Here is a 71,320-nt window from a genome sequence, read left to right on the forward strand (position 1 = left end):
AATGGGATTAATGTACTGGGGGTACATTTTAGAGCCCTGAGCTTCTTTCTGATGAAGGAACTCCTGCCCAGCTAGAGGTGATCCTAGCTTCAAATCATGAGAGCCTCTTATTCTTGGTGAAAGTAAAACCTGCAGGCATGAGCTACAGCCATCATTCCCCAATTAGAGACAAACTAGTGAACTCAGCTTTCTAACTGCTCAGTCAGGCATTTTGGATACTTATGAGAAAAGCCTCTTGCTGAAGTCGGGAAAAAAGATTATTCTTGCTTGTCTAGACTCCTTTGGTGCACTGTAAGAAGAACTTGTCAACTTCCCATTGGTAGTAAAATCTCATGAAGGATACACTAAAGGCTCTAAGCAGTGGTCCCCAACCTTTCTGGGCTCAGACGCCGGTTTCATGGAAGACAATTTTTCCACGAACAGCGGTGGCGGGGCCGTGTTGGGGAATGGTTCAGGCGATAATGCCAGCGATGGGGAGCGATGTGGAGCGGCAGATAAAGCTTCGCTGGCTCGCCCCCTGCTCACCTCCTGCTGTGAGGCCCAGTTCCTAACAGGCCATGGACTGGTACCAGTCCACGGCCTGGGGGTTGGGGACCCCTGCTATAAGAACAACAGACATACTTATTTTTAAGTAATAAACCCTAAAAAGCAGTACCATCTGGGAATGTTAAAAACACCAAACCTGGGAATTCCCTGGCTGCCCAGTGGTTAGGGCTCAGCACTTTCACTGCTGGGGACCAGGTCTGACCCCTGGTCTGGGAACCAAGATCCCGCAAGCTGCGCAGCATGGCCAAAATAACACCAAACCTAGTGAGTAATTCATTCTGGAAGTCATGTTTAAAATTACCAAGGAAAAAATATATACTTAACAATAAATAGTGATAACGTCTGGGTGATAAGAATGTGGTGCATTTATCTTCTATTTTTTTATCTGTATTTTCTAACTTTCTAAAATGTACATATACTGTTTTGTAATAATAAAAAGTTACTTTTAATTTTAAAAAAGATGATGTGATCTTCAGAGAGAAAGCAGATATTTGGCTATGGAAAGAATTTTAATACATACAGATTATTATTATTATTGGTATGTTAGGGGCTGAAATGAAGAAACTTGTCAAAGGGTTGTGGCTGACGAATTTTTAAGTTTGGATGATTAAAATCTGTCACGTGAACTTCTAATGGATATATGGTCAAGCACCTCTGATTTTAAAAAAATCAAGTTAGGGGCTTCCCTGGTGGTGCAGTGGTTGAGAATCTGCCTGCTAATGCAGGGGACACGGGTTCGAGCCCTGGTCTGGGAAGGTCCCACATGCCGCGGAGCGACTGGGCCCGTGAGCCACAGCTACTGAGCCTGCGCGTCTGGAGCCTGTGCTCCGCAACAAGAGAGGCCGCGATAGTGAAAGGCCCGCGCACCGCGATGAAGAGTGGCCCCCACTTGCCACAACTAGAGAAAGCCCTCGCACAGAAACGAAGACCCAACACAGCAAAAATAAATAAATAAATAAATAAATAATCAAGTTAGAAAAATAAATAAAAAAATAAAAAATCAAGTTAGGTATATAATTCAGTCTTATTCTTTCAATCTTGGTCTATCATAGACTTTGTATCTCATCTCTTTCCTTTAAGCAAGATCAAGCTTTCAAGCTTCTTCTTTCTTGATCTACGTGTTCAGTTTTGGTAGTCAGAAGGCCTAGGGAAGATTTTGTTTCCTCTCCTGTTTCAAAGATAACTCTCCGGTTACCCAGTGAGTTAATACCACAGGCTTAACTTCTAGTCATTGGAAACTGGGTTTATCTCTTTGTAATAAGGAGAACAGGATTCAAAGTAAAGGGCCATTAGAGCCACTTGTTCTTGGTGAAAGGGCCACAGGTCAAAATCAGGAGGATCTGAGCCCCAAATGAGATATCCCTGACATAAGAATACCATAAAATTAAGTACAAAGGAAGAGGGGAAAGAGGACTACTTGAACAGCACTGTGATTACATGGTGAACATGTACCAGGCCATTAGCTCTTCTTCAACATTCACACTTTGGGTTGGTCTAACCTGTAGGAAAGTTTGTCCTTATCATTCTTCCACCTGTCCTTTCAGCACCTTTTTCCTTCCTCCTGGGACCCCCAGATACCTCTTTTGTGACCCATCCCCACAAGGCCTAGCTCTACCTGTCAAGATGTCACTTGTGGCAGATACGGTGAGTTAACCTATTCTTCGTCCTTCTTTTTATTTTCCAACAGAGCCCTGATTTTGTGCAGGCAGATGGTCAAGAGAGACTGGGTCCCCTGGAAGTGAACCATGATGGGTGAAAACCAATACAGTAGCTAGTCTTTTTACTCTTGATAATGATTGGTTTAGGATTGGTACATGACACAATGCTTGTCTGCATGTATTACGTGGATTCCATTGCCATCTTCCCCAACATGCTAAGGATGGCAGAGGACAAATATGGAAGTATTGGGACCGTGATGGTGTCATTACACCATTGAATTAATCAACCTATAACTGCCCTACCTTTGAACATTTTGTTGGGTTTTCTGTTACTTGCAGCTGAAACTATCCTATCTGATACTCCACCAAATCCCATTACTTATTTTGTCAACTCTGATAATATTATTTCAATTAATATGCAACCACTCCTTGAGTGACCTTTTAGGTATAGGAACATGCCTGGCACAAGAATAAGAACATATATTGAGACGTATTCAGAATTTTCTATTAAGGTAAATATCACACTTGTTTTTTCCGACACCTTTGTAAACTGACAATTTCTTTGAAACTACCCTCTGAGGAGAGGCTTCTGAGTTCTTTGCAGCTGAGGAAAGTAAAGTTGTATATAGGCCAAAATGACACAAGCAATTAGTGGCAGAGCTGCGGAAGCAGCTCAATTTTCTAATTCCAAAGCCCTACACCACGGCACCCAATGCCAGTAAAGTGGAAAATATGTGGCAATGGGGCAGGTCGAATGGGAGGTATTAAGAGGCCTACAACGTCCCGCGAAGCAACCCGATGGCTCTACTACCGCTTGAAGTCCGCTGTGGCTCCAAGCCTGATTTGGCTCGGTTGGGCTGCAGTCGCCGGGCACAATGCCCCTAGAATACACTGCGTTGGAGACGAGCAACCGGCCTGCGCCGACCTGAACTCTGTCCACTCAGAAGACGCCGCTTTACATTCCACGGCCCCGCAGTCCGCCCAAGACACAGGGAATACTCAGGCTAAGACTAGGACCCGCATTCCTGGCCACTCAGGCATCTCACCTCGGCCGGACCAAAGATTCGGACCCACAGGGTACTGCCGGCCGAACCCACATTTCAGTACCGATACTCTTCAGGTTCCGGATTCTCTCCGTCTACGTGCTTTCCTTCTTCCCTGAAACATTACGTCCCTCCGTGGTCACCCTATCGCTCCACCTCACCAGGTCTCTGGGCACTGAGCTCACGGGGGAGACCCAGACAGCGGAACCGGAAATGCTTGGAAAAACTGAAGGAAAACTACATCTCCCAGAATGCCGGGTGAGCCGGGGGAGGGAGGTTCTCCGTTAAGGCGCCCTATTGGTCAACACTTAAAAGGGACTGCCCCCTCTTAGGTCACGCTAGCCAATCAGAGGCAGAGCTGCGTAAAAGCACGGGGGCCCGCCGCATCCAGCGGTTTTCCCGGCAGGTCCAGCGTAGGGGGAGCATGGGAGCGTGGGAGCCTAACGGCGTCTCTCGGTCTCGAGTCTCGGCTGGGCGTCGCTTTCTGTTGCTTTTGCCTGGTTAGCGGGAGGCTTCCTGAGATCTTTAGTCTCGGAGCCGTAAGTGGGGCCCGGCCGGCCCGGGAGTCGGCCTTTACGAGGCTGGGCCGGGGAGAGGAGTCATAGGCTCATGTCTTAAAGGGCGTGGGATGTGAGGGGGTGCGTGGAGGAGCTTGGCCCCTCCAAATACTATTTTCTCCCTTCCCAGATCTGTTCCGAAGTCCCTGTGGCGACTTGAAGACACTACCACCCCTCAAGATGGCATCCACACTCTCTACAACCGGGGCCCAGGTGAGACCGGGTCCCTTCTCTCGGTCCAAGTTCCGGTCGCTCCTTTCTGGCCTCTGCCTGGCCTCTTTTGGAGGAGGGTGAGGCATGCCCGTGATGCGAGGGGCCCTGATCCCTAGAGAGCCCTTTCACCAAGCTGTCTTTGTTCCTACCAGGCATATAGGAGAAATGGCTTATCAGAGCCTTCCTTTTAGAACCACCAACTGGGAGCAGGGCCCATTGGAGAAGGCTATTACAGGGTACCTCAAAGTGTTTTTCTGGAATGCTGCTCAAACTTACAGATTTCTAAGCTTCATTCCACACCTGTTGAATAAACAGAAACAAACAGAAACCCCAGGTGATTCTTAATCACACCAGAGCTCTATTGATTTATAAGTTTGGTAAACTTAGGGAAGGAGGAATAGGCCTGGATATGATGCTGCAGTGAGCTTAGCCATGAGTGTGACGAAGAAGAAGGAGAGGGACTAGCAAAGGGAAGGGTGTTGGGAGAACAATGGACCTCCTGTCCTGTCATGATTCTTCCCGGGCTGCTCAGTCTTCTCCTTTCCCTTAGAGAATCCCTACGTAATGGTCTCCTTAATGGTTCCCTGAGAGTTGTTCCCTCATCTTTTCTAATAGGCTCTTCTAGAACTTCTCCCAGTTTACCGTTTTGGTCCTTATACCACTACCTCCAGTGGTCCATTTTTACTCTCTCCTTCCTAATCCCCACCCCCAGCCCTCAGAACCCATTCATACCCCCTCGCCAGCACTCAGGGACCTTTTCCACCAAGCCCTTTTCTCCCTTGCCTCTGATGTTTCTAGCTCTTCTCAGCCTTCCCAGACTGAGTAAGGGGGTAGCTTTCCAGCTTCTTGTCCTGAGATGGGCTCTCGTGTTGTTTCAGGGGCCAGTGCTGTTTGAGGACCTGGCTGTATATTTTTCTCAAGAGGAGTGTGTGAGTCTGCACCCTGCCCAGAGGTCCTGCAGCAGAGACACGCCACAGGAGTGTTTGGAGGATATGGCCTTGATGGGTAACAAAGTTGTTTTTCCTGCATTTTTGAACTTTGGTCATTTCTAGGATTAGGATTGCATATCTCATCCACATGTTGGTATGGGGGAGTGGGACCTATCCCTGAGTGATTTATGTGGACATGATAAGAACTTGCAGAAGAGTGCAGTTTTCAAAGGGTGAGTTGATTCTTAAAAGGCAAAAATTGGCAATTCCCTGACGGTCCAGTGGTTAGGGCTCGGTGCTTTCACTGCCAGGAGCCCCGGAAAGGGAACTAAGATCCCATGCAAGCCATGCAGCAGGGCAAAAAAAAATTAGGGACTTCCCTGGTGATGCAGTGGTTAAGAATCCACCTGCCAGGGCCTCCCTGGTGGCGCAAGTGGTTGAGAGTCCGCCTGCCGATGCAGGGGATACGGGTTCGTGCCCCGGTCTGGGAGGATCCCATATGCCGCGGAGCGGCTGGGCCCGTGAGCCATGGCCGCTGGGCCTGCGCGTCCGGAGCCTGTGCTCCGCAACGGGGGAGGCCACAACAGTGAGAGGCCCGCATACCGCAAAAAAAAAAAAAAAAAAAAAAAAGAATCCACCTGCCAAAGCAGGGGACATGGGTTCGAGCCCTGGTCTGGGAAGATCCCACATACCATGGAGCAACTAAGCCTGTGTGCCACAACTACTGAGCCTGTGCTCTAGAGCCCACGAGCCACAACTACTGAAGCCGGCACGCCTAGAGCCCGTGCTCCGCAACAAAGAGAAGCCACAACAATGAGAAGCCCGCGCACCACAATGAAAAGTAGCCTCCGCTCTTGCAACTAGAGGAAGTCCGTGCGCAGCAGCAAAGACCCAATGCAGCCAAAAATAAATAAAAATAAATAAATTTATTTTATAAAAAATTAAAATTTTTTTAAAAAGGCAAAAATCCTGTCTAATACAATGACTGTGGTTTTGCATAAGACCTGATAATCTTTCCAGATATTTGTTACCGTCAATTCACAATTTTACTTGTGAAACTCCATTAGTATGGGTTACTATTATTTGCTAAAGGTTGGAAATCGCTTTAATCTTAAGGGGATGGTGTGCCTTTCTCACCTAAGAGGAACTATAATGTAGAAACATTAGTCATTTTATCCTAGTCTAGGATAAATCCTTGACTAGGGTTGACTGTTTGAACTTTCCCAGAACTCACATTTTATATTTTCTACTTCTGTCTTCATCGTGTTGTTTTCCTCTACCTTCTTGAACATGTGAAGCATATTTATAATAGCTCTTTAAACATTCTTTCTACTAGTTTTATCATCTGTGTCATTTCTGGGTCTGCTTTTGTTGATTGATTTTGCTCCTAGTTATGGGTCATATTTTTCTGCTTCTTTACACGCCTGGTAATTTTTGATTGGATGTTGGACATTGTGAGTTTTATGTTGTTGTATGCTGGCTTTTGCTGTATTTTCAAAACAATTTTTGGACTTTGGGGTAGGGTGCTCATTTATCAGTAAGTTACTTGGGATCAATATCATCCTTTCAAGGCTTGCTTTTTGCTTTGTTAGGGTGTGTTCAGAGCAATCTTTAGTCTAGGGCTGATTTGGCCTGCTGCTAAGGCAGTGTCTTTCTTAGCATACTGCCTGATGCTCTGTGTGGTAGGGAGTCTTTCCATTTTGGCTGGTGGGAACATGAACTATTGAACTATTATGTGAATTCTGGAGATGGCTCTTTCTATTCCTTTTTGGTGGTTCTTTCCCTGACCTGGGGTAGTTTCCTCAGATGCATTTACAGATTAGTATGCAGCCAGAGTCTTAAGGGGACCCCATCTAGATGCCCAGAGGTCTCTGCCTGGGCATCTGCCTCTCCTCTGGTATTTTGCTGTCAAATTCTAGCAGCCTTGGCATTCCTGAACTTGGTCTCTTCGAATCAGCAAAAACCACTGAAGACTAGATTTCCACACACTGCCCTGCAGCCCAGAAACCCTTTCCAGGCAGTGAGCTGGGGAAGTCATAGGGTTGTTGCTTTGGAAGGAAAGATCCCTTTTGGATTGATATATTGGCTTTATAAATTAAGAATATTTGGGAAAATATTAAAAACTAATGCTTTGGGGCAGGCCTGAGTTTTGTCAGCCATCCTACAGCTTCCTGGTCCTCTGTGTAACTAGTTTGTTCTTTCCCCAGTACTACTCGAGGGTGTTTATGTTTTGCTTTGTTTTGTTTTTATCAACAGGAGGAGAAGGCAAGATTGAGATTAATCAGAAGCTAAGGCTAGAATCTATGGGACTTGAAGAGCTTGCCCTAGAAAAATACTCCATTGCTGTGCCCCTTGTCTACTACCCAGAAAAATCCTCTGGGCATGGAGTTGGAAACCTTGAAAGGAAAATGTCAAATAGAACTGCTTGCAAGAGAAGGTTCATAAGCCTTTTAGTTACCATTGAAAACCACACCCCTTTGATAGAACTATCTCAGTGTTTAGGAGCCAGAGCACTTTCTGAAATTCTTGAATTTCCTGGGGAAGAAGCCAAAAATTCATACAAGTGTCCTGAATGTGACCAAAGCTTCAGTGATAGTTCATACCTTGTTTTGCATCAGAAAATGCATTCAGGAGAGAAAACGTATAAATGTGGTGACTGCGGGAAGATTTTCAGTCACAGAGCCAGCTTAAGAACCCACCAGCGAATCCACACCGGCGAGAAACCGTATAAGTGTGCCGAGTGCGGCAGCAGCTTCCGCCAGCACTCACATCTGTCTCGGCACATGAATATCCATGTAAAGGAGAAACCCTACACCTGTGGCATATGTGGAAGAGGTTTCATGTGGCTCCCAGGATTGGCACAGCATCAGAAAACCCACGCTGCCAAAAAAGCCTGTGGTGAATATTTTGATCAGAAAACAAATCTGGCTTTGCCTGAGAAAAGGCATGGGGTCAGCCAGCCAGCACCCATGCAGTCCGAGCAGGAAATACTTTGGGCAGCCCTCGCACTTGGCCCTTCCCGAGCGGGGCCACGAGGACAACCCTGAACACTGCAACGATTGCGGGGAAAATTTGCTTTCGTTCTTAAAATTCGAACCCTTAAAGTGTCCTGAGTGTTCGATGACCTTTCTTCGTATCTCTGAGCTTATCTCCCATCAAAGCATTCACAGAGGGGAAAGGCCCCATAAATGCAAACCCTGTGCAGAAAGTTTTATTTCGGACTCAGAGCTTGCATGCCACCAGAAGAACCACACAGTCTCGAACCTTTTAAATGTACCGTGTGTGGGAAAAGTTTCAGGTTGAAAACACATCTCATTGTCCATCAGCAAACCCATGCACAAAACACCACGTAAATATAGCAAGTTTACATTAATGCTCGTGCTTCTCAATATTTATACTGAAAACTGGGGCACAATTACCCTTTATGTGCCAGGTACTGTGCTAAGCATTTTACACACATTCCATGTAATATATCATTTAATTTTGACCACAACCTTGATTTAGGCACCATGATTTCTGTTTTATAATCAAGGAAGCATAGTAAGTGTCACAGCTACTGAACAAAGCCAGAATTCTAACTCAGTAGCTCAGTTACTATCCAGATTCCATTTGTATGAGCCGGAGAAAGATACAGAACTTATAAAAAAAAAAATTCAGTTTTCACTAAAATGAAGGTTATTGCTAGAGTTCTTTTAATTTTGTTTACATGGTTTCTAAGTAAGTTTTAGAAGGCAAATTTATTTATTGTTTGCTAGTTCTGCAGATCTAAGATCTAGGAAAGTAAGTACCTTTATATCTATTTTATACTTTTTTTTTTTTTTTTTGCTGTAACAATCAGAATGTAATGTTTGTATGAGATTATTGTTTTACATATGAACTTCTGGAGGGGTTTGGAAGCTTTTTTCCCTCCATGTGAAGTGTTCCCAAATGGGTTGGACTAGTTAGTGTCAAGATGGCTGTTAGTATCCGTGAAGTTAGTATCCATTCTCAGATCTGATGGCACTGGCCTTTGTGATTCAAGTATTTGGAAGGAATTTTAGCAATCTGACTACAGCCCTTTCTGGTGCCTGGACTTGAGCAATGGAAAGGTACTTGTTTCTCTCTAAGAGGATTTACCTCCAAGTCTCTACCAAAGCACATTACCTGCCTTACTATGAATAACAGTAACCCTTGTTTAGTGTGCATGCTCAATACTTCAGTTATATTATTTAATTTAATCTTCAGAATAAATCTGACAGAAAAGGACTATCCTCCTTTCGTAGATGAGTAAGTAGAGCCCATGGAGGGTACAATCAGTACATTTCCCAAGACACAAAAGTAGCAACGTGCTGAAGCCGGCATTTAACCTCTGGTCTCTGCTGTCAGAGGCCATGTGTTCAGCGACACTGCGTTATATGTTGGCATTTGCACCACATGTTAAAACTGCAGGCAGCTGGGAGACTGAGATCGGTGGGTGAGGATGGCCATCATGGAGGCTACCCTGTGCACGTGCTTCACTCCCTTAGTGCTTCATCCCAAGCCTGACTTACATGTATGGTTACAAAGCAACTGAGAGACTGTTCGGGACTTGAGGTTTAAACTCCATCCCTATAATCAGATTGCAAAGAGTATAGTTTTAGTTTAGTTTGAGTTTAGTTTAGGTTTTAGTTGAGTTTGGTTTAAGAAAAAAGCTTTTCTTCCTCATATCCAAAGAAAGATACATATAGAAAATTGTTAGAGCTTAATCAAAATACTTGAAAATATATAGGTCTTTAGATACTGCTGTTACATGTAAATACTGGAGCAAAATATTGTTAAATGGAATGGTTATTAATGTTAAAGAACCAGGGGATCTTGTAAATGTTACGTTCATGTGGAATTTCTCTTTAAAGCAAAATTGTGTACCTATCAGCAAAGCAGCATTTAAAGGGGTTTTTGATTGGGATGTGAGAATTGTCTTATTCTATATAAATGGTATAAAAGTATGGCATTTACTAAAATGGTATTATCACTGGGAAACCTCAGGAGTAATAATAGGCCTCTTTAGGACTAATTGGAGGAAAGTAGTACCTGGAAGGTAGGGTCTTTGTACTGAACAGCAGATTTAGAACTGAATGTACAAAAAGGTGCTGGCTACTGCTGTAAGCTCTTAACACTGATTAGAGGCAGGAAGATTCTGTTGGTGAGGAAAAGGGAAACCAATAGCCCTAACCCAGGTCACCCACTCCTTTCCCCCTTTTCCTCATTCTTCTTTTGCTTCTTGTTTGCAGATCCACAGTTGAGACCCTGTGCTCTGTATGTCAAGGTCACACTTGGCTCATTTTTTCCGATGTCTCTGCTCTTAGGATACAGGACACCAGTCTGCCAGGCCTTTGGGGTCTCAAATAAAAAAGCGAGGTCTCCTATAGGTTCTTCTTCAGCAAGTCTCTCTGTCTGAGGTGTTTAGAATTGTGTAGAAAGATGGTCTCCAGTTAGGTTTCTTATCAGCCAGCTCTGGGACATAAAGACCTTTGCTAAATATCAGAAAGTACTGCCTCCCTGCTTTCCTGCTTCTGCCTTCCGTGGGAGCAGCTGGCACAATGTGCCATTGGCACATAGTAGGGGCTCCCATATTTCAGTTAACTGAAGAGTTGCAGGGTCGAGGATGAAATTGGGAAAGAGGTTCCTAGTAGCAGAGTTGCTGCAGAAAGAAGTAGAGAAGACTATTTTAGAAGGCATTTGGACAGAGTGGCACTGGCCTGAAACATGGAAGCTGTCATCCTTTCCTTTGCTCCTAAGAAAATACAGGGGAAGGTGAAAATTCATACCATAAATGATGTTCTGCATTCAGCACGGGAAATTACCTTTCCAGATGAGGTTTCCTTCACAATTAACTTCAGCTTTTACATTTTTATTTTCTAGATTTTGGAAGATTATGCCAAACCTCCATAAGAGATTAGAAAAATATCTTTTACAAAGACATTAATATATACATGAGTATAATTAAAATGCCTTTTTGGTGTAATACTGTTAATGATTGTTATGCGGAGGAAAAAAATATCCCTGAGTGTCAGCTACTGTGAAAGAGGCATCTTTTCAGTTGTTGCTTTATTGTGCACTTGCACCTAAATCCATTTGCTGGATGTAATTCGAGCTGCTCTGAGCCCAAGGAATTGAAGGAAGCGGTCAGTATCCATCAGTGAGACCCATGCTGGTTTTATGCAGATGGCTTTTTCACCCTCTGTTTACAGTGTTAACTGACAGATTCCACAGATGGTCATTAATTCAGAGACATCATTAGCCTACCATGTTACTTTCAATGAATACTTGGATGAAAGTTAATATAGGGATGAAAAACTAAATGCAGGAGTTTATTGCTAGGAACAGTTGGTTCACAACATTTTGCATCATGGATGTTGACACAGGCAGAGTGAAAACTTTGTACTGAAGAATTCAATTGTTGAACAAATTTCTTTGGTTTTGTTGTTGATGCAGTGATGAAAATGTGTATTAAAGTCCTTAATGTGATTGCTGAACTATCAGGTTCTCTAACATACATCATTGATGAAACAGCATTATTCCAATAGCATGCAGATGTTAACAGTTTACATTTTGTAATTAAAGAAACTGTGGAATTTAATTGTTATTCTTGAAGGGGTTGAACTCAAAATAGTTTTGTTTACAGCGTTGTTGCAGTAGGTAATAGTCTATTCACATCCCTGCATTTAACACAGAAAATGACTAACCCAGTAATTCAGGGAGTTAAAACTAAAAACAAGTGACATTTCACAGCAAATACTGTTCTGAGTCTTTGACTCCTGTGATTCCATATAATTAAGTGGCATTGTTCTGATGACTGCAGCATGTCATACAATCTGATACTGCAGATTTTGCTCAAAGTAATCTGCCAGTTTACTGCATATGTGTACTAAGCAGGTTGTAGTTTATCTGAATAAAGAGTCTATTTGAAAGTGTTCATTAAACTTGTTAAGCCTATAGGATTTCCGTTGGAAAGTGTTTTTGCTTGGACATCTGTTTAAAAAGTAACTAATCTTCATTAGAAGTGTTTATATTCATCTGTTTTAGTTTTGTAGCTAGAGCTATTGATATCAGGATGACCACTATCCATCTTTTCACAGCCCGTCTGACTACAGGTGTTTTGTCTGATTTTTTTGACACCCTTCCTTGGATTAACAATCTAGGGAGTGTGGGGATATGATATAAATATAGTTATATAAACCTGAGAATATGCTGCAATCTCTAGTTCCTTTGGATACCTTAGAAGTAATATGTTTGTTGGAGGCACTTGTGCTGTTTGTTTAATGCTTGGATTTTACAGTTTTTGGTGTATTCTCATCAGTCTTAGGTCTACAGTTCAAGCTCTCACTGGGCAGTGATTACTGTCTGATGTGCAATTTGGCATCTAATAAATGCTTTTTTATGATGATGACAATGAAGTGAACTTAAAAATTTTTTTTTACACTTTAGTAGTTTGAGATGTCAATGAGATGTGACATCGTGTGGAAGGATTGGAAGGGGTTAATGAGTGACTTCGGCCGTTTAATAATGGAGGTAAAATCTTTTGCTCGCTGGAAGTCAGAAGAAAACTCCAGCACAGCTCCCGGGAGACGGCATTAGACGTCATCTTCCCTTCCAGTCTTTGCTCCACGACGGCTATACCTCCGGCCACGCAGGCCACCAAAGCCCTGCGTGGGCCGCCGTCTGGAGCGGGGGTTGGAGTTGAGAACGCGTGGAGTAAGGCTCCCAGAAAGCTTTGCGAGGCCTAGGAGAGACCTTGTGGCGCTCGGCCATCAGCCGCGCAAGCCGGCGGAAACACCAACGAGACGGGACGCGCTAGAGCGGCCCACAAGGCTGGGAATCGAAAGTCCTACGCTTACTTCCGTCGCCCTCTTCTGGCGGCAGAGCTGCATGTTCCTGGAGCGGCCGTAGTGGGCGGGGGACCCGGCGGGGGACCCGGCGGCTGCTCGGCCACGCGCTCGGCCAGGCTCCCGGCCCACCTTCGCCACCCAACGAGGAGGCTTCTGCAGAAGCCGAGCGGGGCGGGTGAGAGCGTCTGCGGAGCGGCTCCTCTGGTCTCTCCCTCCGCACCAGCGGGAAGGTTACGTGGGTGGGACTGTGGGGGGCCAGCCCGAATCTCGCACTGGTGACGGGAGAAGGAGCCTGGCGCTACCTCCTGGGCCCTAACCCTACTTTGGCAACGCGAAGCTATGGGCTCGCCCTGTTTGTCTCTTAACTTGTCGAAAGGGACGCTTTGAGCTTCTCACTTGCCCTGGGTAGAGTGTCTTCTGCCAACTAAAGAGTGTCGCTGCCTGTCCAGTTCTGCAAGGCTTGAGTCGTTAGCCATTGCAGTCACCTTCAACACGACCCGAAAGGAATTCAGGGCGAAGATCAGGAATGAGGCACTCTGTGCTCTGGGAAAACTGGCAGAGCAGGCCTTCAGAGAGTGAGATATTTTAAGGAGAAAATTTTATGAACCCAAATTCTTGCATCGTCCCATACTTGGAAAAGCACTAAAAGCATTACTGAAACATCTGTTCCTTGTGAATAGCAATAACCTTCTACAGAGGGGTGTGCTGCATACCCCTTCGTCAAAATCACATATATCCCCCTCCTAATTTCTTCAGAACAGTTTCTCAGAGCTATCTGAGAGGCTGTCTCCCCAGCTGTAGTCCTCAGTAAGACAATGAATAAACTTGACCGACAACTTTTAAGTTGTGTGTTGTTTTAAAAGTTGACACTTCTCTCTGGAACCAGCGCCAGTCTCCTCACCTGATTTCTGTGTACTCCACAGCCGAATTCTAACATGCTTTTGGTCAGAGTGTATCTTGGGATCACCTGAATCCATAGTCCCCACCCCCCCTTTCCCGCCCCAACCCCCAAGCGAGCTTAGCCACTTCCATGACTACAAGTACCTCACTTTATGTCTAGCCCCAATTTTTCTTCTCTCCTGCACTCTAGATGCCTGTATTCAAGTGCAAAAGAGAGATCTTCCTTTGATGTCTCTGAGGCATGAAAACACATGCCCAATGGAATATTACTCAGCCATAAAAAAGAACAAAATAATGCCATTTGCAGCAACATGGATGGATCTAGAGATTATCATATTAAGTGAAGTAAGACAGAGAAAGACAAATATATGATATCACTCATGTGGAATCTAATTTTAAAAAATGATACAGTTGAACTTATTTACAAAACAGAAACAGACTTACAGGTATCAAAAACAAACTTACAGTTACCAAAGGGGAAACGTGGGGAGGGGGTAGGGATAAATCAGGAGCTTGGGATTAACATACACACACTCCTATATATAAGATAGATAACCGACAAGGACCTGTGTGTATAGCACAGGGAACTCTATTCAGTACTCTGTGATAACCTATATGAGAAAAGAATCTAAAAAAGAATGAAAAATGTATATGTATAACTGAATCACTTTGCTGTAACCTGAAACTAACAAAATGTTGTAAATCAACTATACTCCAAAAAAATTCAAACAAACAAGCAAACAAAAAACAAACACATGCCCAAAACCGAACTCATGCCTTTAGTCCTTTTTTTAAAAAAGATTTTTATTTATTTATTTATTTATTTATTTATTTCTGGCTGAGTTGGGTCTTGCTGTGCGCGGGCTTTGTCTAGTTGCAGTGAGTATGGGCTACCTTTTTTTTTTTTTGCTGTACGCAGGCCTCTCACTGTTGTGGCCTCTCCCGTTGCGGAGCACAGGTTTCGGATGCGCAGGCTCAGCGGCCATCGCTCACAGGCCCAGCCGCTCCGCGGCACGTGGGATCTTCCCAGACCGGGGCACGAACCCGCGTCCCCTGCATCGGCAGGTGGACTCTCAACCACTGCGCCACCAGGGAAGCCCCAGTAGGGGCTACTTTTTGTTGCAGTGCGCGGGCTTCTCATTGTGGTGGTTTCTCTTGTTGCAGAGCACGGGCTCTAGGCACGCATGCTTCAGTAGCTGTGGCACGCGGGCTCAGTAGTTGTGGCTCGCAGGCTCTAGAGCACAGGCTCAGTAGTTGTGGCTCACAGGCTTAGTTGCTCCGCGGGATGTGGGATCTTCCCAGACCAGGACTCAAACCCATGTCCCCTGCACTGGCAGGTGGATTCTTAACCACTGCGCCACCAGGGAAGTCCCATTCCTTAAGTCCTTCATCTGTCTGCCTCCAGTATGTGGCGCCACATCCACACAATTGCTCATGCTACTAACACACACTCCCTCCTCTGCTTCTCAAACTCTCAATCATCAAGTCCTGTGGATTCTACCTCAAAAATACCTCTCAGGGCTTCCCTGGTGGCGCAGTGGTTGAGAATCTGCCTGCTAATGCAGGGGACACGGGTTCGAGCCCTGGTCTGGGAGGATCCCACATGCCGCGGAGCAACTAGGCCCGTGAGCCACAACTACTGAGCCTGCGCGTCTGGAGCCTGTGCTCTGCAACAAGAGAGGCCGATAGTGAGAGGCCCGCGCACCGCGATGAAGAGTGGCCCCCGCTTGCCACAACTAGAGAAAGCCCTCGCACAGAAACGAAGACCCAAAATAAATTAAAAAAAAAAATCTCTCAAAGCTGACTTCTCTGTCTCCACCCTTACCCAACAGCACTGCCCCAGGTTGACAGCAAGGCAGGGACAGGGTTTTGACGTTGTGGGGATGACCATAGCCAGATGCTGCAGACTGGGACAAGCTCGGAGACAAGAGACACTCAGGAGGCTGTTGCAATAAAGCGAGTGAGAGATGAGGGCCCTCACTAGGGGTCACGGGAATGAGGAAGATGGGGCTTCGAGACAGATTGAGGAGGAAAAGGTGACGCTTTGGTGGGGTGAGAAAGCAGGGAGTCAAAGATGACTTGGAAGTTTCTGGTTTGGGTGACTTGATGGTTGGTAGCTTTGTGGAGAGATTGCTTGCCTCTCATGAGTTTACAGTTTTTCTAAACTTTCTAGGGAGACGTGTACATCACAAGTGAGGGTGACAGTGCAGCTATGTTCAGTGTGATCGAGAAGAGGTATGTTATGCTGTGAGAGGGGTCGCACCTGGCCAGAAAGAAGAGCTGAGAGCTAAATACCGACTTCATTGGTTGGAGGCTTCCGGAAAGGGCACAGGGTCCTAACAGAGAACATAGCAAGGGCCTCAGGTAATGTGTCAGCTGACCCCACACATAGTAAGCTTTTCCTGCTCACCTATACTGTCTGTTTCCAGGGAAAAACAGAAATTGGAGAACCCAGATGCCCAACCAAACCCCACAGAGAGACAGGGTGTGACATTCCCAGATTCAGTTCAGTCCCAGCTGGTATGAAGCTATCCCCTGAGCCATAAGATGCTTGCAAACTTGGGTGCCCTGGAACTCCCCACCCCCCAGAACTGGAGAGCCCCCTGATAAAAGATACCACCTGGGGGCGGGATTCAAACCTGCAAGCCCACCATCCTGGTCCTGAAACACTGCTGTCAATGCATTAGGCCCCTCTGCCAGGAGGGGTGGCTGCGCCAGAGAGGCTCTTAGCCACCTCTGGAGAGTGTGCCATCAGTGGCTAAAGCCAGAGATGCCCACCAAGGAGCAGATCCTGGAGCTGCTGGAACTGGAGCTCTCCGGCCCATCCTGTCTGAGGGATCCACACTGGGTTCAGTGTCACACCCAGAGGGTGACAAAAGACAGCATCCCTGATGGGGGATTTGCAGAGAGAGCCCAGGAACCAGGATGCTGGGTGAGAAGGGCCAGAGGAGACTCAGAGAGTGAACACAGGATGGGTGATAAGCTCCTCTCCTTGGGAAAGAGTAGACGGGGGGATACCCTGAGCATATGTTACACCCCTGCTTCCTCTTCCCCCAGGGATCCTGTCTCCAAGGCCTCCAACAAGAGTCCACACCATTGAGCTGAGGGTCACCTTTATTTTGGCCCAAGAAAGACCCAAACTTTCAAGGTTTCATGGGCAGCTCGGAGTAGAACTGAAAAGAAAACTAGAGAGCATTTTGTCTAAAACCTCATTTTACTGATAAGGAAACTGAGGTGTAGGCATCTTAGAGCTCAGTAACTGGCTGCCTGCAGCACTGAAAATGGAACCTGGCTCTTCAGTGCCTTTTCCCCATCCCAGGCCTTTTCCCACCATCTCAGGCTGTCTCCTGGTCAGGTTCAAGTGCAGTGGCATGTGTGTGATCAGCTAACTCCTTGTGAAGAAGTAACTTCTGTCTCTCTCAAAAAGACATGGGTCTGGTTGTTCAACTTTGTGAGTATAATAAAAAAAAAACCCTGAACTTTGTACTTTAAAAGGATGAATTTTATGGTATATGAATTATATATCTCAATTTAAAAAATTATCTTTGGCGGGCTTCCCTGGTGGTGCAGTGCTTGGGAGTCCGCCTGCTGATGCAGGGGATGCGGGTTCGTGCCCCAGTCCTGGAGGATCCCACATGCCGCGGAGCGGCTGGGCCCGTGAGCCATGGCCGCTGGGCCTGCGCGTCCGGAGCCTGTGCTCCGCAGCGGGAGAGGCCACAACAGTGAGAGGCCGGCGTACCACACACAAAAATTAACTTTGAAGTAAAAAAAAAAGTTGAAATGTATTTTAAAGCTGCAATAGGGCTTCCCTGGTGGCACAGAGGTTGAGAGTCTGCCTGCCAATGCAGGGGACACGGGTTCGTGCCCCGGTCTGGGAAGATCCCACGTGCCACAGAGCGGCTGGGCCCGTGAGCCATGGCTGCTGAGCCTGCGCGTCCAGAGCCTGTGCTCCGCAATGGGAGAGGCCACAGCAGTGAGAGGCCCGCGTACCGAAAAAAAAAAATCATTTAGTGTTTATTCTATCAAGTATACTGCTTTCTGGAAAACAACCTACTCAGAAACTAGTTCAAAGGTTATTTACAAGATAAACTAATAGCTATGCTAAGCTATTACTTTGTAGAGCTAATTAAAAAAGAAAAAAATAAACTATATTATTGGCCTTCCCTGGTGGCGCAGTGGTTGAGTCCGCCTGCCGATGCAGGGGACAGGGGTTCGTGCCCCGGTCCGGGAAGATCCCGTGTACCGCAGAGCGGCTGGGCCCGTAAGCCATGGCTGCTGAGCCTGCGTGTCCGGAGCCTGTGCTCCGCAACGGGAGAGGCCACAACAGTGAAAGGCCCGCGTACACACACACACACAAAAAAAGGCTGCAATAAAATATTTAAATGTAATACACAAAATAACGCATCAGAGACATGAAATAATTTATGCTACCAGCATGACTTATTTTGGGGCAGACCTGATAGTAAAGCTGCTTTTGCCTTTTCCGTGCAAAGATATCTTGTAAGATGAGCTGTTAGAACCACTAGCATTTTTCAACTACTTATCTGAGTGCATTAGAAGTTTCTCAATAGTGTGCAACCAAAATAAAAATCAAATAAACTGCATGTTAATATAGGAATGCAGTTCTCAAAAAGATTTTTTAAAATACTGAAAAGATGTGTCCTGGTTTAGGCACGATTTCCTTCCATAGAACCCACCTGTTGCAAAGGGAAAAGAGTGTCTCATAGTTTCAAAGAACTGAGCGTGGGAGAGTTTTCACTGGGGTTTGGGGAAAAGCTATAGACTGAGCAGGAAATCCAGATGAAAAGAGGAGCCGATGCATGTCTTTAGTGGGAGGCGTGCTTCCCGCTCAGCTCCTCCGCCCACCCCTTACTCTTTAGAAGCAAACTTCTCCATCAGAACTTTCTCCTTAGCTCCAGTTTCTCCCTCCTGAGGGCATGTATCTGACTTCTGGTGTGATCCTTGACCTCCGATTCTCAAAATCCTGGATCAGAGAGGACTCTTACCATCCTCTTCCAGAACAGAGCCTGATTCCCAAGAAATCATCCTGCTCAGTGCAGCATATGCCTCAGAAGTGGACATACAGGGGCATGCGCTCTGGAGGTATCTGGGTCCCTGATGTGCTCTGAAAACAACCTCACTGGTGGGCTTCTTCCCTGTATTCAAAGGAGTTCAGATGGACCGGTGTTTATGAAGCCTTCATTTGGGGCATTCTAGAGGCTATAACATGATCCCCCTCATCCCTGCACCGGCCCATCCAAGGTATTCACAGAAGCAACCAGGGCTCCAGGGGCAAAAAGTCTGCATGGCCGGAAGTCCAGCTTCCTAGAACTTAAAACAACTAGGATGCCCCCAAATGAAATGTTGCAGCTTGTGAAGTGGCGAATTCCCCCATCTACAAGAATTTCTAACAAGAGCCTGGATGACAGCTTATCAGGGTGTGGTAGGAGGATCTATGTAACAGGCAGTGTGGACAATCTTGCTTTTTCCTCCAGCAATAGGCTGTGATTTTGAAGAGTTTTGTAAAGAGGAGTGTGGGGCAGTTGATCACCTCCCAGTTTTGCTGTGGGCCAGCTTTGCCAGGGGTAGCCTTGCCCACTGGTCCATACTTCCAGTGGTGGCTGGACCAGACCCATGAGAGCCACCCAGACAGGGACCAGACCTCTTGAGGGGCAAAGTATTTATGCCCATGGAGCCTTTGCCTTAGAGTGCTGGGGCATTCACCACAATGGAGGCAAATAACTCGGATCCTCTCATTTAAACCTTATAAAGTTAAAGAAACAGGTTTGAAAGGGGAACTAGAGCCAGGATTGAAGCTAGGTCTGTCCAAAGCCAAAGTTCACGCACACCAGGTGCTATGGTCTGAACGTCTGTGCACCCCCCCTAATTCCTATGTTAAAATCCTAACCCCCAGTGTGATGGTATTAGGAGGTAGGTCATGAGGATGGAGCCCTCATGAATGGGATTAGTGCCCTTATAAAAGAGACCCCAAAGAGTTCCCTCAGCTTTTCCACCATGTAAGGACACAGCAAGAAGACAGCCCATCTATGAACCAAGAAGAGGGCTCTCACTAGAATTCAACCTGACCATGCTGGTGCCTTGATCTCAGACTTCCAGCCTCCAGAACTGTGAGAAATAAATATGTATTGTTTGTAAGCCACCCAGCCTGTGGGATTTTGTTACAGCAGCCCAGACTAAAACACTTGTCTATGCTGAACTATGTCCCGACGCTCCTTTATTAAAGTTTTCCAAAAGGTAATATAAATGCCTTAAAACTCTTTCTCTGGACACTGTCTTTAGCCTGCACACCCCCATTCCACATGAACCATCTATCTCTCTGCAGCGTCACTTCCTAAGACTGTGCCACTTTAAGAATTTTGCGACTCTGGCCTTCCCTTCCACTGCTGAAAACACTGCTCCTGTCCTCCCAAGACCTCGGTGCAGGTGTCCCCTCCTGACACTCAGACACATCCATGGCCCCATATCTCCCAGGGGGACCCAGGTGAGCCCTAACTTGTAACCTTCATCTTTGGCTGTTCCACCCTCCTTAAAGCTGCTCCCATCCGGGATGGCCTCCCTCTGCCACCTTTGTCTCCCTCCTGGCCCCTAACCCTCTGCTCAAGCCTAGGACAAGCCCTTCTCTGGACCTCTGCCCCGATTCCTGCTTGCAGCTGCTCCAGGAACACTAATGTGCAGCGCCACTCTCACAAGACTCGGGGGCCCTCTGGCAAATTTTTCATTGGGGTTTTTGAAACTATGTATTTGCAAAAAGTAAGGAGCACATTATTCATAATGGCCAGAAGGTGGAAATGACCCCAGTGTCCATTGACAGATAAATGGTTAAAATGCAGTCTATCCATGGGAATTCCCTGCCAGTCCAGTGGTTAGGAATTGGTGCTTTCACTGCCGGGACCCAGGTTTGATCCCTGGTCTGGGAACTAAGATCCCACAAGCCACATGGCGCAGCCAAAATAAATAAATAAATAAATAAATAAATAAAATGTGATCTATCCACACAACGGTGTACTATTAAGCCATAAAAAGAAAAGAAATTCTAATGAACCTCAGGAACATTGTGCTAAGTGAAATAATCCAGTCACAAAATGACAAATACTGTATGATTCCACTTACACGAGGTATGTGGAGTAGGCAACTTCGCAGAGACAGAAAGTAGAATGCAAGGTGCAAGAAGAGGGGGAACGGGGAGTTAGTGTTTAATGGGGACAGAGTTTCAGTTTGGGAAGATGAAAAAGTTCTAGAGATGGATCATGGTGATGGCTGCACAATATTGTGAATGTACGTGATGCCACTGAATCCTACAATAAAAATGGTTAGAATGGTAAACTTTGTTATGTATATTTCACCACAATAAAAAATTTTCTAAAAAGTCAATGTTAAAAAGAAAAGTAAGGAGCAGCATGAAGGGGCATTGAAGAAAGGGTGGGTGCCTCTGCTTTGGGGTGCCTCCCTCTAGGACATCAAATTTTCATAAACAGACTTTTGGAGAAATTCTCCCCTTCCAGGACATTCTCTACCGCGACCCCAGTGTGAGCAAGTGCCAAATCCAGGAAAATAGGACCTCTCCACCCTCGAACGCCTGCGGCCTCTCTGCTCATTCCAGGCACAAGTATTTGGATCTGAAAAGCTGACAGAAGGAGACTTCACGATGCTGTTTTACTTGACACATAATTTTCTTTTTATGTAACACTTTACAGAAAATACTTTCACACATGTGTGTTCACTTCACCAATCATGTGAGGTAAGCAGAGTGGGTCTTCCCATTTCCAGTGGAGGAAACAGGCTTGAAGAATTTAAGTGACACATCCAGGTCAGGGGGCTGGGGGACAACAGAGCTGTGAGCAAAGCCATCCTTGGTCTTAGCCTGGTACCAAGTCCACTCTGGTTTGTTTATGGAGCTGCCTCAGACTTGACTAAGTCAGGTCAGGTAGGTAGACCAAGGTAAGTTCCTGGGGCTACCCTAGTTGGCTCTGCCCTTATCTGGTCCAGACGAATTTCTAGAGGCAGGAGTGACATTTTGCCTCACATGTCTGTTTCACTGGCAATTCAGGACTGTTACCGTATTAGTCAGTTTTGTATTTTGGCAGGTGACAGTGCTTTAAAGAGAGTTACTGCAGTTGTGCAAAAGTATTACATTACAACAGAATGGGAGAAAATATTTGCAAGTCATTTATCTGATAAGGATTTGAATCCAGAATATATAAAGAACTCTTCAACTCAACAATAAAAAGACAAAACCCCCAGTTTTAAAAGGGCAGAGATTTTGAATAGCTGTTTCTCCAAAGAAGATACACAAATGGCCTGTAAACACATGGAAAGATGCCAACATCATTAGCCAACAGGGAAGTGCAAATCAAAATCACAATGAGACACCACTTCATATCCACTAGCATGGCTACGATCAGAAAGACAGATAATAGCAAGTGTTGACAAGGATGTGGAGAAATTAGAACCCTCAATCACTGCTGGTGGGAATGGAAAATGGTGCAGACCCTGTGGAAAACAGTCTGGCGGTTCTTCAAATTCTTAAACATAGAGTTACCATAGGACACAGCAATTCCACTCCTAGGTATACAACCAAGAAAAATGAAAACATATGTTCACAGAAAAACTTGTAAATGAATGTTCATAGCAGCATTATTCATAATTGCCAATCAGTGGAAACAACCCAAATGTCCATCAACTGATGAATGGATAGACAAAACATGGTCTGGGGCTTCCCTGGTGGCGCAGTGGTTGGGAGTCTGCCTGCCGATGCAGGGGACACGGGTTCGTGCCCCGGTCCGGGAGGATCCCACATGCCGCAGAGCGGCTGGGCCCGTGAGCCATGGCCGCTGAGCCTGCACGTCCGGAGCCTGTGCTCCGCAACGGGAGAGGCCACAACAGTGAGAGGCCCGCATAGCGCAAAAAAAAAAAAAAAACATGGTCTGTTCACAGAGTGAAATATTATTCAGCCACTAAAAGCATAAAGTACTGACATGTGCTACCACATGGATGAACCTTGAAGACATTGTGCTGAGTGAAAGGAGGAAGGGGGCTCAAGGGGGCCCAGGGATGGGGAGTGAGGAGTGACTGCTAATGAGACAGGGTTTCTTTCTTTTCTTTTTTTTTTTTTGGCTACACTGTACGGCTTGTGGGATCTTAGTTCCCTGACCAGGGATCAAACCCATGCCTCCTGCAGTGGAAGCCTGGAGTCCTAACCACTGGACCGCCAGAGAAGTCCCAAAGGTTTCTTTTTAGGCTGTTGAAAATGTTCTAAAATTATATTATGGTGATGGTGGTATAACACTGTGAATTTACTTTATTAAACTGTACACTTTAAATGGATATATTTTATATGTGAACTATATCTCAATAAAGTTGTAAAAAATAGCATTTTGGTTTTAGAAATATCTGGGGGAAGTTTCAACTCTATCTATCAGATGGTATTTGGGAGTTGTTAATTTTGTTGGGAGCAGTAACGGTATTATGGGACGGGTTTTACAAGCCCTTATCTGCTGTAGATGGAAAATGCTTTTCAGAGAAATCTGCGAGGTCCAGATCCCTCACATATGCATGCAATCTTCCCCTCTCCCTGTCTCCTGGGGTAAGCTAGGGACCAAATAACCAAGGTAGGAATCATCCCACCCCCACACGGGTGAGTACAGGGCAAACTCAGAAAACATGGTGACACTTAACAGACCGCTGCGTGGTTAAGCCTGCACACAAAAGGAGAGAGGTTATTTTCTAATATGGGGTAGCCGATTGTAAGTCAGCAGGTCAATGTTTTGTGCTGAGACCCTCTGGTGGAACCACACATGGGGACTCCCACAGTTGAAGAAGTGAGTACAGACCAGCAAATGTGGCTGAGTGCCCAGGGGCCTTCTACCAGGACTTCAGACCCTCACGGGCACTCCTCACCTGTCAAAGGAAAACTGGGCTGGGGGAGGCGGCAGCACCACAGGCTTGAAAACCTTTTGGGAGTGAGTGATATTCCAAGTGGTGATTTTGTCACATTTATTCAAGGCCCACAGCTGAACAGGTACCCAAAGACATTAAGATTCAGCAATTATTAATTTCATAATCAGAAAACAGAAAACACACGCACACGGGTTCTTCAAAACATACCACGTAAACAAAGCTCTTATTTTAAGAGAGATTTCCTGTCCCAAATCTAAGGAAAGTGGAAATCTATGTTCCTTTGCTTTTAGGAGAGATCGTCTTTGACTAACCGAATTGATTCACTAGATGGATGTGGTCGGCTGAATCACAGTCCCCGCCAAAGAGGTCCACATCCTAATCCCTGGAACCTGTGAATGTTCCCTTATATGGCAAAAGGGATTTTGCAGGTGTGTTAAGGATCTAGAGATGGGGAGATATCTCAGATTATCTGGGTGAGCCCAATATAATCATAAAGGTCCTCCTAAGAGGGAGGCTGGAGGATCAGAGTCAGAAGAGAAGGTGATGTGATGACAGAGATTGGAGGGATGCATTTTGAAGATGGAGGGAGGGGCGCACTTTGAAGATGGAGGGAGGGGCCACAGGCCAAGGAATGCCAGCAGCCGCTAGAAGTTGAAAAAGGCGAGGAAACAGATTCACCCCTCAGAGCCTCCAAAGGAACCCGCCCACCTGACACCTTGACTTCTACTCAGTGAAGCTGATTTCGGACTTCTGACCTCAGGAACTATAAGAGAAGACATTTGTGTTGTTTTAAGCCACTAAGTTTGTGGTCATCTGTTACAGCACCAAGAGGAAACTAATACAGATGTAAATATAATTAGGGAAGTTACTAAGAAACAACAGTGAAACTGGCCTGGAGAAAAAAAGGTGGTAACAGAATAAGGAATCAGGAGGCTCTGACCGGTGAGAGGCAGGGGACAGGAGTGAGATAACGGGCAGGCCTAACAATAAAGATAAACTCTTCTAACATCTAACATAATTGTTGGGAAAGGGACCTTGGATTAGATTCTGAAGGGCCACCAAATACCAGGAAGCAGGCCACTGGGCTCCCATTAAGTCTCTCTCTGCCCAAAAGATGAGAGGTTTTGTCCACTGCATTCAATGACTGCCACCGGGATCTCCAATTCAGGCAGGAATGGGCCCCAGGGTGAAGCAGGGGCCCTCAACTCTTCAATTACTGAACACCTATCTCTCCTGGCTGGGTGTGGGCTAAGTTCTAAAGCTAAAGTGATGGAAAATCAAGGTTCTGTCCTTAAAGAGCTTTTAACATATATAGCACAGTTCCCCCACCTTGGTACTACTGACATTTGGAACAGATAACTGTTTTGGGGCTGTCCTGTGCACTGCAGGATGTTTAGCTACATCCTTGGTCTGTACCTACCAGAGGCCAGGAGCTATGCTCCCTTCCCCCAAGTCCTAACAACCAACGGTGTTTTCAGACATTCCCAAATATCCTCTAGGGGGCGAATCTGCTACCAGGTTGAGCGCCACTGGTGAAGTCTACCTCTGCCTAGAACTTGTCAGAGGAGGCTTTGCAGAGCTGGCAACTCTTGTGAGATGCGAGAGGGAGTGGGGGTGGCGGGTCCTAAGGGCAAAGGGAACAGTGTGTGCAAAGACCTGGGGGACAGGGCTGCCCATGTGAGCACCTGTCCCTCTGTGGTCAGAGGAACCTGAGATCCTTGGTGGGGGGGACACAATAGCACAACCATAGCCCTGAGGTGGCCAGCAGTGACCTGATGATACTGATGCTTTAGGAAGAACGCTACCTGCACCTGTTTCCTGCTTGACATACTGCACCCACCTACCAAAAGTCTTCTCTAAACTGGGATATCCACTAAGTGTGACTAAGAATTGTATACTGTGTGACTAAGAATTGTATACTGATTGGGTTATAATTTTCATTTTGAGAGAATGAGGGGTGGGATTAGATGATCTCTCAGGCCTAGTTCTAGAACTTTAACATTTTAGATAAATACATTTTGTCATTTTTAGAAACTTCTTTGAGGTATAACTTACATACCATAAAATTAATGAATGTTTCAATGATTTGGGGTACTTGTTCTGAAATAATTCAGTTTTAGTATATTTTCATCACCCCAAGCATTTTGTTATTCTTAAAGCTACTGGCCTAAGTGAGAAAGGAAAGTAGGAAGGATTCCCTTTGCTGTCTTAGCAGTCTTGCTTCTTGTAGCTTTTCCTTATCACTATGGGTGGGCGGTTGCAGCAGCTGTGATTTTTCTTTTACCAAATCAAAGGTGCTTTGATATAAAAAGAACCTTTAGTGTGTGTATATGTGTATTTATTTGGTAAAAGCACTAATACTTGGAGACCCCCTCCTCACACAAACATGTCCATACTCCCACTTCATGTGTCCTTTGTTATGAAGAGCCAGGAATGACAGGAAGAATATTAGGGGATTTACATTCCAATGAACTTCTTTCTTGAAATTCTTGCAGATCACTCATCTTTATTAAAGGAGTGTGTGCAATGATAAAGATTGTCTGGTATGACAGCAAACGCATAACTATATATAGGATTTATCCTTGAACAGATTTAGAGGATAAATAAAGCAGCAGGGGGAGATTTAACATCAAGGTGTGGGGCACATCTGCAGAATCGTCCTGATTCTCCCTCAGTAGTGACTCCCCACTCTCCAACAGACACCCCGGTGCTCTCTGACCCAATGCCTAGACCTGCCATCTCTTCCCCCATCATCGTACACGACCCCGTGCACGATCAAGTCCCCCGTCAGCCTCTTCCCGACCGACACCTCACCAGCCCGATGGGCGCCATCACTCCTCAGGGGTCTCTTGCTTTCTTCCTTGTAAGTCACACAGACGTCTTTGTGATTTACATGCAAGCGAGGGGAAGGAGAAATGCAAGTACCTTCTTCTGAACAGAGAGGACCCAGCCCTGCTTTCAGTCCCCATGGTGGAGTCTGTGATGCTGGTGAAGGTTTGAGCTCTGGCGAAAGCTTTTCCCACACTGGCCACACTGGTAGGGCTTCTCTCCAGTGTGGATCCTCTGGTGCAGCTTCAGGGTGGACTGCCGCCCGAAGCAGTTCCCACACTCTCCGCACGTGTAGGGCCTCTCCCCTGTGTGGACTCGCTTGTGTCTTTTCAGCTCTGAATTCCACGTGAAGCTTTTCCCACAGTCATCACATTTGTAAGGTTTCTTCGCCGAGCGGGTCGGCTGGTGACCAAGACGTTGCAAACGGCTGCTCAGGTTTCTTTTGCTTCCCTTGCTTTTCTTCAGCTCTCTCAGTGCATGGCTCTTCAGGGGGCTGCTGATGTATTCCAGTTCCCTGCAATGTCTCTGGTAGTGAGCAAATGGCTTTTGAGTGCGTGGGGGGCTGACCTGCCTCCGTGACAACCGGGGCTCACTCACAGTCGCCCCTCTGGGTTCGGGGCTCTGCAGACCATTCCCTTTGGGCCTGCCCACTGACAACGTGCATGGCTTTGCTCCTTTAGCTCCCTCCTGCTGTGGATTTTCCTTGTTGTCACTTTTCATTCTGGAGGCCTCTATAATTATAAAGAATATGTTTCATTTCTGGGCTTCGAAGAAAGAACCCAAGCAAAAGAGCTATGAGATACACGGCAAAGTTTCTCAAAGTGCTGTTCTCCACTTGGCAACTTGCATTAGACTCATCTGGGGCAGCTGTCCACCAAGCAGGCTGCCCCTGCTCCCCCAAGGCTGCTGAGTTAGAATCTCTGGGGGATGGAACCTGGAAGTCTGCAGTTAACAGGGGGAAGCTGGGGTGATTCTGATGTATACTAAAGTTAGTTCTCCAACCCCTCCCTCCTTCCTACCTTTGGGGAAAGGTTTAAGAAAGGAGAAATAGGGAAAAGCAAACCCATCAGAAATTTCAACATTGCAAATATACCCTCACTTACATGGACATTGACCACCACTCTCTCTTCAAATAATGGTAAATCCAGTGAGTGTGGTATTTTCTTCCATTATGAAGTTGATAGACAGCATATGTGATTGGAAATTGGGATATGGGCCAGACATGCACCCTAATTACAGAAACTCCACAACAGTGCTTTTATCCAACAGGATTCCTGCCGTGTGGAAGATCTATTCAGTATGGCAGCCACTAGCCACATGTGGCTACTGAGTACTTGAAATGTGGCTTGTGTGACTGAGAAACTGAATTTTTAATTTTATTTAACTTTAATTTAAATTCAGATTTAAAAAGCAGCCCACACAATTATGGTCAACTGCTCTTCAACAAGGTTGTCATGATAATTCAATGGAGTAAAGAATAGTCTTTTCAACAAGTGGTGCTGAACAACTAGATTTCTACATACAAAAGAATGAAGTTGGACCCCGACTCACGACACATACAAAAATTAACTCAAAATGGATCAAAGACCTAAATGTAAGAGCTAAACCTATCTCTCTTTGAACAGAACAAAGGTGTAAACCTTTGTGTTGGTGGATTAGGCAATAGTATTTTCGATATGTTACCAAAAGCACAAGCAAACAATAAGATAAATTGGACCTCCTCAACATCCAAAACATTTGTGCTTCAAAGGATACTATCAAGGAAGTGAAAAGATAACCCACATAATGGGAGAAAATATTTGCAAATTATACATAAGGGTCTAGTATCCAGATTATACAACGAACTCTTACAACAATAAAAAGACCAACCCAGTTTAAAAATGAGCAAAGGGGACTTCCCTGGTGGCGCAGTGGTTAAGAATCCACTTGCCAATGTAGGGGACATGGGTTTGAGCCCTGGTCCAGGAAGATCCCACATGCCGTGGAGCAACTAAGCCCGCGAGCCACAACTACTGAAGCCTGCATGCCTAGAGCCCGTGCTCTGCAACAAGAGAAGCCACAGCAATGAGAAGCCCGGACACTACAACGAAGAGTAACCCCCGCCCACTGCAACTGGAGAAAGCCCATGCACAGCAATGAAGACCCAACGCAGCCAAAAATAAATAAATAAATAAATTTAAAAAAAATGAGCAAAGGATCTGAATAGACATTTCTACAAAGAAGATACACAATTGGCCAACAGGCACATGAAAAGATGCTCAACATCATCAGTCATTAGGGAAATAACTCAAAACCTCCATGAGATACCACTTCATGCCTAATACGATGGATGCAATAAAAAGGACAAAACATAACAAGTGTCAACAGGGATGTAGAGAAACTGGAATCCTCATAGACTGCTGAATGTAAAATGGTGCAGCCACTTTGGAAAAGTCCAACCTCAAAAGGTTAAACTGTGAGTTACCATAGGACCCAGCATTTCCACTCCTGGGTGTACACCCAAGAGAAATGAAAACAGACATCCACACGAAAACTTGTACACAACTGTTAACAGCAGCACTATTCATAACAGCCAACAAGTGGAAACAACCCAAGTGTCCATCAACTGATAAACAGATGAAATGTCCACAGAGTGGAATATTATTCAGCCATAAAAAGGAATGAAGTACCGACACATGCTACAACATGGAGGAACGTTGAGCATGAGACTCCACCCTCTCTGGAATCAAATAAAAGGAAATGGAGACAGCATGCACACCCAGCTGCCTCTGCTGAGGCAGAAGAAGGGAGTACGTGTGGTCCACTTTCTTTAGGGCCATGAAGGCCGTAGGTTATGGGGCAGCACCTCAGCCAGAGCCACAGTGCTTTCCTGCTGGATGCCCTAGGTCTTCTCCATTCATGAGTTTTGAGAATAATGAAATCAAAGTGTTTCACTGAATGTAGCAAATCTTAAGGAATCTAGCTTTCTTGTAACCTTCTTCTCTAACCTGTTGACCATATACTGTATTCACATCACCTAGACTGGCCAAAGTGTCACTTTCATTCAGTCAGAGAGACCACAGGACTGTGTAGAGCAGGGCCAGCAATTATACTGGCATTGTACCAGAGACAGATAAGGAAATGGACACAGACAATGTCACAGGAGGAGAAAGAGGCAGGACATAAAACGGAGAGGGTTTTTTTTCTTTAATTAGCAGAATCTTGTTTAGGTCCCTTCTAAACATGGGACCATTTTAAGTGACAAAACTCAGCCACAGCTTGAATGGAAGTTCATCAGTGGTCATATTTGGATTTGTCTTCACTATAAGTAGCTCTGAAAGGGACAGAAAAGTAGGCACTAGAATAATCCTGTGCACTGGATTCTCAAATAGTCATGAACAGAAAATGATACAAGCACACTTTAGTAACACTATCATTCTAATTAGTGAAATTTGTTGGAGAATAAAGATCTACTATCACATACAATATTGAAAAAAAGCCCAATACCTGGTCTATGGCTTTTTAGAACCATGAAATGCTTTGATAGAGATAAAGGGATGATGAGAGGGAGAGAAGAGGCACTGAGTGTTTACCTGTCTCAGCCAATTTGGGGGTTGGGTCCTGGAGGAGCAGGGATTTTTCCCAATGACGGGGGCTCCGCTGATCCTGAGATCCTGCCTGGGATGTCTCCTCCAGAGAGCTCTCCCTGGGATATCTGCTAGGAGTTTGCAGTTGAAAGTCTGGCAGTTCCTGTTCTCCAAGCTGGGATCCAGTTTTCTCCAAGAGCACCTTCTGGCCCTCCATACAAACAGCCACCTAGGAACAAGCCCCATGCATTAGAGCACAACTCAAGGACTGTCTGAGGGCAGCTTGACCTCTCACTGCTCTGTAATGACTGTTTTTCCCTGGAAATTTCTGATAATGGCCTGGGGGTCAACCTTGAGAGAGAATGCTGAAACTCTCAAAGGAAGCAAGGGAAGGACGTGCAGAAAGACCAAAAGGAGGCTGCTTCAAATCAGCCGATACTTCCTGTCCTTAAAGCTTGGGGCTTTCTCAAGGCCTGGAGTCAAAGTCATCAGAGAGCAGGCACAAATATATCAGGGTCAGCCATGACACCCACCCAGCAGGTTCCTACCCTATGCTCACTTGCCTCCCTGCTTCTGCTGGAAACAGGCCCTGTAGGATCGGAAAGCAGTAGAGTGGGGGCCATTAAAAACCACCCTTACCTATAAATTGTTCTGCCCAAGGCTCTCCTGGTAAAGAGATCTCAGTAGTAAGAGTATTGCCCTACCCCTGTTCCCTAACTGCTTCCGTTCACCAAAGCACATGATTGTTTGCTTCCTCCCTAGGTCCCTACTGCGATCTGACTTGGGGGTGGGATTTGGAAGGAATACTAGCCAATTGAGCTGGAGTTTCCTGATATAAAGGCAATATGCAAGACACTTCGGACAAGGTCTAATAAAGTTCCCCCCAAATCAAATTCCTATCCAGTAGAATGACCCTGTCTGCTATGAATCCTGACTGTAGAAAAACTTCAAAAAGAAAGGGTCAGGGGAGACCTGTCAGCAAAGTTTCAAGAGCCTTACTTGATCCTCTACTTTCTCACTGGAATGCCTGTGGCTGGGTTTTCTGAAAACCTGTTACATCTCCCTAGGAGGGTGCGGGGAGGAGGGTTCCAAATAGAGGCCAGAAGCAACGTTTGAAATTCTGGACTCTATCTAGGGAGGGGTCCAGGAACCAAACACTAACCAGATGAAAAAGAAATCCTGGGGACCACAGAAAGTACCCTCCTTACCCACTGCTTTGGTCCCTTGGCTGCTCTGTAAAAATCTTCCACCAGGGTCACAATTTCCTTGCTGCTCATTGGACATTGATGCCTGGCCCGAGCCTGGATCTCCGGAGGCAGGATGTTCAGAAACTGCTCCAGCACCAGCAGCTCCAAAATCTGCTCCTTGGTGTGCACCTCAGGCTGCAGCCACTGACGGCAGAGCTGCCGGAGACGGGAGAGCGCCTCTTGGGGTCCAGACACCTCTTGATAACAAAACCGTCTAAAACTCTGGCGGGAGAGCTCAGGATCGGGCCAGTCTTTTTGCAGAGCGGGCTCCCGTTTTTCTTCTAGTTTTGCTATTATATGTCTCTCTTGCTTGGAGGAAGCCTGAATGTGGGACTGCGAGCTCAAAGTTATCTCCATCTTAGCCGCCATTTTGGGGCTCAGGAGACAGCTTCTCTCTCCTTGTAAACAGCTCAAGGCTTCGGGATCATGGCCCTAAATGCTAGAAAGATGTTAGAAACGAAGCTCCTCTGAGGATACTGGAGAGGAAAGGATGCAAACAGAGCCTCCTCATTCGCTGGACTTGACCCCAAACTCCTGAAGACAACACAGTCCCTGAGAGTGGGAAGAGTTTGTTTTTCTGCCAGTTTCTTGAACTGTCTTGCAAAGGAGAAAAGTCATAATGTCCTAAAAGGAAACTGGGGGAAATACCGCTTTTATTTCAGCGGCAAGCACAAGAGATCTCAGAGGAAAATGCGCAACGTGACCTAATGGGCTGGCAGGAATCCCTGGGAAAAGTTCAGGCTGTCATCCAGGTAGCCTGCACCAGCTCCCCCGCATCCTCCACAGGCCGACCTCCAGCATCTCGCCGGGCGCTACAGGGCGAGCCCAGGCAGGCCACGGCGCACGCTGGGGCTTGTGAGTTAGCGGAAACCTCCTGCTAGCGAGCAAGGTACACGGAGGCGCGGCGGCTGCTCACCCCCGAGGCTCCGAGGCCCAGCCGCTCCGGCCTCCGAGGGCGCCCGGCTCCGACTCCGCGCCCCAGTTGGCCGGGGGCTTGGCGAAGCTGCAGCACTCTGGCGCGCGGCTCAACTACGTGGCCGGGTGCGAGCCGGGGGTGGCGCCTGCGACGGCAGCACCGCCGACAGCCCCGCTCCACACGCCCACCTGCAGCCGACTCACCTCTCTGGGGACCCGGGACCCAGAACCCAGGAGCCAAGGCTGGGGGCGGGGCAGAAGCCGCTAGTCGCGGACACTCCCACAGGCTGCCGCGAAACTGTGCCACGGGAGAGCGCGCCTCCTCCGCAGAGGGATTGGCTCTTCGGGGGCGTTCTCTCTCATCTATCGGCTGTTGGGTCTGTCGATGCTGGCGAGAACGGCGCCCCGCCGTCGCAGTGCACTCCGGGAGTTGTAGTCCGCTGGCAAGACTCGCGAGCAAGCGCAGTGGGCGGATCCGCACGGGGGCTCGCGGTGCTGACTTCCGGCCCGGCAGCCGAGCGAGTTTGGGGAGTTGCGAGTGAGTGCGTCCGGTGAGTGCTCCGCTTCTTGGCGGCCGGGGGCTTGCTGCTGGCAGTCCTCTCAGAGGCAGTTGGGCCAGGTCAGGGCGCCCCTCGCACGCTCGGCGGTCACCCTCCTGTGCCGCGGCCCCTCGCCCCGGCCCACCCGAGCCGGCCAGGGCTGTCCCGATCCCTGTGCCCCAGCGCGGACTCTCTCCGGCCTGTGGCCCTGCCCGTCTCACCCCCGGGAGACGGGAGCGGGAGCCCGCGGACTAGTTTCCTAGTCCACTTCAGCCACAGGACCTAACCCTAGCACCGAGTGCACTGGAGTACTCAGGGCATCCTTGCCGAATGAAAAGTGAATCAGCCCGACTCCCCATCCTCATCCTGCTTTCTGCTGAGTGTTTGGGTTGTCGCCAGAGAGAAACACATATTTGAGAGAGGAGTATTTTAAAATTAACGATGAATGGGATATTAGGGGTCAAGAGGAGTGCAGGCTCCGCCTTCTGCATGTAACTAGGAGAGCACTCATTAAATTATTCTTCATCCAGAGGAGGTGTGGGATTTCTGAAAATGTGTAAGGAAAAGAGTACAGGTTCTAGTCCTGGCCTTGCTGCTGAGAAACTATGCTCTGTGATGCTCCTTTTTCGTTAAAAAGGACTGTTCACAGTAATGCCTTTGCTTTCTCTATTTCTAGCCCCTCCTGCCTCAATGAAATGTAAAGAGAATACACGTGAAGGCAGTTGAAGTACTTTGTAAGAAAGGCAACCTGAATCCATGTTTTTAAAAGTAATTTCTTTACGCCTGTAAAAGAGACTCAGGCCTCTGGAGGAGAAAGAATGGAATGGAGAGTGGGACATTAAATGCAGAAAGCTCCAGTCTTACATCCACCGAATTTAGCAATTTCCAGGAAATTCGCAACTTTTTTCACCCCAACTGTATGTAAAATCCCAGAGAATTTTGACAGGCCCAGCCTATGTGAGTTGCCGAGTCCTGGGGTTGGGGGAAGGGTACTGTAATGAACAGCCCCACCAGAGACAATGAAACAGAGAGGGGCCTTTTCATAAACGGAGAAGATGCTGCTGTCAGAAGTGGGAAGGAATGCTGGAAAATAAAAGCAAACCAGAGCAATCATTTCTCATCCTCATTGTGTGTGTGGTGGTGGTGGGAGGGAGGAGGGTGTGATAGTGATGAAGAGATTAATACTTTTCCCTCCTTAAGAAAAGGTGGCAATTGGGAGGCTGGGTCCAGGCTTCTGAGGGTAGGGAGGGCAGAGACAAGACTCAGGCACGTGGGGAACACGAGAAGAAACAGCTGGACTACACTGAGGAACAATTTGGGGAATTCATCCACAGAAATTTGGTTAGGGAGAAAATTACGTTTTTTGATATTTTTAGTACTTTGGCTCCTTGGCTTGGATTGAAGAGGGAGTAAAGGAAAAGGATAGAAATAAACCATAAGAACTAGAGTGGAGGAATATGGGATGGTTTCATGCTGTCTTTTTCGATTCTTTTCAGCCTCACTGAGCCTTTTTCAAGTGTGCGTCTGAGTCTGCATGTCTATGAAACGCTCATGTCTCTGATTCCAGAAAGACACACTTTTCACCGGTATCCAGGAGACCCGCTTCCCAGTGATAAGAAAAGAGATGGAATCTGATCTGCAGGATGGAAGTGGCAACCAGTGAGCCAGTTCTTTGAAGCAAACCATGGCTGCCATAAGGAGTTCCCAGGCACACCCGTCCCCAAGCAAGGACTCCACACAGGGACAGAAATCAGCCCTGCACAACAACGGCCCTGACTATGAAGCTTCCCGCCAGCGCTTCCGGCAATTCTGCTACCAGGAGGTAGCTGGTCCACATGAAGCTTTTAGCAAACTCTGGGAACTCTGTTGTCAGTGGCTGAGGCCTAAGACACACTCAAAAGAGCAAATCCTGGAGCTGCTGGTTTTGGAGCAGTTTCTGACCATCTTGCCAGAAAAGATCCAGAGCTGGGTGAGGGAGCAGTGTCCAGAAAATGGTGACGAAGCTGTGGCTCTGGTTGAGGATGTACAGAGAGCACCTGGGCAGCAGGTGAGAAAAGGCAGTCAGAACCTTGTGGTTTTAGTCATGAAGAAGTTGGTGTGAGGAGCACAAGAATCCAGTTACTGGAGAGGCACTTAGCTGAGAAATGCCAGAAGCTGTCTGCTGCCCAGAAAGTATTAGCTATCCTGCCTTGGTCCTATGCCCTTGGTCTATGGGAAGAATTTCTCATTTGCTGAAATAACTTAGACATTCATATATTCACTGAAACCTTGGAATCACTAATTAAAGTGAGATAACACTCTCCAAAACAAGGCGAGGAAAAGGACAACAATCCTTCACTCAGGTCAGGAAAATTAGAGATGTTGTTGAATTTAAATCTAATCTCTCTTGCTAGAAGGTTCCTTGAAGGAGTGTGTCATGTGTTGTACACTAAACAAAGTCGTATTAGAGCCGGTCCTTGCTGCCTGAATTAAGAGGTCAGTTTGGGACAGTGATGAGTTTCACAGAATACCTACTTGTAGAGATAAGGACTAGGTCTGAGATCCACTCAGTGTAATGTCTTGTATATTTTGGGAGAAGGGGGGTGTGAAAGGCACAGGAGAAGGAAAAGAAACATGAGGGCTTCAGTTGTGGGAGATTCTGTGGGAAGAAGGCGGCTGAAATCCAGGTCAGAAATCTGGGAGAGGCAACGAGTAACGGAGGAGTATGGGTCAGAGGAGTGCCAGCCTGAACGTGACTGTGGCCAGAGCAGGAAGCAGCCCGCTGGCGCCTGAGTCTGCATGGCTGGATCAGGATGTGCTTGCGTTTCCCAGCAAGGAGGCGGATGTGCACACCAGCTGTAGGAGGAAGAGTGGTGAAGGGGGTGTCGGTGAAATTTCATAGGATTGAGAGGTTTTGACATAATTTGGAGGGGGAAGCAGTATGGTGTTGATGCATTAGAAATGGGGGAAGTTAATTTAATATCCATGGTTTGGAGACTGTTAATAATAACCAGGATGGATGGAGAAGGGCAGTGGAGCACATGTACGAAGTTAAGAGTTTGGAGAGGGGACCTAAGCAGAGCGGGAATCCCTCTGTGCTAAGAGTCATCCTGGTCCCCGTTCCCCTTGCCATTTCTGTGTGGACCATCTCTCCGTTATTATCCACCACCATTTCAGGATCACACTCTTAATGTGAATGAAAACAGTACAGGAATGTAATGGTTAAAACGGCTATTTGAAACCCATCGGGGGTGAAGAGGAGAGCAGGAAGTGGAGCTGAGAAGCAGTAAGGGAGGTGATACCCCAGCTGCCTCTCAGTACCTCTCCTCTGTCACTTTAGACAGGAATTTGTAGTGACAGATGATGGGGTCTGTTCTCAGGTCCCGGAATCTGGGAAGGACTTGAAAATGCCCATCGAGGAGACAGCCTCCTTGGGAGCAGCCAGAGAATCACTGAGATCCCACCTGAAACAGGGGGCTCATCCAGAAGAATGGACTGTGAAGGGGTCACGGAGCTCACCCCAGAGACCATGGAGACAGTCAGAAGGTAAGCAGAGGCCTCTGCCCTCCCCCAAGGCGTGAGGGACAGTCATCTCTTGGAAATGCAGGTCGGAGCTCAAGTTGGCCCCTGGGTTCCAGATTAAATGCCTTTGAGATACATCCAAAAATCAAGTTTTCAAATTATAGTTGATGGTACTAGCACTTAAAATGTGGGTGGAGATCCTTTATGTGTTAGCTTAATTCTGTCTTATTACAATTTAATTCTATTGCTTCTGAATCAGGTGTTACTAAAGGTGAGCACAATTACCTCACCTTCTACAGAGCGGTTCTTCATGAACTTGAAGACATAACCCCCTTCCATCCAGCTTAATCTCTTCCAAAATACATTTCTCCTATTAGTTTTTCCTTTCTTCCAGTGCTTTTTAAAAAATTTGTCCTAATTTTTTAGAAAAAGGTTAATTAAAAATTTAATTAAATTTAATTGATCTCAAATTCATCACCTAATGTAAAATTAGTCATCTCAAGTGAACCATTCAGTTGCATCTAGTACAGTCACAATGTTGTACTGTCACCACCTCTGTCTCATTCCAAAAGTTTCATCCTCCCCAAAATAAACGCCATGCCCATTAAGCTCCTCATTCTCTCTCTTTGTATTTGCCTGTTCTGAACACTTCATAGAAACAGAATCCTACAATATATGACCTTTTGTTTCTAGCCCCTCTCATTTATCATGTTTCCAGCCTACGAAGCGTCACTACTTGGTTTGTTTTTGGGGCTGAGTAATATTCCATTGCGCAGACAGACCAAGGCTCTATCTTTATAAGTCTCTTTCTGTGAAGCACTCTGGCTGCATACATTTCTAGATTATCTAAAGGTCACTGCTGCCTTTTCTGCGTAATTCAAAGCTGCCCTTACAGGTTTCTAAGTAATTATTTTAAAGCTACCTTATCTTTATGTAACTCAGATCCTAAAGAAAAGCACTGTGTCTTCATGCTGTTTAAAAAGGCAAGCTTCTGTTGATGAAATGAGAAACAGTCTTAAGAGTTTATTTGCTTTTGTATTTTTGCGGGGCGGGTAGGAGTTATTTACTTATTTATTTATTTTTGCTGTGTTGGGTCTTCGTTTCTGTGCGAGGGCTTTCTCTAGTTGTGGCAAGCGGGGGCCACTCTTCATCGCGGTGCGCGGGCCTCTCACTGTCGCGGCCTCTCTTGTTGCAGAGCACAGGCTCCATACGCGCAGGCTCAGTAGTTGTGGCTCACGGGCCTAGTTGCTCCACGGCATGTGGGATCCTCCCAGACCAGGGCTCAAACCCGTGTCCCCTGCATTAGCAGGCAGATTCTCAACCACTGCGCCACCAGGGAAGCCCCTGCTTTTGTATTTTTTAAGTGAAGTAAATACACTATCAATATGTTAGAAAACTTTGCCATTTAGAATTTATTTACTTTTCATCCTTGGGAACATCTGTGCTCTTTGGTGTGTGATTTCTGAGGCTTTGGGGTCTGAGTAAAGGGGGCAGGACTCACTGTGTTCCATGTTCTGCAACCTCAGCTCACCGTACCTGCGGGCTGCTCCCAAGTGGTGAAACCTCTCCAGGGATCAAGTTCCACTAATAAGTCATCAAAACGTACCATTTCCTTTGTACTATTCTTGAAGATGGGGACCTGGAAAAGAATGTATTATCTTGGGTCTGAAAAAAAAAGAATTGAATTCCCATGGTATTTTTAAGAGCACTATAGGGGATTTCCCTGGTGGCGCAGTGGTTAAGAATCCACCTGCCAATGCAAGGGACAAGGGTTTGAGCCCTGGTCCAGGAAGATCCCACATGCCACGGAGCAACTAAGCCTGTGTGCCACAACTACTGAGCCTGTGCTCTCGAGCCTGCAAGCCACAACTACTGAGCCCATGTGCCACAACTACTGAAGCCCGTGCGCCTAGAGCCTGTGCTCTACAAGAGAAGCCACTGCAATGAGAAGCCCACATACCACAACAAAGAGTAGCCCCACTCGCCGCAACTAGAGAAAAGCCTGCGCATAGCAACGAAGACGCAGCACAGCCAAAAGCTAGATAAATAAATTTTTTAAAAAAGCATTATAGTCATCTCTGAGTGGTTGGGCAATGAGACATTCCCTCCCCTTGCTCCCAAGTATTCTATTAAAATTTTTAAAAAATATACTATGCACATATTTCTTTAGAATGAAAAAACCTTTTTTTAAAGCTGTTATGTCAGGAGGGATCTGGTAAAAGGAACCTTTTTTTTTTTTTTGCGGTACGCGGGCCTCTCACTCTTGTGGCCTCTCCCGTTGCGGAGCACAGGCTCCGGATGCACAGGCTCAGCGGCCATGGCTCACGGGCCCAGCCGCTCCACGGCATGTGGGATCTTCCCAGACCAGGGCACGAACCCGTGTCCCCTGCATCAGCAGGCAGACTCTCTACCACTGCGCCACCAGGGAAGCCCCTCCTTTTTTTTTTTTTTTTTTTTTTGTAAAAGGAACTTCTTAACACACAGGCCATTGGCTGTGGCAGTGGTCCTGAAACTTGACTATGCATCAGACTCACCTGAGGGTGTGTTAAACAGATTCCCAGGCCTCACCCCCAGAGTTTCTGATTTATTATATCCCAGTGGGGCCCAGGAATATGCATCTCTGATGAGCTCCCAGGTACTGCTGAGGCTGCTGGCCTGGGAACCCCACTCACAACCTCTGCTCTGTGGCTGTTATGTGGAGACCTCCCTCTAACAGTGGCTGTTTTCTCCCCTAGCCTGGCTTACTGTGCAGGCTCCCAGGAACCTTCCTCAGAGGAGGGGTCTTGGAGACCAGGAGACAGGTGCTGTGCTCCACATAGCTGCGGCCCAGGTGAGCTATGGTGGATACTTTTTGTCTCTTTAAGTTCTCCTTTCATCTTGCGCTCACTCTCAGCCTAAAGTCCCTTCTTTTCTGGAGATGCTGGAAAGATTTTTTACGTGGTCCATTGAGTTTCTCTTGGGTTGTTTCCTTGTTCTGTCCAGTGACATCATCATATGGCTCTTTACCCATCCCGATCCTTCTCTTGGAGGCCTGACCTCTCCCTGCCTTGCTTTGCCCCTGATCTGATACCCATGGTCCTGTCTCTGCCCCACCCCAAGCTACAGCGGTGCTATTTTATCAGTAGCAGCAGACCCCGGTGTTGTTACAGGGACGAGCCCGTGTGAGGACAGAGCTATATCCCTCTGTCAGGAAGGGCAGATACACCTGGGCCCCGAACAGAGGGCCCTCTACAGGGATGTTACACAGAAGAGTGACAGAAACGCCTGGCTGGGTAAGGATCCACGTTCCCTCTAGGTCCAGAGTGGATGTGTTCAGTTGTCTGGAGACAGAGAACAAAAGAACCCAAGAGGAAAGGAGAGAGAGAGGCAGTGGGGGGCCTGTTGGGTGGGGGGAAAGAAGGAACAGAAACATACTGAGAGGCGACAAGAGACACAAAGAAAGGAAGACACAGAGAGGGACAGAGGGATAGGAGGGGAAAGCACGGACTCATGACAGGAGCAGTGGGGACAGAGCGTGTGGGAGGCAGAGGATGAGGGGGGAGGGAAGACAGACAGCAGCTAGGGAGGCACAGGCTGTGCTGGGACCAGGGGAGAGATGAGTGAACTTGTGCTCACACACACAGCTGTGATAGGTTCTGGGGAGCAGAGGAGACTGAAAGACAAGAGAAGCCAACCGTGATAGTCGAGTTCTATGCCCAGGCCCTTCAGGAGGCAAAAAGAGCCCTTTTTCAGAGTCTCTGGACCGATCTCTTGCCTTTTTTCAAATCAGTTTTGCCCCATCTGGGCTGCTCCTCCTCAGAGCAGCCTCCCCGACCATCAGATTCAGAGACAGATGCTCTGCAGCCTTGATGTCTCCTCCCTGCCTCTTCACGTGCAGGGTTGCTCATTCATGGTCGGAAGGACATCCTGGGCTGGATCAGAGAACACGCAGGGACCCCAGATATGCAGGGCTGCAGGGCAAGGAAAAGGCCTAAGACTTCCACAAGGGAGACTAGAGTGAAAGCCCATGAGACACCAGCAAACAGGGAAGAAGAAATCAAGGGTGAAGCCCAAGAGCCACACAGCAAGTGGGACAGAGCCTGGCCCACCCTGGGCGGCTAAGGACACCAGGACTCTCCTGTCTGTTCTCAGCAGCCTCGGTTTTATGAGAAACTGCAGGAGCACCAGCAGAGCAGCCAGCTATGTGGGGAAGTCTCTGAGTTCTTGTGTGAACGAGGTTTCCACCAGACTCTGGAGCAGCATGAACCAGTTCAGAAGCCTCTGGGCCAGTGACTGTCGAAGGAGGGGAGGCTGCAGCCAGGCACCCTGTGCCCTTCAGGGGGAGAAGGAAGCTTTGCCGGCCTCACAGGGCTCCTCCAGTTCTCCCAGGAGCTCGGCAGACAGGGCTGTTGAGGCCAAAGGGCCAAGCCAAGGGCCATGGAAGCACAAAGAGGCGAGGCTCGAGGACACAGTGGGAGGCTCAGACAGCTACAGATTTGACAGGAAGCAGCCAGTCCAGGAAACTGGAGCCCCCACACCTACAGCCAGCTCCAGAGCCACTTGGGTGAGGGCCTCTCGGCACACATGTCCTGGTACTGTCATCTATAAGCAAACCATGCGCCCACTTTGTGCCTTGTCTTCCAGCTGTAAGTTGAGGATGGTTCCTGTTCCCTCACTGCTGGGGAAATGCTGGGATGAAGGCTCTAGTGGACACCCAACATAAAGCCATTCACTCAGCCACCTGCAGGTTACACACAGGGAAAAGCAGTACCTAAACGATTATGTTGTCTTGGTAACCCAGGGGATTTTCTTTTGAGTTGTGAAATTGGAAAGCCAAAGCCTGGGCTGTTTCTGTGACCTAAGAAGTAAATTGTGTGAGTAGGTGTTATATCTAGATTTTGTTAACTGAACATAAAAGAATGAAGCTAATGTTAGCCTGGGGAAGGAGCACTGTGTTCTCTGTGGAAGGTGGGTGATGTCCTAGCTGGAGCCGCTGTGTGGATTCAGAGAGCTGTCATCTTAGTCTGGGAATCAGGTTCCATTGTAGCTTCAGGGCAATGGGGCAGGATAAGAGTGATGGAGCATGTGGGGACAGAGGGTGGGTTGCATTTTTAATTTGGGTTGTCAGGGTAGTCCTCACTGAGAAAATGACATTAGAGTAGAGATGTGAAGGAGAAGGGGTGAACTGTGTGGCTCTTTGGGGAGACTGTAACAGTCGGAGGGGATCACCAGTGCAAAGGCTCTGAGCCAGAGGAACCTGGGCAAGGAGGCCAGTGTGCCTGGTGCAGATTGAGAGGGGATGAGAGTAATAAATGAGGTCAGAACCAGATCACGTGGGGCAGCACCTCTGAGAGTGAAATTGAGAGCAAGCATTTAGAAACTTTTATAGCAATCTGACATTGCTGCACCATCTAACTGCATATTCAATGTATTTTGAAAAACAAAAAAACCTGGTTCTTCACAGATACTTTGAGAAGCACTAACCTAGGGCCTCAGGCCCTACATAGAGGACTTTGTAAGGACTCTGGCTTTTTCTGTGTGAAATGGGGTAGCCTTGCAGGATTCTGAGCAGAGGAGTAATAGTTTTAAAAGGATCACGTTGAGAATTTCAATTTATTTGACACTTAACTCTATTTAAACACATGTTTGTGTCTCTGTTTTGTTACGGAGACCTTTGGAGGACTGTGGTCTTCTTGAAGGCAAGGTCCATGTCATATGACAGTTGCATTTCTCAGAAACTGGCCTGCTGGCACTCACACAGGTTAGTTGAGTTGAATGAAGAGGAGGGGCCCACTCTGACAGCTGGATTGAGAGAGACTGTAGGAGGTCCAGAGGAGAGTCAAGACCAGGTAGGCGGCCGCTGCAGTAATCCAGGCATGAGAAGACAGTGGCTCGGAGCAGAGTGGACTAGAGGGTGATGAGAAGAGGCTGCGTGCCCTTCAGAGCATCATGACCAGGTGTGATCAGAATGCATTTGCTGGGACGGCTCTAGACAAATGAGCCCTCAGCCACTGGCCCAGATGGGCAGCCCCTGAGGGGCCTGTGCTGAGTGATGTTGAGTAACCAGCCTTCCTGAACTGCTCTTCCCAGACCTTTACTACTTATTCTCACCTTGGGACACTACCTGCAGTAATTCAGTTTCTTGCATACACAGGGATGACAAGAGATATAAACAGATGTACAGGAGCCAGATCAGGAGGGACTCAGACATCAGAGGTGGGACTTGGCAGAAGTATCCTATCATCTGATCTTCTCTCTTGTGAATCTTTGCTTCCATCCAAGTCTTACCTGTTCACCAGGTTGTCTTATATGGCCACTCACCCTCAGAGATTCCCACCACCCTGGAGACAGACAAGCAGAGGCTTATCGTGAATCATCTCTCAGGGGAAATTAGTGGGATTCAGGATAAAGAGAAATAAAAGCAGAAGCTTCGGTAAAGACTCGACAACCCCTCCTCAGCTGGAAAGGATTTCAATGGAAGTTGTTGCTTTAGGAACAAGCACACAGTGAGATCTCCCCAGGAATGACAGTAGCCAGCATGGCATAATTTGAGAGACTAGGATGTGGCTTCCTGGGCTGCTAAAACCCTGCACTGCGGTATCGGTCCGCCCTGCTCTGATCACTGAGTTGTCTCCTGGCAGCAAGTGTGCACTGGGGCTATGAAGAGACCAAGACACTCCTGGCCATTCTCAGTAATTCTCAGTTTTATGAAAAACTCCAAACCCGTCAGCAGAACAGCCAGATCTCCAGGGCCTTGGTGGAACAACTCCAGGAGCAAAGCTTTCTGCAGACCCCAGAGCAGCATCGCGCCAAGTTCAAAAGCCTGCAGTCGAGTTCCCGCAACATGAGGAGAGGCTATGTGCCTGAGCCTTGTATCTTTTACGAGGAAACTGATGCCCTTTCCAGCCCTGGGCCTCTGCACCTACTATGGCAAGCAGTGCTGATCCTGGCCAAGAGGGAAGTTGAGGCTAGAGAGCTGAGTCAGCAGAATGGGGGGCCCACAGAGGCTGGAGAAGGTACCACCATGGATGGTGAAGACTGGGAGGAAGAGGATTTCAGGGATCCTGGCCAGGCGGTTAGGAGGGTTGGCCTGCCAGACCTGTTCCCAAACAGACGTGGTAAGACTCTTGGCTTTGACTCTTGGTCAAAGCATGGGAAAGTCCACTTAGGGCCGTTAGCCTAGCATCACCAGAGAGCCATTCTGCTCCTGGCCTTGTCATTATCTTGATGTAGACCTGACACAGGCCAGAGAGTCTTGGTTTTCACGGTTAAGGATTACTTCCTTGGTACTTCAGAGCCCCGATTTTGCTTTGCTGGCCTCTTTCACAGGGTCCGTGTCATTTTTCCCCATGGATTTGCACTTACTTTGCTTCCATAGATGGCCAGTCAGGTCTCCAGCCCAGACTCTCTCTCCTTTTCCAGCACTGACCCTCCTTTCAAATCTAAGCCTGGGCTTCCCAGATGCCCAGCAACTTGCTTTCTTCCTGTTTGAGATGGTTAAACCCGGAGTGGCCTTTTGTTACTCTTCTCAGAAGCCAGGCCATTCAAGAACTGAGACAGATGACAAAGAGCTTGACTCCTCGCTTCATTTTGTCACTGTGTCAGAACATCCAAAAAGAGGTGCAGTAGGAGCAAAGTGGGTGGATGGAGTTTTGGGTATATTTACCTGTGATCATATAATTTGGAGCTTAAAAATATTACAATTGGAAAATAAAACTTAGGTTTTTAATTAGCAGAAGACTGAATCACATGAGAATTCCAATTAGTTTTTCTTCTTAAAGGTAGTTTAGTTGTAATTCTTTCCTCATTCCATTGTTTTCCTGCTCCACAGTCTGATGTATTTTTTTTTTAAAACATACATACATACATTTATTTATTTATTTATGGCTGCCTTGGGTCTTTGTTCCTGCACACAGGCTTTCTCTAGTTGTGGCGAGCGGGGGCTACTCTTCATTGTGGTGCACGGGCTTCTCGTTGTGGTACTTCTCGTTGCAGAGCACAGGCTCTAGGCGCGCAGGCTTCAGTAGTTGTGGCACGTGGGCTCAGTAGTTGTGGCTCGTGGGCTCTAGAGCGCAGGCTCAGTAGTTGTGGCACAAAGGCTTAGTTCTGTGGCATGTGGGATCTTACTGGACCAGGGCTCGAACCCGTGTCCCCTGCATTGGCAGGCGGATTCCTAACCACTGCACCACCAGGGAAGTCCTGACAGTCTGATGTATTTCTGTTCTTGCAGGTACTGAGATCAAGAGCGGGATTACAAAAGAGAATTGGAACTGGGATGATACAGAGGAAGCAGAAATGAACAAGCCTTTTCAGAGAAAGTCCAGTGAAGTCTTCTGGCACTCTGAGCTAAAAAGAGGCTGGGCAGGTGCTCCAGTGTCAAGAAGGCAACGAAGATGTTCTCCAGGGGAGAGTGAGGAGAAACCCCCATCCCAGAAGAGGATGAGTCACCAGAGACTTCGTACTGGGGAAAAGGCCTGCACACATTTCCTGTGTGGGAGAAACTGCTCTCAGAGTTCTCCCTCTCACCACCAGCCAGTCCCCAAAGTGGAAAAAGCTTCTAAATGTCACGAATGTGGGAAAAGCTTTAGCCGAAGTTCTTATCTTGTTCGACACCAGAGAATCCACACGGGAGAGAAGCCTCACAAGTGCAGTGAGTGTGGGAAAGGCTTCAGCGAGCGCTCCAACCTCACTGCCCACCTAAGAACTCACACAGGGGAGAGACCCTACCAGTGTGGGGAATGTGGGAAAAGCTTCAACCAGAGCTCCAGCCTCATTGTCCACCAGAGGACCCACACAGGGGAGAAGCCTTATCAGTGCACTGTCTGTGCAAAGAGATTCAACAACAGCTCCCAGTTCAGCGCTCACCGGCGAATCCACACTGGGGAGAGCCCATACAAGTGTGAGCAGTGTGGGAAAAGCTTCAACAATGGCTCCCACTTGAGTGCCCACCAGAAAACCCACACAGGAAAAGCCTTACCAGTGCTCTCAGTGTGAGAAAATCTTCACTAAGATCCCTGCCCTCATCCACCATCAGGGGGTGCACACAGAAGAGGTTCCCATATCCCAGAAAGGAAGGCATGTGCTATGAGTGTGGAAGAAACCCGACGGATCAATTCCTTACATCAACATGTGTTTCTCGGCGCTTCCTTCTGCTTGTGGAGAATTCTACTGGGCAATCCCCAGCTTAGCTATAGGTTTATTGACCACCAGATCTTAAGAACCATGTCCAGGAATAGGAATCAGGGTAAGAACGCTGAACTCTTTCTGGCTCTGCCTGGAACTCCTGGGTCCTGTCTCATTGTCGATTTCAATTCTGTTTGAAGGGGACAAGGCTACAGGATCCATAAGTCCTGCCAGGAAACCTGGGTATGACTGTTCCCAACAGAGAATGGGGGGGCTAGTGGCCTGAGCACTGTTTCTGGGCCATGTCAGAGAAGAAATTCTCCACCCTCATGGGAAGCACATCTAGAAGTTAACAGCCTGGATGTATTCTAAACCAACAACTGACCTCTGGCACCTAGTGTTTGTTAGGTACTACTGCTAACTTCAGAGCAGATCACTACTCTGTAATCCAGCCACCACCAAAGAAAGAACAAAGGAAAGGAAGGAGAGGTTAAGCCACTGGGCAATATTAAATCTGTTTCCCTTGGTGACATAATCTCAGAGCAAGGGTAACATCTAGGTTAATCTTTGTAAGATTCCTCATTTTACCATCACCTCCACCCCAGCTCCTGGTTTATTGTCTCTTATAGTTAACACTTTCTACAAGCTTATAACCATTACCACTTCTGTTGACAATAAAGGTGTTTCTCCCTCTCCTTCTTTAGCCTTTGGTTGTAATTTTCTCCATTAGAAACTTTATTCTCATGCAGAAGCCTGCACTGTCCTCAAGAGGATCCAAGGGTAGAACCTGCTTCAGGACAGTAGGACATGCAGAGAAGGAATAAGGGGCAGGAAATGGGGAGAGAAGGAATACAGTTGGGTTGGGGAGTAAGGAAAACACAGGGGCTGGAGGCGGCTCTGACTACAGGTGAAAAGGAGGCTGGGTGTGAGGAGCATGAAGAGCCAAAATTAAAGCTTACTGATCCAGAACAAGGCATAGATGTTTAAGCTTTTGTGAAATCTCTATGATAAAATGTGGTGAAAGATGGGTAAGTTGTCCATGGTTCTTGGCCTGTGCATGCAAGTTGTCAGTACCTTGCCTAAGCTTTGTTGAAAAGCAAGTGTCATGGTCTCTGCTTTAAGCCTTCTTGAGGAATTATAGATGAGCAAAGGAGAATGTATACTCTACCTCAAAGCCAAAAAAAATTTTTTTTAATTTAGAAAAGGAGAAGTAAAGGCAGGACAGAAAAATATACTTCAGTGTTTCCTCAGCTTGAGTCTCGCTTGGCCCATCCCACAGTTCTCTGCATACACAGTCCTTGAACATGGCCCAGTGGACAAGCTATGCAGGCCAGTTCCCAGAGTCACATACTAACCTCTGCTCTACAGAGAGGGGGGAAAAATGATGCCTTAGGAAAGCTCAGGCAAAGGCAAAGAGATGGGCTTGTATGTGACCTGTTGGGGGACAGCCTGACTTCATTGGAGATCATGGTGGGGAAGAGGGGGACAGCCCGGGGTGGATCAACTACTGAAGGGCTTTGTACACCAGCTCAAAGAAGCTGGCTTTGATAAGTGAGGAGAGCCAGTGAAAGTCAATGGAATCGCTAAGGAAGCGCGGGTACCCAGGCCTCACAGGCAGGTGCCTCCCACTCCTGGGTCTGCGGTAACCAGGGAAACTGGGGTGCAACTGTTGAACTCCTTGCATTCTTAGATTGCCTCCACCGTCCAAACTGCTTTATCCTGTAGTCTGCTGGGCAGGAGAAAGAACACAGAGTACTAGAGTGCCCAGCCCTTGCCTGTCAGCCTCTCGGGAGGGTCTGGAGCAGACAGTAAGAACTGGAGAATACATCCAGTTATTCATTCAGGAAACATTTGATTGCCTGTAAAGTACCAGGTATTACACAGAAGCCAAATACAAAGCAGTGAACGAAACAGACACTGTATCTTCCTTCCAGAACCAGCCTTACTGGACCCCTCAGAAATACAGCATGAATCAGGCAGCACACCCAGCCCCCAAGCCCCAAGATCTGAGTTCCAGCTCCGCAGGGCCACTCTTCTAAGTTCCAAGTTCTGATAAACCCAACCTTTCCCCCTACTCCCTGTGTGGTCGCTGCTTCCTACAGTTAACACCTCTGTTACCTTAGTGTCTACGTCCCACTGACAAATCAGCCTGATCACTGCACCAACCACTTGAGAATAAATTTGAAGTAGGTTGTACAAAAGGCAACACCCCCAAGTCTATCCATTTCCTCTGACGTGTAACTTATACTCCTGGTTTGCTTCAGCCCTTCAGATATCCGTTGAAAAGCCAGTTTTCCCCTGTACGTTTAATACTGGGGCTCTCCATATAGTGTCTGTACATCCCTTCCTCACTGAAACATTTTAACTCATTGATAGAATTTTTCAACTGACAGCATGCCTTTTTTCCAAGGACTGCTAACCACTTGCCACAGACAGGATCAAATAAATATTCTCACAACCCAGAGAAGTAGCGCAAAGCTTGCACACCATTCCCTTTTCACACATCTGCTGTGGTTCCTCAGCCTAAGGTGGCTGATGGGTGGTCACAGCCAAAGCCAGAGCTGGGCCCCTCAGGCCTCCTACCCGACTTCCTTTCCTCTTGCCACCTCTTGTCTGCCTCTCCTGTGAGGGACTGCCTTACCGGTCAGTTTGGGAACAGCCAGGACTCCTGGGGTCCTGGGTGAGACTGTGCCCATGTCATCGCTGACATCATCACAGGCGAATCCTCGCTTTCACCATCATCAGCTCCAGCCTCCTCGCAGTCCTGCTGCTCGTCTTTGGCTCGGCTTCTGGGTAGAGACAAAGAGAAGGACTGAGTGCAGGTCACAGGACACTAGCAATTAACCTGGCTACTCCCTGTGATATGGAAGTTAGCCTGAAAGATTTTGAACTTGTGCCACCCTGTTCTGGCATCTGGAGAAAGCTGTGGTCCTGAAGCTGCTCGGGCATTCCCTGTACACTTGGCCATTCTTGTGGCACTTCTGGAGTTTTTGATAAATTGGGGATTCACTGAGATTTGCAAGTAAAGTCTGGGTTTCCTGGTAGCCCCAATGCACACCTGGCTATCATAGGTTTAAAGTGACTTGCATAGTGATTAAAGTGAAAGAGCTGGATTTTGAACCTGGGTCAGATCAATTTCAAAACCTTTAATTTTTCACTCTCTCACTCTCAACACACTTTCTGGCTAACAATTTCTGTGAAATCTCCAAACACAGACCTTATACTACATGTTCATGCCACTAGGGCAGCCTTGTTGTGGCAGGGGCCGTAGGCCCAGCCTCCTGGGGAGGAGGAAGGCACAGTTGAGGTTTCATGTCACACCCATTACCAGCAACTACCTCCCGGGCATGGTGTCGTGCCTGGCACAAGATTAAGAGCTAGTTATTACACAGTATAGATTAGACATGGTTCCTAAGAAACTTTTACAGCCAAAAGTGAGAAAAAGCAAAAAGAGACCCATTAAAAAGACAGAAAAGGAGACCCATCAGAGATCTCACTTGTTATACAGGATGGTCAAAAGGTATCCCTTCCATCGAGGCACGGTATGTGTGGCTGGGCAGACCAGAAGAGAGTTAGGACCCCAGTGCCGCACCTGACAGCGGCAGTCTTATAGGTCTAAACTAAGATCCGGCCCTCTGCCTTGTATGGCAGCAGGTCACCATGTAAGCCCCTAGACCTGATTCATACGTGACCCTTCTAAGAGCTATCATGGAATGAAGTTTTCTGAAGGGAGAACCAGAGGGAACGACAAAGCCTCTATATGGAACTGAGCTGCCTCAGAACCACAAGTGCATCCCAAATCACTAGCTTCCTGCTCCCAACTGTGGTCATGACAGAACGATACGGTTATGTCTCTGATGGATGGCACAGGCACGGACAACCTCTCATTCCTGGATTCTTCCTGCCTCTCCCCTTTCCAGCCTGAGACTCTGTTCTTCAAATAGGTGGGTTGTTCTTTAAGGCCCCAGGGTCTGAGTGGTCTGAGCACAGCTCTGCCTCTTCTCTTGGGAAAGCCCCTGAGGATGGGCTGCATGGTCTCCAGTAGAGCCTGGTAACTGCCCCCCTCCCCTGCTATAACCCCGGGTCCTGGCTCTTCTTGGAGCAAAAACACCATCACCTGGAAATATACCCCATCATTGGACACCCTACCTCCCCCGCCAAAGACTGTCATATGGGCCCAGGGAGGAAAAGTATAGGAACGGAGATTCCTGCAAAGCCAGAGTTAGAAACTTGATTGAGGAATATGATGTGTGTGGCTGAGCAGAACAGCAGAGAGCACTTCCGAGTCCTGTGTGCTCAGGGCAGTGCTGGGAGGTATGGGGCAGCCCCTGCCCAGGGCCCCACAGCGCTGTTATATCTTGCAGCACTACTATCAGTCCTCAGCAGGTCCCAGTCTGGCCCTCTCCTGACCAGAAATCCAGTTCTGTTTATCTGTTTTGTGAGAGGCGTGACCCAGACCCTGAGGACGTAACCAAAGTTCCCACAGCTAGCTGAGCGTTACAATTCCTCTGTCTTCAACAGGCATGTCAAGAACCAGAAGATTCTCGTTTACAGAGCTGGCTCGGGTCATTATAGCCTGCAGAGGAGAAAGCCTGAGTTCTACAGGGACAAATACTTCCCTTCCTTTATTCTTGGCAGCTGAGACCTACTGAAAGCTCGGTGATTGATGAGGGTCCAAACTCTCTCTCCACCCACCCTCCTTCCTTCAAAGGGGAAAGAAAATCTGTTCTCTTAAAAGCTGGCATGGACACCAATCAGAAAAACAAACAAGTGCTTGAGAAGCAACAGCTAAATCAAGTTTCTCCACCTTGTTCCAACTGCCTGTCCCCTAACCCAGGCCCTCTCCAACCTGATCCCATTTCTCTTTCCTTACTCCCCTTCTCACCATTGCCTTCGTCTCCTGGGTTCTCACTCTAAACGCTGCACCAAGGCCACTGCCTTCTCAATGCTTCCTGGATGATGCACCCTCATCCAGGCTTGGATCTTCCTATACAGAAAGGAAGACATGTCGGGAATTGCTTCAGCTCCAGGATCTTCTCGTTGAATGTCGTTTGGGCTGCAGCCATCATAAGCACAGCTCCCAGAGCTGGCTGAAAGCTTGTGAGTGAGGCCCAGCAGTTGCCAATAACATGAGAGTGGCTGGTGGGAGACCTCCAAGTTGCCAACCTCTCTGAGATGTCAGGACCTGCCATCAGCCACCTGAGAGAATATGAGTAATGAAGACAAATTCAATTGAGGCTCATGTGTTCTCAGATGCAGTTCCTACAATGTGGAGAATCACTTCCAGCTAGGTCTCTCCAATAAGAACTTAATTTCTACTTCACTTTGCTAAGTTTGGGTGAGAAGGTATAGATTTTTTTTTTTTTTTTTTTTTTTTTGTGGTACGCGGGCCTCTCACTCTTGTGGCCTCTCCCATTGCGGAGCACAGGCTCCGGACGCGCAAGCTCAGCGGCCATGGCTCACGGGCCCAGCTGCTCCGCGGCACGTGGGATCTTCCCAGACCGGAGCACGAACCCGTGTCCACTGCATCGGCAGGCGGACTCTCAAACCACTGCGCCACCAGGGAAGCCCAGAAGGTATAGATTTTTTTTCTCCCATTCAGCTCAGACAGTGTTACCTAATGGAAATCTCACAGACTTTGACTGTCAGGTGGATCCAGTTTCCAGTGCCAGCTCAACTCCTCATTAACTGATGCGGGGCAAAATACTCAACTTCTCTAAGCTTCTTTTTCTCATCTGAGCATAACTATACCAATCCTGCAGCATAGAGAAAAAGATTAGAAATGCTATTTGTAAAGCATCTGGCCAGTGCTTGGCACTTACAAGATGCAGAGTAAATGGTCTGTGGTGATAATAACAGAAGCTCTATCTTACAGGAACTTCTTTATAGCATATCTCACTACTTGACATATATTTATTGGTTTCATGTCTGTCAACCCTACAAGAATGTAAGGTTCTTGGAGAGCAGGTAATTTGTTTTGTTCATTGCTGAATCACAGCACCTTGAATGGTGTCTCATGCAAAATAAATATTTTGCAAAAGAATGAAAGGGTGAAAAAAGACAAGGAAGTCTGGGTCTTTAGACCTGACTGACTGCTTAAAGTACTCAAGCATTGTAAAGAATATGAAAGGAGGCGAAGACTGGTCTCTGGCTGAGATGTCTCTGAGATCTGTCTTCCCTTCGTTTCCACTTCTATCGCTCTAAGGTTGCATTTCTGAACTTCAGCACTTTTTTTGTTGTTGTTTTAAAGCTCAGGTTTTTGTTTTCTGGCTGCGCTGCACGGCATGCTGGATCTTAGTTCCCCGACCAGGGATCGAACCCCTGCCCCCTGCAGTGGAAGTGTGGAGTCCTAACTGCTGGACCTCCAGGGATTCCCTTGAACTTCAGTACTACAGTATTGACATTTGGGGCCAGACAGACCTTTGTTGTCTGTGTGGGTCGGGGCGGGGGGGTTGGGGGGTGTCCTATGCATTGTAGGATGTTTAGCTGCACCCCTTGTCTCCACCCACTAGATGTCAGGAGTACCTGTCAGTCATGACAAGACTACTCCAGATTTTGCCAAATATCTTTGGGGGGTCAAAATCTTCCCTGGTTGAGAACCCCTGGTCAGGGACACATCATTAGGCCAGGCTGGTACAAGAGTCTTCCATCTGTCTACCTGATCTTCCTACAGGGCAGATCTGGATTTCTTGACTTTCTACAAATCTAATTCAATTGTGTAAACTGCTCTGCTCAAAAGCCTTCAAGACTTCCTAATACCACTGAAATAAGCCAAGATCTCCTAACTTGAGAAGGCTCTCCCTGGCATTCTAGATCTAACCTACTCCTCCAGTCTCACTGCGCACTCTCCTACACATGGTCTACAATCCAGCACTGGTGAACTGGTCCCACATCATGGTACAGGCTCTCTGCTTTCCATAGTGTCTTTGCCCTCTAACCTTTTCCCAAGACCTGATTTCATTCTTTCCAGAGAAACTGAACACCAGGGTCTGCCAATCTCCATTCCTCCCAAGCTAGGGAGGAAGGGCACCTAAGCCCAGAAATTAGAAATATGGTAAATTTTATGTTCTCAATGAGTGGAGTCCATCAAAGAAGACAAAAAACCCACTGGAAGAGGATTGGTAACAGCACCATCACCACCTTCTTGACGCTTCCTTGACGCTCTGAACTCCTCGGCCCTGTCTGTAACTCTTTCTCAGGGCGCCTTCTCTTACTCCACCTAACACCATAACTTGTTTCTGCGGGTTTATCTACTCCACAGTTTGGGAGCTCTCTGAGTGCAAGGAGCATGTCTGAGCTGTGTTCGTGTCCTCACTGCCCAACACAAGGGCGCACAAGGACGCGATAGGGCCTCGGTGAACCGGTGTTTTATTCACGTAAAGCACAAGGGTAAAAGGCTCTGAACCTTTCAAAGCACACTTCACGAGGAAAGAGAGCGGACAGGAGCCCCCAAAGGGCGACAGGTCCCGTACACCAGCCTACCATGTTCCCAGGCCTCTCCAAACAGAGGGAGGAGGCACCGGGTCACGGCCACCGAGAGCCTTCCCGTCACATGACCCAGGACATCATGAGAGCCTCGGGGAGAGGGCGGAGCCGCACAGCTCCAGCCCGCCCCGCCGCGAAAAGCCAGCCTCAAACGCGCGACTCACCCACCTGGTCAAATTTCCCAGAGCGCGCGGCCTGAAGCTGCCGCGAGGCAGGCCGGGACTTCCAGAAAGCCTGACGAATGCGCAAGGGCTAAGCCGGAAAACAGCGCCGCCGGATACGCACAACCCTCCCCAGCTGGTTGCGCCCCCCGCTAATCGACAGCAGTCTTCCCCAATGAGGAGACGGGTTCCTCGTTTGCGTCATAATCTGGACCAATAACGCTGTTTGAAAACCTGGGGCCCTGGATCTGGACGTTTGTTAATCCCTCCTATTGGTTACTGCTGCTGTTCTGCTTGACAGGAGCTTCCGCTTCTCTTACTTAGAAGGGTCTTTGTACCAGGCCTACCCGGACTCATACCCTATTTACAGATGTGACAATGACAGTATCAAAAATACGTAATGCTTGCTATATGTTTGGCACAGTTTTATACACGTACACAATAACTTATCCTCACACCAATCCTACGAAGCCAATACTATTACCGTCCTCCAGACGAGAAAACTGCGAAGAGTTTAAGTGACTGTCTAATCACAGAAGTAGGACTAGAACTCGCTTCTAACCCAATGCTTTTCTTCCCTCTGTTTTAATTTTTTCATATTCCACAAGTATCGCAAAACATTCTCATTTAAAAATGAAGCCTCGGGACTTCCCTGGTGGCGCAGTGGTTAAGAATTTGCCTCCGAATGCAGGGGACATGAGTTTGAGCCCTTGTCAGGGGAACTAGATCCCACATGCATGCCACAACTAAAGGTTTGCGGGCCACAACTAAGACCTAGCATAACCAAAAATAAATAAATGAATAAAAATGAAGCCTCACATCCCTTAACTCCCAAGTTACACTCCCTCTCCAGAGGAAATAACTGTCATTAGTGTGTATGTCTTGCTGGACCTTAATCTGTAATTTTGTCTACTTAGTATATCTTCCAAGTTTTTCTGTTTCAATATATCAACCTCATCTTTTTTTTTTTTAACTGTGTTTGGCATTTACCATTATGTGTTCAATCTTCAATCATTTCCCTTTTGATGGACATTCAAATACTTTCCTAATTTTTGTGTGTCTGTGTGTGTGTGTGTGTGTGGTTCTAGATTGGGATATTCTGGATATATTCTGAAGAGGGAGCTCATGGGTTGGGATAAGAGTGTGTGGGAAAGAAAAGTGGAGGCTTCTCTCTGCCTTTATTCTGGCCCCACTTCATCATCATTTATAAACAATCTGGTTGCACAGTGAGAGTAGTACTCCATCAGGATATAAATGGAGGGAGCTGGGATGTGACATGGACTGATAAACCTCCTTAGGGTAAGTATACCATCTTTGATTAAGTACAACACTGAGCAGTTTTCTCTAAGCACTCGCACATGCACTATCTACTTTGATCCTTACATTGTTCTTGCCATCTACTATATTCACATTTCAGATGATGAAACAGAGTGCTAGAGAGGGTTAATAAAACATAAGCCTGGGACATCTTGATGTGGTGGAAAGCAAGGAAATGCTCAAGGAATATGGGGACAAGTCAAAAAATACAAAAGCCAGTTTGAATGGACTCCCAGTGATGAAACAAGGGACAATATAATGATATTAAAAAGTTATAAAACATAGAATAGAATAGGAAACATTGATTCTGTAAGATGTAAATAAGTAAAAGATTAAATTGAGTTTCATTAGTATCAGGATATTTAAGTAGTTTCAAAGTATTTCCCTGTAAAACGCTTATTAATTACAAAGTAGGAAATAATGGAAAAGCCTAGCAGACACCACCTTCATTTAGTGATCCAAGTAGCATCACTAGTAATGGGAGACATTGAAATTTACACCACCTGTCTTAGTCTGAAGACATTGAAATTTACACCACCCGTCTTAGTCTGCTTAGGCTGCCATAACTAAATACCATAGATTGAGTGACTTAAACAATAAGAATTAATTTTCTCAGAATTATGGAGCCTGGAAACCCAAGATTAAGGTTCTGGCAGGATTCAGTTTCTGGTGAGGGCTCGTTCCTGGCTTGCAGAAGGCTGCTTTGTCCACAGTTGGCCTTTCCTTTGACTATGTGTGGAGAGAGAAAGATCTCCCTCTCCTTCTTCTCTCTGTAAGGTCACCAATCCCATCAGATGAGGGGCACACCCTTATGATACCACTTAACCCTAATTACCTCCTAAAGGCTCTATGTTCAAATACAATTAATTACATTGGGGTTTAGGGTTTCAATATATGAATTTTCAGGTGGGGTACAAATTCAGTCCATAGCACCACCTGATAGCATACGATGAGAAGAATGCAACATCACATGTGTGGAATTCCTGACAAAGATGACCTGAATCTAACTATGAGGAAAAAAACTGAAATTGATCTATGTTCTACTAAATAACTGGATGATCTTTTAAAGTATCAGGGTCACGAAAGTCAAGAAAAGACAGAGGAACAATTTCAGACTGACAGAGACTAAGGAGACATGACAACTACATGCAACGTGTAATTTTGAATAGAATACTTTTGCTATGAAATACATTATTGGGACAACTGGCAAAAGCTGAATGGGGTCTCAGGATTAAATAAAATAATGTATTGATGTTCATTTAGTAATTTTGATGGCTACATAGTGGTCCTGTAGGAGAATGTCCTTGTTTGTTATAGATGCACAGTAAAATATTTGGGGAAGACAGAGTATCATGCTGTCAACTTACTCTCAAATGATCCAGGGAGAGAAAGTCCTTTATATCATGCTTCCAACTTTTCTGTAAGTTTGTGATTATTACAAAAAGAAGCAAAATTTGGAAAAGGCACAAGATTTAGAGTCAAGAGTACTTGGGTTTGATTCCCAGACCTACCACTGTGTGCTGGGAGCACACTTCCTCTTGTGCTCCAATGTCCTCATCTTAAAATGGGGATGGTATAGGTTGTTGTGAGGATTAAAGGAGTTGATCCTATAAAGGGTTTAGATTGTTACATAGCCCAGGATAAGTACTCAGTAAAGTTGATGTGCTCAACTCATCTATATAGTCAAATAAACTGGACTTTTCCACCCAATCGTTAATGGAGTGTCCAAATTAGCCTGTAATTTAGCACTCACATACTAGAGCATAAGCTCAACAAGCCAAAGGCACTTTCCAATTCTTATTTCTCACCATCTCCTTTATTCCAACATCTCCTAACCACAGCCATGTAATTGAACCTGAAGACTGTGAAGACAGAAAAAGGGGCTGACTCCCTTCACTGACAGGTTCAAAATTTAGTCATTGCCCTCACTTTGCTAGGATACAGGGCAAGGTGGGACTTGGACAGACTCTGTGAAAGGCTCTAAGAGATGGTCTCTTAAATTCACTTAAATCCACTGACCACACTAGCATATTCAAATTCTCTACATTTATGTTTTACTAAGGTTGGTGAACCTTCTATAGTTCTTGGTATATCTTTTGTTTTTCATTTTTTTGAATTTCCAACTGAATAAGACACAAAACATATTTTTTCTTCTGAAACCCTAGAAATGGAGCATCAAAGTCCTTAATAACAAGGAGCTTCCCTCACATTTAATGGCTTTTTTCCCAATTTTTGACTTTGTTTCATGCACACCACTGAGAATGGAAGACGAATATGTGTACACTTTGATGATGGCGTATGTGATCCCCATGATGCATTCATATCCCAAGCTTTTTCTCCTCCCTCTAATTCTCTGTGTCTTACTATGCCCCTAACTGCAAGTTAGATTCAAAATGTCCTGTAATTTCCATAGGGAGACTCTGCAAAACTCTGAAGTGTTTGAAGAACACCTGTCTATTTTCTTCCTATTTTCCCCCAAGTAATTTTGCAATTTAAACGAATTAGCTAGGGGATATCTCCTTGGAAAGTACAGTTCTCATAAATTAATCAACTGGCATTCTGGTGTGTATATCAACTTAGGAGTTTGGTCATTGTGATTCTACCCGCTGAGAACTTCATCTAATCTGAGTGTGCTGATCACTAAAACGTTGGAGCCTGCAAGACTCTGGACTTTGATGAACTCACCAAGATTATGCTGCTAGGTGGCTAGTCCTGGAGACATACTTCGGTATTACTGTGTAAGGAACTGAGACAATAGGTCATGGTTCTGATCTACAACTAGAAAAACAAATTCAGGCTGGGACAATATAACTAGATGTCTTTGGGGAGGCATTATGCAAATGTGGAAAGAGGGGAAACGTCATTGTTTGTTCAGCATTGTCCAAGTGACAGGATGACCCCAAAGTGGAAAATATGAAAATGGTTCATTTGACATTTTTAGTTCCTAGTGTGAAAAAGGGAGATTCATGAGGCTTGTTAATTAATTCAACTCACTAAGTATTTATTGAGCATCTACTATGTATGAGGCATGTGTTTAGGGGCTGTGAAGGACACAAGACTCTTTAGAAAGTAGCCCTAAAATCACTGATCATCTTTTCTCTGGTAATGTAGTTGCCAGGTAACTTTCTCATATCAACCCAGCTTCTCTCTCTGGGGAAAGAACATATGAACTGCAGTGGCAGGTGTGGATTCCCTTGGCAATTCTAGTGATGTGAAGAATCACGCACTGGCATTCTAATTCCAATACCTGAGTTCTTTGGTAAGTCATGGTGTGCTGGACTGATTGCTGAATTTTAGAAACTTTAGGGGTGAAAGACTAGATCATGAGGCAGAGGAGATGCTTTACAAATGGATGATCTTTCCTGGGCTCTTAAACTTGCTTAAGGAATCTCAGAGCATTCCATAATCCACTGACCATACTAGCATATTCAACTACTGGTAGCAAATCTGATAGCTGGGACTTTGGTGAAGAAATGATTTGATTAATTAATTAATTAATTTTTTGGCCACGTGGCATGCGGGATCTTAGTTCCCTGACCAGGGATCAAACCCACAACCCCTGCAGTGGAAGCGTGGAGTCTCAACCACTGGATCGCCAGGGAAGTCCCAGTGAGAAAATAATTTAAATAAAACTATTTAATTGAAAGAAAAATGGTCTTGGGAATTCCCCAACAGTTCAGTGGTTAGGACTCCAGGCTTCCACTGCAGGGGGTACTGATTCGATCCCCGGTCGAGAAACTAAGATCCCACAAGCCGGAGGGCATGGCCAAAAAGAAAAGAAAAGAAAAATGGTCTTCATACCATTTCTTTTTTTAATTTAACTTTATTTGTTTTTTTATACAGCAGGTTCTTATTAGTTATCCATTTTGTACATATTAGTGTATACATGTCAATCCCAATCTCCCAATTCATCACACCACCACGAACCACCCACCAACGCCACTTTCCCCCCTTGGTGTCCAAATGTTTGTTCTCTGCATCTGTGTCTCAATTTCTGCCCTGCAAACCAGTTCCTCTGTACCATTCTTCTAGGTTCTACATATGTGAGTTAATATATGATATTTGTTTTTCTCTTTCTGACTTACTTCACCCTGTATGGCAGTCGCAAGATCTATCCACATCTCTACAGATGACCTGATTTCATTCTTTTATGGCTGAGTAATATTCCATTGTATGTATGTACCACATCTTCTTTATCCATTCATCTGTTGATGGGCATTTAGGTTGCTTCCATGTCCTGGCTATTGTAAATAGTGCTGCAATGAACACTGGGTGCAGGTATCTTTTTGAATTATGGTTTTCTCTGGGTATATAACCAGTGGTGGGATTGCTGGGTCATATGGTAATTCTATTTTTAGTTTTTTAAGGAACCTCCATACTGTTCTCCATAGTGGCTGTATCAATTTACATTCCTACCAACAGTGCAAGAGGGTCTCCTTTTCTCCACACCCTCTCCAGCATTTGTTGTTTGCAGATTTTCTGATGATGCCCATTCTGACTGGTGTGAGATACCTCATTGTAGTTTTGATTTGCATTTCTCTCATAATTAGTGATGTTGAGCAGCTTTTCATGTGCTTCTTGGCCATCTGTATGTCTTTGGAGAAATGTCTATTTAGGTCTTCTGCCCATTTTTGGATTGAGTTGTTTGCTTTTTTAATGTTGAGCTGCATGAGCTGTCTACATATTTTGGAGATTACTCCTTTGTCCATTGATTCGTTTGCAAATATTTTCTCCATTCTGAGGGTTGTCTTTTCGTCTTGTTTGTAGTTTCCTTTGCTGTGCAAAAACTTTTAAGTTTCATTAGGTCCCATTTGTTTATTTTTGTTTTTATTTCCATCACTCAAGAAGGTGGATCAAAAAAGATCTTGCCGTGATTTATGTCAAAGAGTGTTCTTCCTATGTTTTCCTCTAAGAGTTTTATAGTGTCCGTTCTTACATTTAGGTCTCTAATCCATTTTGAGTGTATTTTTGTGTATGGTGTTAGGGAGTGTTCTAATTTCATTCTTTTACATGTAGCTGTCAAGTTCTCCCAGCACCACTTATTGAAGAGACTGTCTTTTCTCCACTGTATATCCTTGCCTCCTTTGTCATAGATTAGTTGACCATAGGTGTGTGGGTTTATCTCTGGGCTTTCTATCCTGTTCCATTGATCTATATTTCTGTTTTTGTGCCAGTACCATATTGTCTTGATTACTGTAGCTTTTTAGTATAGTCTGAAGTCTGGGAGCATGATTCCTCCAGCTCCGTTTTTTTCCCTCAAGACTGCATTGGCTATTCAGGGTCTTTTGTGTCTCCAAACAAATTTTAAGATTTTTTGTTCTAGTTCTGTAAAAAAATGCCATTGGTAGTTTGATAGGGATTGCATTGAATCTGTAGATTGCTTTGGGTAGTATAGTCATTTTCACAATATTGATTCTTCCAATCCAAGAACATGGCATATCTCTCCATCTGTTGGTATCATCTTTAATTTCTTTCATCAGTGTCTTATAGATTTCTGCACACAGATCTTTTGTCTCCCTAGGTAGGTTTACCCCTAGGTATTTTATTCTTTTTCTTGCAGTGGTAAATGGGAGTGTTTCCTTAATTTCTCTTTCAGATTTTTCATCCTTAGTGTATAGGAATGCAAGAGATTTCTGTGCATTAATTTTGTATCCTGCAATTTTACCATATTCATTGATTAGCTCTAGTAGTTTTCTGGTGGCATTTTTAGGCTTCTCTATGTATAGTATCATGTCATCTACAAACAGTGACAGTTTTACTTCTTCTTTTCCAATTTGTATTCCTTTTATTTCTTTTTCTTCTTATATTGCCGTGGCTAGGACATCCAAAACTATACTGAATAATAGTGGTGAGAGTCGACATCCTTGTCTTGTTCCTGATATTAGAGGAAATGCTTTCATTTTTAACCATTGAGAATGATGTTTGCTGTGGGTTTGTCATATATGCCCTTTATTATGTTGAGGTAGGTTCTCTCTATGCCCACTTTCTGGAGAGTTTTTATCATAAATTGCTGTTGAATTTTGTCCACAGCTTTTTCTGCATTTATTGAGATGATCATATGGTTTTTCTTCTTCAATTTGTTAATATGGTGTATCACATTGATTGATTTGTGTATATTGAAGAATCCTTGCATCTCTTGGATAAATCCCACTTGATCACGGTGTATGATCCTTTTAATGTGTTGTTGGATTTTGTTTGCTAGTATTTTATTGAGGATTTTTGCATCTATCTTCATGAGTGATATTGGTCTGTAATTTTCTTTTTTTGTAGTATCTTTGTCTGGTCTTGGTATCAGGATGATGGTGGCCTCATAGAACGAGTTTGGGAGTGTTCCTTCCTCTGCAGTTTTTTGGAAGAGTTTGAGAAGGATGGGTGTTAGCTCTTCTCTAAATGTTTGATAGAATTCACCTGTGAAGCCATCTGGTCCTGGACTTTAGTTTGTTGGAAGATTTTTAATCACAGTTTCAATTTCATTACTTGTGATTGGTCTGTTCATATTTTCTATTTCTTCCTGGTTCAGTCTTGGAAGGTTATACCTTTCTAATTTGTCCATTTCTTCCAGGCTGTCCATTTTATTGGCATAGAGTTGCTTGTAGTAGTCTCTTAGGATGCTTTGTATTTCTGAAGTGTCTGTTGTAACTTCTCCTTTTTCATTTCTAATTTTAATGATTTGAGTCTTCTCCCTTTTTTTCTTGATGAGTCTGGTTAATGGTTTATCAAGTTTGTTTATCTTCTCAAAGAACCAGCTTTTAGTTTTATTTATCTTTCCTATTGTTTTCTTTGTTTCTATTTCATTTATTTCTGCTCTGATCTTTATGATTTCTTTCCTTCTACTAACTTTGGGTTTTGTTTGTTCTTCTTTCTCTAGTTCCTTTAGGTGTAACGTTAGATTGTTTATTTGAGACATTTGTTGTTTCTTGAGGTAGGATTGTACTGCTATAAACTTCCCTCTTAGAATTGCTTTTGCTGCATCCCATAGGTTTTGGATCATCGTGTTTTCATTGTCATTTGTCTCTAGGTATTTTTTGATTTCCTCTTTGATTTCTACAGTGATCTCTTGGTTATTTAGTAAAATATTGTTTAGCCTCCATGTGTTTGTGTTTTTTACTTTTTTTTTCCTGTAATTGATTTCTAATATCATAATGTTGTGGTCAGAAAAGGTGCTTAATATGATTTCAATTTTCTTAAATTTACTGAGGCTTGATTTGTGACCCAAGATGTGATCTATCCTGGAGAATGTTCTGTGCACATGTGAAAAGAAAGTGTAATCTGCTGTTTTTGGATGGAATGTCCTATAAATATCAATTAAATCTATCTGGTCTATCGTGTCATTTAAAGCTTGTGTTTCCTTATTAATTTTCTGTTTGGATGATCTGTCCATTGGTGTAAGTGAGGTGTTAAAGTCCCCCACTATTATTGTGTTACTGTCGATTTCCTCTTTTATAGCTGTTAGCAGTTGCCTTATGTATTGAGGTGTTCCTATGTTGGGTGCATATATATTTATAATTGTTATATCTTCTTCTTGGATTGATCCTTTGATCATTATGTAGTGTCCTTCCTTGTCTCTTGTAGCATTCTGTATTTTAAAGTCTATTTTATCTGATATGAGTATGGCTACTCCATCTTTCTTTTGATTTCCATTTGCATGGAATATCTTTTTCCATCCCCTCACTTTCAGTCTGTATGTGTCCCTAGGTCTGAAGTGGGTCTCTTGTAGACAGCATATATATGGGTCTTGTTTTTGTATCCATTCAGCAAGCCTGTGTCTTTTGGTTGGAGGATTCAATCCATTCACGTTTAATGTAATTATCAATATGCATGTTCCTATTACCACTTTCTTAATTGTTCTGGGTTTGTTTTTGTAGGCCCTTTTCTTCTCTTGTGTTTCCCACTTAGAGAAGTTCCTTTAGAATTTGTTTTAGAGCTGGTTTGGTGGTGCTGAATTCTCTTAGCTTTTGGTTGTCTGTAACACTTTTGATTTCTCCATCGAATCTGAATGAGATCCTTGCCGGGTAGAGTAATCTTGGTTGTAGGTTCTTCCCTTTCATCACTTTAAATATGTCATGCCACTGCCTTCTGGCTTGTAGAGTTTCTGCTGAGAAATCAGCTCTTAACCTTATGGGAGTTCCCTTGTATATTATTTGTCATTTTTCCCTTGCTGCTTTCAGTAATTTTTCTGTGTCTTTAATTTTTGCCAACTTGATTACTATATGTCTCAGTGTGTTTCCTTTGGTTTATCCTGTATGGGAATCTCTGTGCTTCCTGGACTTGCATGGCTATTTCCTTTCCCATGTTAGGAAAGTTTTCTACTATAATCTCTTCAAATATTTTCTCAGGTCCTTTCTCTCTGTCTTCTCATTCTGGGACCCCTATAATGCGAGTGTTGTTGCGTTTAATGTTGTCCCAGAGGTCTCTTAGGCTGTTTTTATTTCTTTTTTCTTTATTCTGTTCCGTAGCAGTGAATTCCACCATTCTTTCTTCCAGGTCACTTGTTCTTTCTTCTGCCTCAGTTATTCTACTATTGATTCCTTCTAGGGTAGTTTTCATTTCAATTATTGTATTGTTCATCTCTGTTTGTTTGTTCTTTAATTCTTCTAGGTCTTTGTTAAATATTTCTTGCATCTTCTCAATCTTTGCCTCCTTTCTTTTTTGAGGTCCTGGATCATCTTCACTATCATTATTCTGAATTCTTTTTCTGGAAGGTTGCCTATCTCCACTTCATTTAGTTGTTTTTCTGGGGTTTTATCTTGTTCCTTCATCTGGTACATAGCCCTCTGCCTTTTCATCTTGTGTGTCTTTCTGTGAATGTGGTTTTTGTTCCACAGGCTGCAGGATTGTAGTTCTTCTTGCTTCTGCTGTCTGCCCTCTAGTGGATTAGGTTATCTAAGAGGCTTATGCAACTTTCCTGATGGGAGCCACTGGTGGTGGGTAGAACTGGCTGTTGCTCTGGTGGACAGAGCTCAGTAAAACTTTAATCCGCTTGTCTGCTGATGGGTAGGGCTGGGTTCCCTCCCTGTTGGTTGTTCGGCCTGAGGCGACCCAACCCTGGAGCCTACCCGGGCTATTTGGTGGGGCTAATGTCAGACTCTGGGAGGTCTCATGCCAAGGAGTACTTCCCAGAATTTCTGCTGCCAGTGTCCTTGTCCACATGGTGAGACACAGCCACCCCCTGCCTCTGGACACCCTCCAACACTAGCAAGTAGGTCTAGTTCAGTCTCCTATGGGGGTCACTGCTCCTTCCCCTGGGACCCGATGCACACACTACTTTGTGTATGCCCTCCAAGAGTGGAGTCTCTGTTTCCCCCAGTCCTGTCAAAGTCCTACAGTCAAATCTCGCTCGCCTTCAAAGTCTGATCCTCTGGGAATTCCTTCTCCTGTTGCCGGACCCCCAGGTTGGAAGCCTGACATGGGGCTCAGAATCTTCACTCCAGTGGGTGGACTTCTGTGGTATAAGTGTCTCCAGTTGTTGAGTCACCCACCCAGCAGTTATGGGATTTGATTTTATTGTGATTGTGCCCCTCCTACTGTCTCATTGTGGCTTCTCCTTTGTCTTTGGATATGGGGTATCTTTTTTGGTGAGTTCCAGTGTCTTCCTGTTGATGATTGTTCAGCAGTTAGTTGTGATTCTGGTGCTCTCGCAAGAGGGAGTGAGAGCATGTCCTTCTACTCCGTCATCTTGAACCAATCTCCTTCCTACCATTTCTCATTCAACATTGGATAAGGCAAAAGGGAAAATGGAATGTAGACATAAAGGAGAGGTTAAACAAGATGACAGAGGGGCATATGGCTGGGAAGTGTGAGTAGATAGACTGAAATATTAAGAAAAGACAAAGAGAGATGGACAAAGATGATGGATGGATAGGGTGCAAAGATGAATTCTTGGGTTTTCAACTGGGGCTAATAAAACCTGGCTTGATTTTATGGAATTATATAAGATACTGTCAAGTGGAGATGCTTTCTTTAGAAAAGTACAGAATTCTCTAGAAATACAATAATACATATGTAATATTTATTACACGTAATAAATATTTATTACACGTAATAAATATTTATTACACGTAATAAACTGCAGTGACAGTGAGCTAAGTCTGTACTAAGTCAACAACCTCTGAGCCATTGATGACACATCTGCCCTGTTATCTGTGGTCCACAGTAGGATATTTGGTAAAGAAGTGTAGAATATTAGAAATAACATTAATCATGTTCCAACAGCTTAGTGCTGTCAAGAACATGCTTGTACTGTGGTCAGTACTCGTCATGTTCACCTGGCCAGAGAGAATGAGAACAAGCTTGTAGAGATGAAGAGGTGGTATATGATAGAGTTTTCCCTTCCTTCAGCTGACTTCCCCAGCAGCCTCCTCAGTGCCCCCTTCACCTCCTTGTTCCTCAGAGTATAATGAGAGGGTTCAGCATGGGTGTGACCACAGAGTAGAAGAGGGAAATGAATTTGTCCTGGTTGCTGGTCTTAGGTGGAAGCAGATACCCATAGATAGCTGAGCCATAAAAGAGGAGCACCACCACCAGATAAGAGAGGCATGTGTTAAAGGTCTTTCTCTGTCCCTTGGCCGAGTGGATCTTCAGCACTGCCTGAGTTATGTAGCAGTAGGAGATCAGGATGATGCTTAATGGGACAGTGGTGAAGAAGGCGCAGACACCGTTGAGCACAGCCTCATTGAGACTTGTGTCTCCACGGGCTAGTTTGATCATGGCGGGCACCTCACACAGGAAGCTGTCCACCCTCTGGTGCCCTCACAAAGGGAGCTGCAGAGTGAATGTTGACTGGACCACAGAGTTGCCCAAGCCGCCCAACCAGGCAATGGCAGCCAGCAGCCAGCAGAGCCGGGAGTTCATGATGGTGGTGTAGCACAGGGGCCAGCACACCGTGACATAGCAGTCAAATGCCATCACCACCAGCAGGATGCACTCAGTAGCCCCTAGCCAGAGGAAAACATTGAGTTGGGTCACACAGCCACCATAGCTGATGGTCTTGTCTGATCCCCACAAGATGATCAGCATTTGGGGGACTGAGCTAGTAGTAAAAGCAAGATCCAGGGAGGAGAGGTTGCTGAGGAAGAAGTACATGGGTGTGTGGAGTCGGGCATCCAGGCTGGAAAGCAGGATCATGGTTGAGTTCCCAACCAGGGTCAGCAAGTAGGAGAAGAGGATGACTACAAAAAAGATTATCTCCAGCTGGGGATGGTCGGATACACCCATCAGAATAAAGCTCTCCAAGGAGCTGCTGTTGGCCCTTTCCATCTCTGGTTGCCTTCAGTCACTGAAGAAGCTACTGGATTAGGTGGATCTGCATCAGTGCAGGTCTGATGTCGCCAGCCTAGTTAAGTACCAATTTAAATTTTATGATTGCAAGGTTTCATTGCAATCCCCAAACACTGTCAGTTCCACAATGAATGGAAACTTTATTCCATCTGAATATCAAACATGAGCTATCACAAAATGAAGGAAGTGCCTCACGAAGAACAAAAAGATCAGGGTCTTCAGTTCAACACAGTGATGACCCAAGAAATTCACCTTTGCACCCTGTCCATCCATCACCTTTGTCCATGATGAAGGAGTGTGAACTCCTTCATTTCAAAAGGGTAGAGGGAGTTGACCATTGGAATGAAATGTGGAAATTCTCAAAAAATACTCATTTCCCCAGCCAAGGTTTTGGTATACTCAGGGGAGGGGTGAGCAGACCTGCTGTATTTGGAAGAATTCTCCAAATGTTTCTGATAAATTTCTTCCCTTCTCTTCTATATCCCTCCCCTCCCAAGTGAAAACTCCTGGTCTAGAAAGATGAAGTTTGAGGGAGAAGGTGATGAGTCTATACAATCATGAAAAGAATGGGAAGCATGAATATAGACATATTCACCAAATACAGGAGATACAAATACGTGACTTAAAAAGAGGTAAATGTAGAACAGAACAAAACTTCATGTAAGCCCAAGTATGTGTAGGTGGAACAGGCTAAAGACAGAAACAGGGTCTAGCCCAAAAGGAGTTAAATCAGTTACAGGATACCCATAATTAGAAAAGGAAAACAGAAGATTTCAGAGGGGATCCCCGAAAGTTTGAGGTATATTACCACTATGCCCACCTCTAAACCATGGAGTAATTCCTAACATTTCATAAACAAAAATTACCTCTTGTTAATAATGGGCCAGAACAGACGCCCTCCGGTGACCTACACAGAGAGGTGGGGCCAAATCCAAAGCTGAGACCCGGGAGCTGTGAGAACAAAGAAGAGAAAGGGAAAACTCTCCCAGCGGCCTCAGAAGCAGCGGATTAAAGCTCCACAATCAACTTGATGTACCCTGCATCTGTGGAATACATGAATAGACAACGAATCATCCCAAATTGAGGAGCCAGGAGTCAGTGCTGTGCCTCTGAGGTGGGAGAGCCAACTTCAGGACACGGGTCCACAAGAGACCTCCCAGCTCCACATAATATCAAACGGCAAAAATCTTCCAGAGAACTCCATCTCAACACCAGCACCCAGCTCCACTCAACGACCAGCAAGCTACAGTGCTGGACACCCTATGCCAAACAACTAGCAAGACAGGAACACAATGCCACCCATTAGCAGACAGGCTGCCTAAAATCATAAAAAGTCCAAAGACACCCCAAAATACACCACCAGACGTGGACCTGTCCACCAGAAAGACAAGATCCAGCCTCATCCACCAGAACACAAGCACTAGTCCCCTCCAATAGGAAGCCTACACAACCCACTGAACCAACCTTAGCCACTGGGGACAGACACCAAAAACAACGGGAACTACGAACCTGCAGCCTGCAAAAAGGAGACCCCAAACACAGTAACATAAGCAAAATGAGAAGACAGAAAAACACACAGCAGGAGAAGGAGCAAGATAAAAACCCACCAGACCTAACAAATGAAGAGGAAATAGGCAGTCTACCTGAAAAAGAATTCAGAATAATGATAGTAAAGATGATCCAAGATTCTATTTCCAAGATCCAAAATCTTGGAAATAGAATAGACAAAATGCAAGAAAAAGTTAACAAGGACCTAGAAGAACTAAAGAAGAATCAAGCATTGATTAAAAACACAATAAATGAAATGAAAAATACTCTAGATGGGATCAATAGCAGGATAACTGAGGCAGAAGAATGGATAAGTGATGTGGAAGATAAAATAGTGGAAATGACTGATGCAGAGCAAACTAAAGAAAAAAGAATGAAAAGAACAGAGGACAGTTTCAGAGACCTCTGGGACAACATTAAACGCACCAACATTCGAATTATAGGGGTTCCAGAAGAAGAAGAGAAAAAGAAAGGGACTGAGAAAATATTTGAAGAGATTATAGTTGAAAACTTCCCTAATATGGGAAAGGAAATAGTTAATCAAGTCCAGGAGGCACAGAGAGTCCCATACAGAATAAATCCAAGGAGAAATACGCCAAGACACATATTAATCAAACTGTCAAAAATTAAACACAAAGAAATCATATTAAAAGCAGCAAGGGAAAAACAACAAATAACACACAAGGGAATCCCCATCAGGTTAACAGCTGATCTCTCAGCAGAAACTCTACAAGCCAGAAGGGAGTGGCAGGACATAATTAAAGTGATGAAGGAGAAAAACCTGCAACCAAGACTACTCTACCCAGCAAGGATCTCATTCAGATTTGATGGAGAAATTAAAACCTTTACAGACAAGCAAAAGCTGAGAGAGTTCAGCACCACCAAACGAGCTTTACAACAAATGCTAAAGGAACTTCTCTAGGCAAGAGACACAACAGAAGGAAAAGACCTACAATAACGAACCCAAAACAATTAAGAAAATGGGAATAGGAACATACATATCAATAATTACCTTAAATGTAAATGGACTAAATGCTCCCACCAAAAGACACAGATTGGCTGAATGGATACAAAAACAAGACCCATATATATGCTGTCTACAAGAGACCCACTTCAGACCTAGAGACACATACAGATTGAAAGTAAGGGGATAGAAAAAGATATTCCATGCAAATGGAAATCAAACGAAAGCTGGAGTAGCAATTCTTATATCAGACAAAATAGACTTTAAAATAAAGACTATTACAAGAGACAAAGAAGGACACTACATAATGATAAAGGGATCGATCCAAGAAGAAGATATAACAATTGTAAATATTTATGCACCCAACATAGGAGCACCTCAATACATAACGCAAATACTAACAGCCATAAAAGGGGAAATTGACAGTAACACAATCACAGTAGGGGACTTTAACACCCCACTTTCACCAATGGACAGATCATCCAAAATGAAAATAAATAAGGAAATACAAGCTTTAAATGATACATTAAACAAGATGGACTTAATTGATATTTATAGGACATTCCATCCAAAAACAACAGAATACACATTTTTCTCAAGTGCTCATGGAACATTCTCCAGGATAGATCATATCTTGGTTCACAAATCAAGCCTTGGTAAATTTAAGAAAATTGAAATTGTATCAAGTATCTTTTCTGACCACAATGCTATGAGACTAGACATCAATTACAGGAAAAGATCTGTAAAAAATACAAACACATGGAGGCTAAACAATACACTACTCAATAACGAAGTGATCACTGAAGGAATCAAAGAGGAAATAAAAAAATACCTAGAAACAAATGACAATGGAGACACGACGACCCAAAACCTATGGGACGCAGCAAAAGCAGTTCTAAGGGGGAAGTTTATAGCAATACAATCCCACCTTAAGAAACAGGAAACGGGCTTCCCTGGTGGCGCAGTGGTTAAGAGTCCGCCTGCCGATGCAGGGGACGCGGGTTCGTGCCCCGGTCTGGGAAGATCCCACATGCCGCGGAGCGGCTGGGCCCGTGAGCCATGGCCGCTGAGCCTGCGCATCTGGAGCCTGTGCTCCGCAACGGGAGAGGCCACAACAGTGAAAGGCCCGTGTACCACAAAAAAAATAAATAAATAAATAAAATAAAAAATAAAAAAAAGAAACAGGAAACATCTCGAGTAAACAACCTGACCCTGCACCTAAAGCAATTAGAGAAAGAAGAACAAAAAACCCCCAAAGTTAGCAGAAGGAAAGAAATCATAAAGATCAGAGCAGAAATAGATGAAAAAGAAACGAAGGAAACGATAGCAAAGATCAATAAAACTAGAAGCTGCTTCTTTGAGAAGATAAACAAAATTGATAGACCATTAGCCAGACTCATCAAGAAAAAAAGGGAGAAGACTCAAATCAACAGAATTAGAAATGAAAAAGGAAACGTCACAACTGACACTGCAGAAATACAAAAGATCATGAGAGATTACTATAAGCAACTCTATGCCAATAAAATGGACAACCTGGAAGAAATGGACAAATTCTTAGAAATGCACAACCTGCCAAGACTGAATCAGGAAGAAATAGAAAATATGAATAGACCAATCACAAGCACTGAAATTGAAACTGTGATTAAAAATCTTCCAACAAACAAAAGCCCAGGACCAGATGGCTTCACAGGCGAATTCTATCAAACATTTAGAGAAGAGCTAACACCTATCCTTCTCAAACTCTTCCAAAATATAGCAGAGGGAGGAGCACTCCCAAACTCATTCTACGAGGCCACCATCACCTTGATATTAAAACCAGGCAAGGATGTCACAAAGAAAGAAAACTACAGGCCAATATCACTGATGAACATAGATGCAAAAATCCTCAACAAAATACTAGCAAACAGAATCCAACAGCACATTAAAAGGATCATACACCATGATCAAGTGGGGTTTATTCCAGGAATGCAAGGATTCTTCAATATATGCAAATCAATCAATGTGATACACCATATTAACAGACTGAAGAAGAAAAACCATATGATCATCTCAATAGATGCAGAGAAAGCTTCCGACAAAATTCAACACCCATTTATGATAAAAACCCTGCAGAAAGTAGGCATAGAGGGAACTTTCCTCAACATAATAAAGGCCATATATGACAAACCCACAGCCAACATTGTCCTCAATGGTGAAAAACTGAAACCATTTCCACTAAGATCAGGAACAAGACAAGGCTGCCCACTCTCACCACTCTTATTCAACTTAGTTTTGGAAGTTTTAGCCACAGCAGTCAGAGAAGAAAAGGAAATAAAAGGAATCCAAATTGGAAAAGAAGTAAAGCTCTCACTGTTTGCAGATGACATGATACTATACATAGAGAATCCTAAAGATGCTACCAGAAAACTACTAGAGCTAATCAATGAATTTGGTAAAGTAGCAGGATACAAAATTAATGCACAGAAATCTCTGGCATTCCTATACACTAATGATGAAAAATCTGAAAGTGAAATCAAGAAAACACTCCCATTTACCATTGCAACAAAAAGAATAAAATACCTAGGAATAAACCTACCTAAGGAGACAAAAGACCTGTATGCAGAAAATTATAAGACACTGATGAAAGAAATTAAAGATGATACAAATAGATGGAGAGATATACCATGCTCCTGGATTGGAAGAATCAATATTGTGAAAATGACTCTACTACCCAAAGCAATCTACAGGTTCAATGCAATCCCTATCAAACTACCACTGGCATTTTTCACAGAACTAGAACAAAAAATTTCAAAATTTGTTTGGAAAAACAAAAGACCCTGAATAGCCAAAGCAATCTGGAGAACGAAAAACGGACCTGGAGGAATCAGGCTCCCTGACTTCAGACTATACTACAAAGCTACAGTAATCAAGACAGTGTGGTACTGGCACAAAAACAGAAAGATAGATCAATGGAACAGGATAGAAAGCCCAGAGATAAACCCACGCACATATGGTCAATTTATCTTTGATAAAGGAGGCAGGAAGGTACAGTGGAGAAAGGACAGCCTCTTCAATAAGTGGTGCTGGGAAAACTGGACAGGGACATGTAAAAGTATGAGATTAGATCACTCCCTAACACCATACACAAAAATAAGCTCAAAATGGATTAAAGACCTAAATGTAAGGCCAGAAACTATCAAACTCTTAGAGGAAAACATAGGCAGAACACTCTATGACATAAATCACAGCAAGATCCTTTTGGACCCACCTCCTAGAGAA

The 71,320-nt window shown here is 45.4% G+C and overlaps 4 protein-coding genes across 4 annotated transcripts; 2 read left to right on the top strand and 2 right to left on the bottom strand.

Moving 5' to 3' along the window:
- Positions 1-3,657: 3,657 nt before the first annotated feature.
- ZNF597 (zinc finger protein 597) lies at positions 3,658-12,280 on the top strand. The gene is given in 6 exon segments (XM_060079034.1): positions 3,658-3,786; positions 3,935-4,017; positions 4,896-5,022; positions 7,203-7,891; positions 7,893-8,202; positions 8,205-12,280. Coding segments are annotated over 5 exon segments (1,254 nt in total). The 5' UTR covers positions 3,658-3,786; positions 3,935-3,984; the 3' UTR covers positions 8,300-12,280.
- Positions 12,281-23,701: 11,421 nt separating this feature from the next.
- Positions 23,702-32,571, bottom strand: ZNF174 (zinc finger protein 174). Its single transcript, XM_060078872.1, has 3 exons — positions 31,215-32,571; positions 30,013-30,235; positions 23,702-27,171 (listed from the first exon to the last, which is right to left on the bottom strand). Exons 1-3 carry the CDS (start codon positions 31,620-31,622, stop codon positions 26,570-26,572), a joined length of 1,233 nt encoding a protein of 410 aa, XP_059934855.1. The 5' UTR covers positions 31,623-32,571; the 3' UTR covers positions 23,702-26,569.
- A 93-nt stretch (positions 32,572-32,664) lies between these two features.
- Positions 32,665-46,005, top strand: ZSCAN32 (zinc finger and SCAN domain containing 32). Its single transcript, XM_060078878.1, is given in 11 exon segments — positions 32,665-32,719; positions 34,204-34,754; positions 36,067-36,232; positions 38,944-39,048; positions 39,358-39,459; positions 41,409-41,418; positions 42,815-43,092; positions 43,095-43,149; positions 43,151-43,305; positions 44,418-45,153; positions 45,155-46,005. Coding segments are annotated over 10 exon segments (2,091 nt in total). The 5' UTR covers positions 32,665-32,719; positions 34,204-34,391; the 3' UTR covers positions 45,276-46,005.
- Positions 46,006-64,534: 18,529 nt separating this feature from the next.
- Positions 64,535-65,529, bottom strand: LOC132476978 (olfactory receptor 2C1). The gene is given in 2 exon segments (XM_060079231.1): positions 64,535-64,671; positions 64,674-65,529. Coding segments are annotated over 2 exon segments (993 nt in total).
- Between the last annotated feature and the right edge of the window lie 5,791 nt (positions 65,530-71,320).

Source organism: Mesoplodon densirostris, chromosome 16 (assembly GCF_025265405.1).
Source record: "Mesoplodon densirostris isolate mMesDen1 chromosome 16, mMesDen1 primary haplotype, whole genome shotgun sequence".
NCBI lineage: Eukaryota > Metazoa > Chordata > Mammalia > Artiodactyla > Ziphiidae > Mesoplodon > Mesoplodon densirostris.

Excerpts from the sequence above, each read along its gene's own strand:
- ZNF174 (XM_060078872.1), bottom strand. The coding sequence starts at position 31,622 with ATGGCGGCTAAGATGGAGATAACTTTGAGCTCGCAGTCCCACATTCAG. Across the intron at positions 30,236-31,214 it reads CCAAGGGACCAAAGCAGTGG|GTGGCTGTTTGTATGGAGGG; the intron begins GTAAGGAGGGTA and ends GCTTGTTCCTAG. Across the intron at positions 27,172-30,012 it reads CCCCAAATTGGCTGAGACAG|AGGCCTCCAGAATGAAAAGT; the intron begins GTAAACACTCAG and ends TTATAATTATAG.